Source organism: Coregonus clupeaformis, chromosome 31, assembly GCF_020615455.1.
Source record: "Coregonus clupeaformis isolate EN_2021a chromosome 31, ASM2061545v1, whole genome shotgun sequence".
Taxonomy (NCBI): domain Eukaryota; kingdom Metazoa; phylum Chordata; class Actinopteri; order Salmoniformes; family Salmonidae; genus Coregonus; species Coregonus clupeaformis.
This window is the reverse complement of record NC_059222.1, coordinates 39,014,744-39,075,691: the sequence shown is the minus strand read 5'-3', so window position 1 is coordinate 39,075,691 and position 60,948 is coordinate 39,014,744. Positions and strand designations below refer to the sequence as shown.

At 45.5% G+C, this 60,948-nt stretch overlaps 3 protein-coding genes and 1 pseudogene across 3 annotated transcripts in view; 2 read left to right on the top strand and 2 right to left on the bottom strand.

Annotated features, from left to right (window-relative positions):
- Nucleotides 1–2,134: 2,134 nt before the first annotated feature.
- On the top strand, nucleotides 2,135–27,737 carry LOC121547711 (E3 ubiquitin-protein ligase TRIM8). The gene is made up of 5 exons (XM_041859115.2): nucleotides 2,135–4,939; nucleotides 19,044–19,139; nucleotides 20,736–21,001; nucleotides 25,353–25,468; nucleotides 25,586–27,737. The coding sequence occupies exons 1-5, from the start codon at nucleotides 4,319–4,321 to the stop codon at nucleotides 26,257–26,259; spliced, it is 1,773 nt and encodes a 590-aa protein (XP_041715049.1). The 5' UTR covers nucleotides 2,135–4,318; the 3' UTR covers nucleotides 26,260–27,737.
- A 7,407-nt stretch (nucleotides 27,738–35,144) lies between these two features.
- Nucleotides 35,145–42,822, bottom strand: LOC121547710 (ADP-ribosylation factor-like protein 3). The gene is made up of 6 exons (XM_041859114.2): nucleotides 42,720–42,822; nucleotides 41,640–41,783; nucleotides 41,424–41,540; nucleotides 37,957–38,007; nucleotides 37,665–37,850; nucleotides 35,145–37,578 (listed from the first exon to the last, which is right to left on the bottom strand). The coding sequence occupies exons 1-6, from the start codon at nucleotides 42,720–42,722 to the stop codon at nucleotides 37,531–37,533; spliced, it is 549 nt and encodes a 182-aa protein (XP_041715048.1). The 5' UTR covers nucleotides 42,723–42,822; the 3' UTR covers nucleotides 35,145–37,530.
- A 2,267-nt stretch (nucleotides 42,823–45,089) lies between these two features.
- On the top strand, nucleotides 45,090–51,084 carry LOC121548030 (annotated as a pseudogene).
- A 3,571-nt stretch (nucleotides 51,085–54,655) lies between these two features.
- The window catches only part of LOC121547709 (metalloproteinase inhibitor 2), a 7,358-nt gene continuing 1,065 nt past the window's right edge, over nucleotides 54,656–60,948 (bottom strand). The window contains exons 2-5 of the mRNA XM_041859113.2: nucleotides 58,055–58,155; nucleotides 57,850–57,958; nucleotides 57,169–57,293; nucleotides 54,656–57,067 (exon numbers count right to left, since the gene is read on the bottom strand). Coding sequence (XP_041715047.1) covers nucleotides 56,870–57,067; nucleotides 57,169–57,293; nucleotides 57,850–57,958; nucleotides 58,055–58,155 — 533 coding nt within the window. The 3' untranslated portion in view covers nucleotides 54,656–56,869. The remainder of the gene's footprint in view (nucleotides 57,068–57,168; nucleotides 57,294–57,849; nucleotides 57,959–58,054; nucleotides 58,156–60,948) is intronic.

Sequence of the window (60,948 nt, the reverse complement as noted above, 5' to 3'; positions counted from 1 at the left end):
TTCCCCCAACTCCCTCTTCCCCCAACTCCAATCCCTCCCCAACTCCCCTCCCCGTCTCCCCTCTCCGTCTCCCCTATTCCCCTCCCCCAACTCCCTCCCCAACTCCCCTCTTCCCTCCCAACTTCCCTCTTCCCTCCAAACTCCCCTCTTCTCTCCCTTATTCCCTTCTTCCCTCCCCAACTCCCCTCTTCCCCCCAACTCCCCTCTTCCCCCAACTCCCCAACTCCCCTCCCAACTCCCCTCTTCTCTCCCAACTCCCCTCTTCTCTCCCAACTCCCCTCTTCCCTCACCAACTCCCCTTTCCCCTCTTCAACTCCCCTCTTCCCTCCCTCAACTCCCCTCTTCCCTCCCTCAACTCCCCTCTTCCCCCCAACTCCCCAACTCCCCTCTTCCCTCCCAACTTCCCTCTTCCTCCCAACTTCCCTCTTCTCTCCCAACTCCCCTCTTCTCTCCCAACTCCCCTCTTCCTCACCAACTCCCTTTCCCCTCTTCAACTCCCCTCTTCCCTCCCTCAACTCCCCTCCCAACTCCCCTCTTCCCTCCCCTATTCCCCTCTTCCCTCCCCAACTCCCCTCTTCACCCCCAACCCCTCTTCCCCCATCTCCCCTCTTCCCCCATCTCCCCTCTTCCCCCCTTCCCTCCCAACTCCCCTCTTCCCCTCCCAACTCCCCTCTTCCCCCAACTCCCCCCCCGCCGTCTCCCCTATTCCCCCAACTCCCCTCCCCAACTCCCCTCTTCCCTCCCAACTCCCTTTCCCCTCTTCCCCTCTTCTCTCCCCTATTCCCCTCTTCCTCCCCCAACTCCCTCTTCACCCCCAACTCCCCTCTTCCCCCATCTCCCTCTTCCACCCAAACTCCCCTCCCCCCAACTCCCCTCTTCCCCTCTTCCCTCTTCAACTCCTCCTCTTCCTCCCAACTCCCCTCTTCCCTCCCCTATTCCCCTCTTCCCTCCCCAACTCCTCTTCCCTCTTCCCTCCCCGTCTCCCGTATTCCCCCCAACTCCCTCTTCCCTCCCCAACTCCCTCTTCCCTCCCCGTCTCCCCTATTCCCCTCTTCCCTCCCCGTCTCCCCTATTCCCCTCTTCCCTCCCCAACTCCCCTCTTCCCTCCCCCCCCGCCGTCTCCCCTCTTCCCCTCTTCCTTTCCCTCTTCCCTCCCCGTCTCCCCTCTTCCCTCCCTGTTTCCCCTCTTCCCTCCCTGTTTCCCCTCTTCCCCTCTTCTCTCCCTTATTCCCCTCTTCCCCCCAACTCCCTCTTCCCCCCAACTCCCCTCTTCCCTCCCCAACTCCCCTCCCCGTATCCCCTCTCCGTCTCCCCTATTCCCTTCCCCAACTCCCCTCTTCCCTCCCAACTCCCCTCTTCTCTCCCAACTCCCCTCTTCCCTCACCAACTCCTTTCCCCTCTTCAACTCCCCTCTTCCCTCCCTCAACTCCCCTCTTCCCTCCCTCAACTCCCCTCTTCCACCCCAACTCCCCTCTTCCCTCCCAACTTCCCTCTTCCCTCCCAACTCCCCTCTTCTCTCCCAACTCCCCTCTTCTCTCCCAACTCCCCTCTTCCCTCACCAACTCCCCTTTCCCCTCTTCAACTCCCCTCTTCCCTCCCCAACTCCCCTCTACCCTCCCCGTCTCCCCTATTCCCCTCTTCCCTCCCCTGTCTCCCCTATTCCCCTCTCCGCTCCCCAACTCCCCTCTCCGCTCCACCACCCCGTCTCCTCTCCCCCACCCCGTCTCCCCTCCCAATCCCCGTCTTCCCTCCCCAACTCCCCTATTATCCTCTTCCCTCCCCAACTCCCCTCTTCCCCCTTCCCTCCCAACTCCCCCCCCCCTTCCTCCAACTCCCCCCAACTCCCCTCTTCCCTCCCAACTCCCCTCTTCCCTCCCAACTCCCCCAACTCCCCTCTTCCCTCCCCAACTCCCCTCTTCCCCTCTTCCACCGCAACTCCCTCTTCCACTCCCAACTCCCCAACTCCCTCTTCCCTCCCTTCCTAACTCTCTTAACTCCTGTCTCTTCCCTCCCCTATTCCCTCCCCAACTCCCCTCTCAGTGTCCCCATATTCCCCTCCCCATCTCCCTTCTTCCCGTTAACGTGACACACATCGGTTGTGTGACAGCTCACGTGACGGTGGAGGAGGACGGGACTAGCCGGAAGGAGGGGGAGCCGATGTTTAGCCCGATTGAACGACTAGTCTAGCTAGCCAGCATTCCTCTTCTCCCCGACGCTCCCCTAGAAAGAAGGAGATATATTTAAAAACGAGGGTCACAAATTATAAATCAGATACAGATTGGATTTGTATGATCAAGACGACTCGCCGTGGACTCGGCTATAAACAACAACGCGACAGAAGGCCTCGAAAAATGGCCACATATACACTGCTGGATCTGAAAGAACTGGCGAGGCGTGTTTGAACGCGACGGATTCTTTTTGTTTCGGTGTGATCAACAAACCAAACGACTTTTGGGAATAACCAAGGCCCTGTATGGATTCTTTCTTGCATTTTTAAATGAGGAGTGCAAGATGGCTGATGACAGCAACATTTGAATAAGGCCAGAATAGCGACGTCCTCTTTAAGATAAGATTAGAAGGGTGTTTTTATATATTTTTTTATACACATTATATAGAATATTGGATGTAAATGTTAAAACCGTGGTAGTCGTAAATATTCTTGCGTAGCCTTGTTTATGCGCTTTTGCAGCGGCAGAACATTGTGAGGTGACGTCTCAGATAATTTAAACGATTTATTTAAACTTACGAATTGGAGAGATGTTTTTTTCTTAATGTGAGTTGATAATAGTCATGATCCGTCTCTGATAAACCAAAGGAATGAAGCCAGGACATTTTGGGTCTGGAGACGTTTTGTGTTTCTGATCTGAAGGCTCGCCACAGCAGCCAACATTCCAGTGGATTCTAAAAACCCTTTGTTTTGTGCGTATGAACTGGAGTCGGCTATTAAACCATAAACTATGCAGTACATAGCCATCAAACGAAGTATTTGTGTTTGATATGTTTGATTAATTAAGTCTTTATAGGTTCAAATAGCCGAGAGGAAAGAGTATTTGGTGAGAAACGTCGAGGCCTTGTGTGCAGATATGCGAGCGTTGCCCGTGGAAGCTTCATAGCTGACGACGTTAAACATAAAACAAATAGGCTATTATTATGTGGCTATCGTGAGGATCAAAGTCCGTCGCAACGTGATACAATGTTTATTGAAGGTTTAAGGACACTTGTCATATGTATCTGATTTGCAAATCCAAATATATATTTTTTGTTACATCCTACTTCCAAAAAGCTATCACGAGCATAATCGTATTTATTTTGAATGCACCCAAAATAGTCGGTACATTTTTGGAGGTGATGACAAAATAACATAATTAATATTCCCTTTATTGTAACAACGGCGTTTTATTAACCCTGGGCAAATCGCTTTATTCAGGGTGTGGGTATAGGAATAAATTCGACCACGTAATCTTTTCCTTATGTTAATTTCTGGACCTCAATCGATTGAGGAACAAACAAACAAAAACCGACAAGGAAGTCGAGGCTAGGTCGTCAAGCTAAAGTAAGACCTACGCAGAAGGGTAGAGGATCGGGTGAGCGTTCAACTCTTTCATCAGCTGTATAGAAATCAATTCAAGCTCGGCGGTGATGTAACCATCTAAACGGCGCTAATTTAGACCGATTCAATGTAATGTCTGAACCGTATTGCTTGGTAGATCTGTGCCTTCATTTCTATCATACCGTAGCCTATACGTGTAGCTAGCTGGAAATGCGAACAATTTAGCTGCCAGAAATAGGCCTATATTTCGCACAAAGTCAGCCTTTCTTGCCTAACCCGTGTGATTTAAGATTAATGGGAAGGGCTTGCTACCCCTTTACGGTAATATGCATAACGTCAGCCCGGACTGTGTGTTGTAATCACCGAGGTGTTGTCATCGTTTCCCCGAGGCCTTTTCTGCCTGCGCCTGCCGCTGTGGAATCTGCCTACCTGCTCTGCCCTGGATTTAAAGCACTAGCAGAGAGCTGAGAACATTCACAAGACTCACTGACAGTATCACCAGTCGGTTGGACTAAACTGGTTGACAGTGCTAGTGATAAAAATAACCCTTCATCGCTGCGTTTTTGGCGCTTGCACAATAGACAATTATCCCTCAAGGACTAACATATTGGACTATAGCATTTCATTATATAAGGGTCACAGGTCTGCCCTCAGTCCTCAAGACATTTGATCGATAGTCAAGGGGCTTAGTTCATGGCAATAGATCCATAGTCAATCCATAGGATAGTTATTTTTTTCATGTGAGAAGCTTGTCGTTGTTGTGTACCTATGTCCGCCACTCCCAACATGGCCTCCAACATGGCGACCTCCGACCTGTCCGAGACGTGGAGGAACTGTTTCGAAGAGGAGCTAATCTGCCCCATCTGCCTGCACGTCTTCTCCGAGCCCATCCAGCTGCCCTGCAAGCACAACTTCTGCCGGGGGTGCATTTCAGAGGCCTGGGCTAAAGACTCCTCCCTGGTCCGCTGCCCCGAGTGCAACCACGCCTACAGCCAGAAGCCCGCTCTGGAGAAGAACCACAAGCTGTCCAACATTGTGGACAAGTTTAATGCGTTGTCCGTAGAGAAGGCCGCCTCGCCGGTGCTGCAGTGTATCCTGTGCCGCCGTGGGCCGCCGCTCCCGGCCGTCAAGGTGTGCCTGCGCTGTAGCGCCCCCTGTTGTCAGAGCCACGTCCAGACACACCTGCAGCAGCCCTGCTCCGCCCTGGGACACCTGCTGGTCGAGGCTGAGGCGGTCAAGGCCTGGACGTGTCCTCAGCACGACGAGTACAGACTGTACCACTGTGAGGCAGAACAGACGGCTGTGTGTCAGTACTGCTGCTTCACGCGATGTCATCCCAGTCACGGACACGGGGTCACTGACGTGGAGCTACGACGCAACGATATACGGGTGAGATTAAGATCTGTTATCTCTCTTACACCCATTCCTTTGGTTAAGAACAAAGCAGATCAAATTGGGGAGAAGATTGTGTGTGTATGTGTCAGGGTTTCCATTAGGAAAATGTGGCACCGCACATTGGACCAGCAGCATTTTAATTTAAGAAATTTACCGGACCCATATGCATTGGCTAGGCTACTTTTGAAGCAAGGTAAGACATGCCTCATAATATGCAGGAAAATGTTCAGGTTTCAGACAATTTAAGTATTTGTTTTGAAAATGCGTACTGCCCTCCAGCTCATTGCAAAGTGTTGTGTGACTCGCTGAAGCCTGCCTGGTTGCCTATGCACTTGAATGGCAAGAGAGCTTCAATTACCAGTTGAGAAATAAAAATAGTTGCTCTTTTGAATCGTGGCCATCAAAAACGTTTTTAACATGTGATTGCATTTAGAATTGTTGTGCAATGATTGGGCTTCTAAAAGCATGTTTCACCCCAGCAGCAAAGAATGAGCTGTAGCAGCAGCTCTTACCTTGCATCGACTGGTATTTCAATCAATGAACCGGCTAAAAAATGCAGTATTTCGCAATGGGATTTTTTTCTTCTCCCGGACAATTGGCTGGCGGCAATTGATCAGCTTTTTTTTTTTTTTTATTGGGCAAAATCCGGCTATTACCGGCTAACGGAAACCCTGGTGTGTGTGACGTGAGTCTATACTTGGGTGAATGCATTTTTCTATTTTGATCCATTCCAACCCCCACTCTCATCTGTTGAGAGAGACAAACAATGTGTTGGAGGGGTGGAACAATGAGGGGGTCTCAGCCAGCCTTATCTCCCCAGCACAGGTGCATCCTCGCCTGGGTCCGCAGGCCGGGAGAGGGGGGGGGATGGGGGATGGGGGGTGAAGTGAGATTCTTCACTCCATTCTGTGGTAGAAAAGGAGGCAGAATGGTTGTTGATGGTTTCCTTTTCGTTTTCTTGTGAATCTCTTTATTTCCTGGGTTCTAGTAAGGAAAGCTGTGGTTGGTTTAAAAACGACCAACTATCCCCAGATTTGGGAAATCAGATAAGGGCTAGTCAAATCAAATCAAATTTTATTGGTCACATACACGTGTTTAGCAAATGTTATTGCGGGTGTAGCGAAATGCTTGTGCTTCTAGCTCCGACAGTGCAGTAATATCTAACAATTTCACAACATATACCCAATACACACAAATCTAAGTAAGGAATGGAATTAAGAATATATACATATATGGATGAGCGACGTCAGAGCGTCATGGACTAAGATACGGTAGAATAGTATAGAATACAGTATATACATATGAGATAAGTAATGTAAGATATGTAAACATTATTAAAGTGGCTAGTGTTCCATTTCTTAAAGTGGCCAGTGATTTCTAGTCTGTCTATAGGCAGCAGCCTCTAATGGCCTAGATAGAAGCTGTTTTCAGTCTCTCGGTCCCAGGTTTGATGCACCTGTACTGACCTCGCCTTCTGGATGATAGCGGGGTGAACAGGCAGTGGCTCGGGTGGTTGATGTCCTTGATGATCTTTTTGACCTTCCTGTGACATCGGGTGCTGTAGGTGTCCTGGAGGGCGGGTAGTTTGCCCCCGGTAATGCGTTGTGCAGACCGCACCACCCTCTGGAGAGCCCTGTGGTTGCAGGCGGTGCAGTTGCCGTACCAGGCGGTGATACAGCCCGACAGGATGCTCTCAATTGTGCATCTGAGTCAGAGTCATACAGGCTTTTCTCCTGACTCATATTGGTGACTACTTCTGGTCTCTGACTCAATAGTCTATTAGTATTCTGTGTGTAGGTGGATGGGTGTGTGTTTGGAAACAGCCACATTGGAATGGTTATGAGGACATTCTGTTTTGTATAACAACCTACAGTGTGAATTCCTATCCTCTGGTTGTTGCTGTGACTGACTACCATCTCCATATGTGATGAGTGATTTTGGTAGCCCGGGGCTAATGCACTGTGACAGTATCTGGTGGAGGTGGAGGTAGCAGAGGGGGAAGAGATGCCCCGCATCCTCCCCACAAATCACCCATCCCCACTGGGAGTCCTCGTGGAAAAGATGTTGAATGGAAATGATAGATGGATATTCCATCTCCCCAGTAGCCCTTAAAGGTACTGAACCCCCCCCAACCAGAGAGGTACTGCTGCCCAACCCACCACCCACCCCCACTGTCAATCTCTGTCCTAGGCTTCTGCCCTGAGCCTGAATCTATCATCAGTCGGTGCATTCAGTGGAGGTCTTCACAGCTCCAAAAAGTTGGACCCGTTCCGAAATGGATCTGTGGCTTTCCCACCTGACCCGATATGCATAAATTAATAATTTTTTGAACGGAGACCTGTTCCGAATGGACCCGTGGACAGTCAGACCCATTCCGAAAAGGCCAGTGGGAAAAAAAACAGACCCGTGCTGGTTCGGATCCGAGAGACCTGTTCAGGTCCGAGAGAGTAGAAAGGGAGAGAGAAAGAAACCTCAGACTGGGCTCTGCCAGCGCCATCAATAAACAAGCCATATTGGCCAAATCATCTACAGTTACTTGTCCTTAAACTGCCTATAACAAAAAAAAATTGTTTATATACTTATGTTTAGATGTGTAGCATATTGAAAACTTTATAGCGTATTGTTTTATTGGTTTTTACTTTCCTAAAACAATAATTGTCCACCTCACAGTTCAGCTGTCAGAGATTTGAGCACTAAATGCATCAGGGCATTGCATAGGCCTATAGGCTTAGGTGTCCACTGTATGATATTAAAGACAGAGAGAAAGATGGAGATATGCCGGCGCCATGTTCCCGACACAGGCATGCATTTCTTTATAGTTGTCAGATAGGCTGCTACTGCGATACACGTATATGTGTATGTGTATAGCAGTAGGCTAATTTGCGATCACAATACATATTTTCTGAAGATAAGCATTATTTTGTCAGATGAAAGGAGTAGCTCTGGTAGTCGCTCTTAAGAGCGTCTGCTAAATGATGTAAATGGTAGGCCTAAAACACTCTTCCTCACCTCAAGTTCTGCTGTTGCTTGCCTTCATAGAGCTGCAGTAGCTAAGCCTGATAATAACCATACCACACCAAACCTTCACCAAAGTTTCTTAAATTGATTAGGGTAATATGAAAAGCCATTGTTTTTATAGGGAAAATACAAACAGGTTATTATATTGCGGCATTAAATTAAAGTTTTGCATATCGCCCTCTTTGGTTTTTCCTTTTCATGGTTTGAGTGCGAGGAGCCCAAGGCCTACCGGTAATTCTATTCTATTGCGGCAAACATAACATAACAGTTGGAAATTAATTTGGCCAAAGAAAATGACAACAGAATTAAACAAAACACTTGTTGCATATTTTAAAGAACTGGTTTAAAGCTCCGGAACAGTCATTCTGAAAATGACTTTTTCTCTCATGGCTAACTAACAGTAAGTTTGAAAAGACAGTCTGAATGGGCGGGGAGCTTATATTCATGAGTTCGCCTTCACTGACAGCTCTTTGAAACGCCTATGTCAAGCAACTTGGATGCAATTATCAGTGTTGCAGTAAAATCATCTCAAGCAAATTTGGTGATAGACAAAGCAACTCAAAGAACATTGAATGAATCCCCTGTAGCTCAGTTGGTAGAGCATGGCGCGTGCCAAGCCAGGGTTGTGGGTTCGTTTCCCACGGGGGGCCAGTATGAAAATGTATGCACTCACTAAACTGTAAGTCGCTCTGGATAAGAGCGTATGCTAAATGACAAAAATGTAAATGTAAATTGCATCAATTATTTATATATATATATATATATATATATATACAGCTGTGGAAAAAATTAAGAGACCACTGCAAAATTATCAGTTTCTCTGGTTTTACTATTTATAGGTATGTGTTTGGGGAAAAATTACATTTTTGTTTTATTCTATAAACTACTGACAACATTTCTCCCAAATTCCAAATAACAATATTGTCATTTAGAGCATTTATTTGCAGAAAATGACAACTGGTCAAAATAACAAAAAAGATGCAGTGTTGTCAGACCTCAAATAATGCAAAGAAAATAAGTTAATGTTCATTTTTAAACACAATACTAATGTTTTAACTTAGGAAGAGTTCAGAAATCAATATTTGTTGGAATAACCCTGATTTTCAATCACAGCTTTCATGCGTCTTGGCATGCTCTCCACCAGTCTTTCACATTGATGTTGGGTGACTTTATGCCACTCCTGGCGCAAAAATTCAAGCAGCTCGGCTTTGTTTGATGGCTTGTGACCATCCATCTTCCTCTTGATCACATTCCAGAAGTTAACAATGGGGTTCAGGTCTGGAGATTGGGTTGGCCATGACAGGGTCTTGATCTGGTGGTCCTCAATCCACACCTTGATTGACCTGTCTGTGTGGCATGGCGCACTGGAAAAACCAATCCTCAGAGTTGGGGAACAATGTCAGAGCAAAAGGAAGCAAGTTTTCTTCCAGGACAACCTTGTACGTGGCTTGATTCATGCGTCCTTCACAAAGACAAATCTGCCCGATTCCAGCCTTGCTAAAGCACCCCCAGATCATCACCGATTCTCCACCAAATTTCACAGTGGGTGCGAGACACTGGCTTGTAGGCCTCTCCAGGTCTCCGTCTAACCATTAGACGACCAGGTGTTGGGCAAAGCTGAAAATTGGACTCATCAGAGAAGATTACCTTACTCCAGTCCTCTACGGTCCAACCCTTATGGTCTTTTGCAAACCTCAGCCTGGCTCTTCTTTGCTTCTCATTGATGAAGGGCTTTTTTCTAGCTTTGCACGACTTCAGCCCTGCCCCTAGGAACCTGTTTCGAACCGTCCTCGCCGTGCACTTCACCCCAGCTGCCGTTTGCCATTCTTTTTGTAAGTCACTTGATGTCATCCTACGGTTGTTGAGTGACATTCAAATGAGTTGGCGGTCATCCCGGTCAGTAGAGAGTCGTATTCGCCCTCTGCCGGTCTGTAGCTTTGTTGTCCCCAATGTCTGCTGCTTGACCTTGTTCTTATAAACCGCCGTCTTTGAAATTTTAAGGATGGAAGCAACCTGACGCTCACTGTATCCCTCTGCCAGTAAAGCCAGAATTGAACCCTTCTTTTCCTCACTCAAAACGTTCCTTTTCAACTCTTTTGGAATGGTCAATAGTTATTTTTTGATTAATATTACTTTTGAGGTACTATTAGCACTGTTTTTGCCATCCAATTGGTCCTATTGCAAGAAGATAGTGAAGACCACAGCAGTTTCCTCGTAAGATTTGGTTCATGTGATCACCTAATCAGTACCTAATTCAGTAGAATGAGGTGTGCCTGTGTTGGAATTCAACAGACACTGGAATGGAATGGCTGTCACACATGTAGAGATGCTGATTTTAAGAAAAATTTGCATCCCCTCAAATTTTCCACAGCTATATATATATATATATATATATGCGGTATGTATACAGTGGTGTGAAAAAGTGTTTGCCCCCTTCATGATTTCTTATTTGTTTGCATGTTTGTCACACTTAAATGTTTCAGATCATCAAACACATTTAAATATTAGTCAAAGATAACACAAGTAAACACAAAATGCAGTTTTGAAATGAAGGTTGTTATTATTAAGGGAAAACAAAATCCAAACCCACATGGCCCTGTGTGAAAAAGTGATTGCCCCCTACAACCTAATAACTGGTTGGGCCACCCTTAGCAGCAACAACTGCAATCAAGCGTTTGCAATAACTTGCAATGAGTCTTTTACAGTGCTGTGGAGGAATTTTGGCCCACTCATCTTTGCAGAATTGTTGTAATTCAGCCACATTGGAGGGTTTTCGAGCATGAACTGCCTTTATAAGGTCATGCCACAGCATCTCAATAGGATTCAGGTCAGGACTTTGACTAGAAATCAACTCAACTCGACTGGCATCAACTCAACTCGCCATGTTTGGAGGAGGAGGAATGCTGCATATGACCCCAAGAACACCATCCCCACCGTCAAACATGGAGGTGGAAACATTATGCTTTGGGGGTGTTTTTCTGCTAAGGGGACAGGACAACTTCACCGCATCAAAGGGACGATGGACGGGGCCATGTACCGTCAGATCTTGGGTGAGAACCTCCTACCCTCTAAGTCATGTTTTGCAGAGGGGTCAAATACTTATTTCCCTCATTAAAATGCAAATCAATTCATAACATTTTTGACATGCGTTTTTCTGGATTTCTTTGTTGTTATTCTGTCTCTCACTGTTCAAATAAACCTACCATTAAAATTATACACTGACCATGTCTTTGTCAGTGGGCAAACGTACAAAATCAGCAGTGGATCAAATACTTTTTTCCCTCACTGTATGTGTATATATATATATTTTTTATTTTTATTATTGGTATGTGTGATATATACAGTGGGGAGAACAAGTATTTGATACACTGCCAATTTTGCAGGTTTTCCTACATACAAAGCATGTAGAGGTCTGTAATTCTTATCATAGCTACACTTCAACTGTGAGAGACGGAATCTAAAACAAAAATCTAGAAAATCACATTGTATGATATTTAAGTAATTAATTTGCATTTTATTGCATGACATAAGTATTTGATACATCAGTAAAGCAGAACTTAATATTTGGTACAGAAACCTTTGTTTGCAATTACAGAGATCATACGTTTACTGTAGGTCTTGACCAGGTTTGCACACACTGCAGCAGGGATTTTGGCCCACTCCTCCATACAGACCTTCTCCAGATCCTTCAGGTTTCGGGGCTATAGCTGGGCAATACGGACTTTCAGCTCCCTCCAAAGATTTTCTATTGGGTTCAGGTCTGGAGACTGGCTAGGCCACTCCAGGACCTTGAGATGCCTCTTACGGAGCCACTCCTTAGTTGCCCTGGCTTTGTGTTTCGGTTCGTTGTCATGCTGGAAGACCCAGCCACAACCCATCTTCAATGCTCTTACTGAGGGAAGGAGGTTGTTAGCCAAGATCTTGCGATACATGGCCCCATCCATCCTCCCCTCAATACGGTGCAGTCGTCCTGTCCCCTTTTCAGAAAAGCATCCCCAAAGAATGATGTTTCCACCTCCATGCTTCACGGTTGGGATGGTGTTCTTGGGGTTGTACTCATCCTTCTTCTTCCTCCAAACACGGCGAGTGGAGTTTAGACCAAAAAGCTCTATTTTTGTCTCATCAGACCACATGACCTTCTCCCATTCCTCCTCTGGATCATCCATATGGTCATTGGCAAACTTCAGACGGGCCTGGACATGCGCTGGCTTGAGCAGGGGGACCTTGCGTGCGCTGCAGGATTTTTATCCATGACGGCGTAGTGTGTTACTAATGGTTTTCTTTGAGACTGTGGTCCCAGCTCTCTTCAGGTCATTGACCAGGTCCTGCCGTGTAGTTCTGGGCTGATCCCTCACCTTCCTCATGATCATTGATGCCCCACGAGGTGAGATCTTGCATGGAGCCCCAGACCGAGGTTGATTGACCGTCATCTTGAACTTCTTCCATTTTCTAATAATTGCGCCAACAGTTGTTGCCTTCTCACCAAGCTGCTTGCCTATTGTCCTGTAGCCCATCCCAGCCTTGTGCAGGTCTACAATTTTATCCCTGATGTCCTTACACAGCTCTCTGGTCTTGGCCATTGTGGAGAGGTTGGAGTCTGTTTGATTGAGTGTGTGGACAGGTGTCTTTTATACATGTAACGAGTTCAAACAGGTGCAATTAAAACAGGTAATGAGTGGAGAACAGGAGGGCTTCTTAAAGAAAAACTAACAGGTCTGTGAGAGCCGGAATTCTTACTGGTTGGTAGGTGATCAAATACTTATGTCATGCAATAAAATGCAAATTAATTACAAATTAATTACTTAAAAATCATACAATGTGATTTTCTGGATTTTTGTCTTAGATTCCGTCTCTCACAGTTGAAGTGTACCTATAATAAAAATTACAGACCTCTACATGCTTTGTAAGTAGGAAAACCTGCAAAATCGGCAGTGTATCAAATACTTGTTCTCCCCACTGTGTGTGTGTGTGTTTTATTCATATCCTGTTTGGCATTTCTCTTGTGATGCGGTTCACAGCAGCACTGACTGATGTGTTGACTTGACAACTGCGTCAAAGTTTCGAACAATCCTTTTGTTCCATGCTGGCTGAAGACCTAGCTAGCCATTAATTAGCTAACACCAGACACAGATGAAAGGGGAAACATTAAAGTATCTTTGCCATGGATAAATAGGGTAAACTTTATATTTGACACCCTACAGTCACATTTTGGCACAACGCCCCTCTGCAAACCGTCCTTCTCCTATGTTGGTTAAAAGCATGTTCCCTCAACATTTTTGGCACTGAGCAAATTTCAGGTCAACTTGAATGTTGTGAAAAATGCTGTGCAACTTCCAGTATGCTTTTACTGTGAACACTGAGGCTGTACCTGCTTTAAGTTACAGTTTGAACAGTGGCCATGCAGGCTACTGTGGCTATTTGATCATAATGTAGGCCTATCAGAATGGCTTACCATCAAAAACAATGGAGAAAATGCATCCCATAACATTTTAACATGGAAATAGCTGTTCTATCATTCAGCCTACAGTAGCTGTGTGTGGTGTTCAATGTAGGCCTACATTCCATGAGACCTTTGAAAAAAACATGCAGGGCTTGACATTAACCTGTTCGTCCACTTGTCCTTCATACAAGGACGTGACTGAAAATGTTGTTTGATGCAAGAAACCACTTTACAAAATAAAATGCGTTATTATTCCTATACCATTTATTAGAGAATCAGACAAATTGTGCTACCCTCTGCCTATTGGCTACTTAGCTTACTCAAGCCTGTATCAAAATACAACACTGCCCTTTTAAGACACACAAAAAAAGCTCTTTATCTGACTCGCTTTTCAAAGATGTCTAGAAATGTATTCGTTTTGTGCTCTTATAGGAAGCAATCACTCCCCTATTGCTGACTACAAATGATCTATAACTGGGCTAATAACTCACTAACTAGCAAAGGATATGAACAAAATGTGCACACGAGGCTACATGCAGCTATCGCTTTGATCTCAAAATAAGCGCATCTACTCACAATTGCTCATGCTGTAAACACAGTCCAGTTCAAAGTAAATGGCACAGATCCATATATGGCAATGGTCTATTTAAATATATTGGTCTACTGCAGCTCTGATTGGTTATGCCACACCGGTCTGTGTAGAGTAGGGGCTGAGTAGTGTGTGTCAATGCAATAGAATCCTACTCCGATGTGTTAAGCCTACAACAAAATCTCTTGCGTAGTTATTTTTGTTTCCGGTATGTTGCGTTGAAAGTGGCTAATATTGCATTGATTTGATCACAATTGCCACAGTAAAGGGAAACGTTGATAGTGTTAACAGGAAAAACTCTAGAACAGTGGTCACCAACCTTTTCTGAGTCAAAATGCAAGCCGATATCTACTGCTCATATTTTTTTTTTACCCACTTCAAAAACATAAGCCAATGCAACATTAACCAATTAAAAACAGTACTGTAGCAATGAGGTTTGTGCAGTAAGCTATAGGCCCAATACATTATCACCACATATTGGCTTTGCTAGAATTGCCCTGCCAATGCATTGTTGTTGGGCCATTTAAAAAAAAGTATATTTAAAAAAAATAGAGGTAGGCATATGGTCACACCGGTAATAGATGCGTTGTTGTATTACTTGTGAAGCACAGCTGAGTGAGCATACATTTTAAATAATTTGCTTTTTATTTTTATTTTATTGGGCTGATGGTGCCTGCATCTGATGGTCAGTCTCAGCAGAGGGAGAGACCAGCAGACTGATGGTCCGCCTCTCAACATCCCTCCGCTCTCCCTTTCCTCCACTGACACTGACCAAAAAGGGACACCGTCTTCCAGCTGGCGAAACTCGAGTCGCACTGCATTATTTTTTTTTAAAGACCCAAGCCGCTAATAATAACAACAATGCAAGCCTATAAATACACTTTCCTACTCATTCATTACAGCTGCAGTGCTTGTTGTAGCGCTGAGTGGAAATAGGAAGAACGCACATTTTATGGATTATAAAAGTGTTGAATACAAAGTGTTGACAGTGCTGAGTAAGAACTTAAACATCAACTCACTCATCAAAACAGCAGCTCTTTGCTGTATTCGTTGACAGTCTCTCTAGTCATGGTTTTAAACATTTTGAAATCACATCCAATGGTTCAAAATGACAACAGTTCGCCTACCCGATGTGCAGGGCAGCTGAATTGGGGAGCTGCGCGGCAGTCTCGGGCCTACTGCGCACACGCAGCTCAGAGGGAACATTGGTTACGAGGTGGTATTTATTTAATTTAGGTAAGAGAATGTCATGTCACCATTGGTGTATTAATATGAGCATTAAGGTAATGTCACCTTGTCCCCTTAATAATGAATCCAAATGTTTGACATGGGCGAGGGGACCAGTAACTTTGTGATCAAACTTGATCAGTGTAGAGGCAAGTCGTTTTTCATCCAATTTCATGAAAAACATGATTTTGGCTGTCCATGACCTTCAAACCTTGAACAGGCCTATATTGCAGCAATGACCAACAACGGTGAGTGCCTACCGTAGGCCTACCCAACAAATGACAGCAATAGGCTAATGCTATTTCTTTAACAACAGGCCTACTTTTATCCTTAAACTAAATACGGAGCACAAAATAAAAATGACAGAACTTCATTCAGCCAACTTTTTGGCGTATTTAAAGAACTGGTTTAGATTATTACATAGGCTAATAATAATAATAATAAAAACAAATTATGATAAATCTGAAATCCAACAAGTCTGAATAGGGAGTTGCACACAGTTCATTTGGCCGTGCCAACGTTCTTCTCATTTTTGCCCACTACAATATTAAAGCTGCAATATGTAATTCATTTTCTGGGACCCAACCAAATTCACATAGAAATGTGAGTTATAGATCTGTCATTCTCATTGAAAGCAAGTCTAAGAAGCGGTAGATCTGTTCTATGTGTGTTATTTCTATGCTTCCCGTTAAGTTTCATTTTTGCGTCTTTTACTTTCGGTTTGGTACACCAGCTTCAAACAGCTGAAAATACAATATTTTTGTTTATGGAAAATATATTTCACAGCGGTTTAGATTGTACAATGATTCTCTATACTTGTTTGTTTTGTCACATAAACTAAATTTAGGGGAACTATTACAATTTTAGCAACCAGGAATTGGTGGAGCGATTTCTGCATAGTGGATCTTTAAAACTTGTCCCAGAGGACATTCCCCTTGTCGGCTTCTTTTCCCTGTACTCTTTCTCCTTCAACTTTAGTTTTACTTCAATGAAAAAGGCCTCCATCTTCACAATCAACAGTAGCCAAGGCCAAGGCTCCTCTCACTCACTCTCTCTCAGCAGCAGGCGCATGTGAGGTGAACAGCCGGAACCACTGTCAGCTGGACATAAACTATATGAATTGAGTTGCTATTGCCTGACACAGATAACAAGCTCGCACAGTTCTCATCACCTCACACACATTATATTAACAGAGGATGGGTCCAATCGGGTCTAGAGACCCGTGCCAATTATATCGTACCCAACCCAGATCCGAGACAAAAGTCAGAATTAAGGACCCGGACCTGCTCAGGTCCCGGGTCAGATCTTGGAATTTCGGGTCTGTTGGACATGTGAAGATCTCTAGCATTCAGGTCAGACCTCCACTGTGTGTGTGTGTGTGTGTGTGAAGATGCTAAAGGAGCAGTGAACTTCGCTACTTATAACCTTTGCAACCAGGAAGTGGAATGTTCCGATTTCTGTCTTATTTCCTCTCCTGAATCTAAATTTCAGATCCAGAGAGGTTCCTAGGGAGTAAAGGCTAGAACTCGATTTGGGATTGGGAAGTCTGGGAATTCCTCCTTTTTGGCCTTAGTTTGGCATCAGTTGTGCCGGCTGGCCTGGTACTCTAGTTTGGCCAATCTGAGCGTGTGTGTTGTAGCCATGCTAACGCTAGCCCAAAATAACCAGTGTTGTGACAACGGTACCATGAGTGGGCCTAATGTGTGTTTGTGGGGTTCAGAAAGAGGATTGCGGTAGAGAGAGAGGATTGCGGTAGAGAGAGAGGATTGCGGTAGAGAGAGAGGATTGCGGTAGAGAGAGAGGATTGCGGTAGAGAGAGAGGATTGCGGTAGAGAGAGAGGATTGCGGTAGAGAGAGAGGATTGCGGTAGAGAGAGAGGATTGCGGTAGAGAGAGAGGATTGCGGTAGAGAGAGAGGCTTGCGGTAGAGAGAGAGGATTGCGGTAGAGAGAGAGGCTTGCGGTAGAGAGAGAGGCTTGCGGTAGAGAGAGAGGCTTGCGGTAGAGAGAGAGGCTTGCGGTAGAGAGAGAGGATTGCGGTAGAGAGAGAGGAGCAGCAGGAGAAAGGAAGAGTAGAAAGATCTCTCCCCCACTCGCTTTTCTCTCCCCCTAGGGATGGGCTCGGTTATTCGAATATCCGAACGGACGTTAGTATTCGAATACTTGCCAGAGTATTTATTTTTTGATGGGAAAAAAAAAATTGGCCTATTTTAACAATGAAAAGGCTTTGTCTCAATTGAAATCATCTATGTGACATTGCTACACACAAGGATATACCATGACATCTGAAATTCTTAATTTAATAAACCAACAAACTTTTGAATGTAGCTCAGTTGGTAGAGCATGGCGCTTGCAACGCCAGGGTTGTGGGTTCGATTCCCACGGGGGGCCAGTATGAAAAAAACAACAACAAAAAAAACATGAATGCACTCACTTTAAGTCGCTCTGGATAAGAGCGTCTGCTAAATGACTAAAATGTAAATGTAATGAAGTGTGCCCCATGTAAAGGCTGTGTAACCTACACAGGTTCACGTGTAGCTTGTTGTTGTTGTTGGCACTACAGTCAGAGGCTCCATCTGCGCCAACGTGAAGTGGGAGATCTGAAATCAATGCAAAATATAATTAAAATGACGGAATTAAGTTAGCTAAGTAGGCTACAACGAGCAACCGACAGGTAGTCTGTTGTTTAATCTGAATGCAGTTGTTGTAGACAAGGACAGGGAGTGCAGAAACATATCCTCAACTAGCCTAGCTAGCTAGTTAACGTCTGGCTATCTTAGATAGCTTCTTTACATCGATTTGATACAGTAAAGACAGCCAATTGCAGATTTTTTTAACCCTTATTTTACCAAGTAGTTGACTGAACACATTCTCAATTACAGCAAGGACCTGGAGAAAACTTACAGGGAAGAGGAGGGGGGATGAATGAATGAGCCAATTGGAAGCTGGGGATGATTAGGTGGCCACGTTGGCATGAGGGCCGGATTGGGAATTTAGCCAGGACACTAGGCTCAACACCCCTATTCTTACAATCAGTGCCATGGGCTCCACAGAGAGTCAGGACACCCGTTTAACGTCCCATCCGAAAGACCGCACCCCACACAGGGCAATGTCCCCAATCACTGCCCTGGGGCATTGAGATCTTTTTTTTAGACCAGAGGAAAGATTGCCTCCTACTGGCCCCCTCCAACACCACTTCCAGCAGCACCTGGTCTCCCAACCAGGACCAACCATGCTTAGCTTCAGAGGTAAGCCAGCAGTGGGATGCAGGGTGGTATACTGCTTGCAAATGGGATGGTAGATAACCTATGGCATTTATACGTTTGTCTAACTAGCATGAGTCAGTGGCTACTTATTCTCTCTCTCCCTCCCATGTCAACACACACCACCGGCCCCTGCCCATACCCCGCTCTGCTGCAGTGTGCACCCTCTCTCCGTGTCGCGCAGGCTGCGCAGCAAACGGGTGTCCCAAGTTGAAACAAAGTTACCAAAAAAATGATATTATTCGAATAGTGAAATTATTTCAAATGCCCATCCCTAACTCCCCCCAGTTCATCCTTCATACCTCACTCACATGCAACCAGAAAATATCTCTAGGTTGCCATGACAGCCCCCTCCCTCCCTTCCTTCCTCCCCTCAGAAGGCGTGTTTGTTAGATCTAGATTAGCTGGCTCCGCCTGCTGGAGGCTTGATAGCGGGCTGGTGGAGGTTGTCTTCACTCGTCATATTGGTTTGTTCGAAACTATGAACTTACCATTTCTCATTCTCTCCCACTTTCTCTCTCTGTCTCGTCTCTCTCTCCCTCCCCCTTCTCCCCTTTCCATAGCAAAATCTATTGCGGCAGCAGGAGAGGGTGGAGGAGAGAGTTCAGGACATCGATGAGCAGCTCTGTAAACTGGACTCTGACAAGTGTGTGGTGGAGGTACGTCTGATTTCTCAAACTCTCTGTCAGTTTATTAGGTACACCCATCTAGTACCGGGTCGGTCCCCCTTTGCCCCCAGAACAGCCTGAATTCTTCGGGCTTTGAATTGTTGCTCGATTCGTATCAAGGGACCTAATGTGTGCCAGGAAAAATGTACACCATGGCCACCAGCCTGTCCCGTTGACACCAGGCAGGATGCGGCCATGGACTCTGCCATCAGCATGACGCAACAGGAACCGGGATTCGTTGGACCAGGCGATGTTTTCCACTCCTCAGTTGTCCAGTGTTGGCGATCGTGTTCCCACTGGAGCCGCTTCTTCTTGTCTTTAGCTGATAGGAGTGCAGCGCGCCTGGCACCGACGATCATACCATGCACGAAGTCGCTTAGGTCATTTGTTTTGGCCATTCACACATTCAATCGAACAGTCACTAAATGCCTCGATGCCCATTTGCCTGCTTTATATAGCAAGCCAAGGCCACGTGACTCACTGTAGGATCAATCCGTTTTCGTGAACGGGGTGGTGTACCTAATAAACTGGCCAGTAAGTGTATATCTCACATGCACTCCCTCAACCAGTGAACACAGGCCGCACACACACCCATCCGCACACACACCCATCCGCACACACACCCATGCACATCCATTTACATTTTAGTCATTTAGCAGACACTCTTATCCAGAGTGAGTGGGAATCGAACCCACAACCCTGGCATTGCAAGTGCCATGCTCTACTACCCGAACACAAATATAAACACAACATGCAACAATTTCCATGATTTTACTGAGTTACAGTTCATATAAGGAAATCAGTAAATTGAAATAAATTCATTAGGGCCTAATCTATGGATTTCACATGACTGGGCAGTGGTGCAGCCATGGGTAGGCCTGGGAGGGCATAGTCCCACCCACTTGGGAGACAGGCCCAGCCACTGGGGAGCCAGGCCCAGCCAGTCAGAACGAGTTTTTCCACACAGACAGAAATACTCCTCAGTTTCATCAGCTGACCGGGTAGCTGGTGTCAGACAATCCCGGAGGTGAAGAAGCCAGATGTGAAGGTCCTGGGCTGGCATGGTAACACGTGGTCTGCGGTTGTGAGGCCGTTTGGATGTACTGCCAAACTCTGTAAAACGACGTTGGAGGCGGCTTATGGTAGAGAAATGAACATTCAATTCTCTGGTAACAGCTCTAGTGGACATTCCAGCAGTCAGCATGCCAATTGCACACTCCCTCAAAACTTCAGAAATATGTGGCTTTGTGTTGTGACAAAACTGCACATTTTATTGGCCCCAGCAAAAGGTGCACCTGTGTAATGATCATGCTGTTCAATCAGCTTCTTGATATGCCACACCTGTCAGGTGGATGCATTATCTTGCCAAATGAGAATTGCTCACTAACAGGGATGTAAACAAATTTGAGCTAAATAAGCTTTTTGTGCGTATGGAAAATGTCGGGGATCTTTTATTTCAGCTCATGAAACATGGGACCAACACTTTACATGTTGCGTTTTATATTTTGGTTCAGTATATAACCATAGAGATCCTATTAAAGTAAGATATAATGATGTGTGTATAACAGTATGTGTTCTCTCCTACAGGACCGGGTGTGTGAGCTGAAAGAGGAGGTGCGTGTGCAGTACCAGCGGATGCAGCACTTCTTGGAAGAAGACCTGTCCCGTACGCTGGAGGTTCTAGAGCGGGCCCGTTCTAGGTTCTGCCAGGAGAATGCGGGCCAGGTTCTAGCTCTGGGAGAACAGAGACATGAGGCCCAGAAGCTGCTCAGCTCAGTCCACACAGCCTTTGGCAAAGCTGAGGAGCTGGGCTTCATGAAGAACACCAAGCCTGTCAAGATCCTCATGGAGAGGTCAGAGACCAGGACCATTACACATGTTATACAAAAGTTATTAGAGATACAAAAAGGAGATTACACAAGGCGTATTACGCACATTACCATTTTAGAATGGTCATGCCTGTTACACACATACAGCTGGCGGGTTATACACTGTATCGGCAGGATAGAACAGCAGCCTCTGGTAAGGCGAGGGGTGGCGGTCTATGTATATTTGTAAACAACAGCTGGTGCACGATATCTAAGGAAGTCTCAAGGTTTTGCTTGCCTGAGGTAGAGTATCTCATGATAAGCTGTAGACCACACTATCTACCAAGAGAGTTTATCTATATTCTTCGTAGCTGTCTATTTACCACCACAAACTGATGCTGGCACTAAGACCGCTCTCAATGAGCTGTATACGGCCATAAGCAAACAGGAAAACGCTCATCCAGGGGCGGCACTCCTAGTGGCCGGGGACTTTAATCCAGGGAAACTTAAATCCGTTTTACCTCATTTCTACCAGCATGTTAAATGTGCAACCAGAGGGGAAAAAAACTGTAGACCACCTTTACTCCACACAGAGACACGTACAAAGCTCTCCCTCGCCCTCCATTTGGCAAATCTGACGATAATTCTATCCTCCTGATTCCTGCTTACAAGCAAAAACTAAAGCGGTCAGATGACGCAGATGCTAAGCTACAGGACTGTTTTGCTAGCACAGACTGGAATATGTTCCGGGATTCTTTCCGATGGCATTGAGGAGTACACCACATCAGTCACTGGCTTCATCAATAAGTGCATCGATGACATCATCCCCACAGTGACTGTACCTACATACCCCAACCAGAAGCCATGGATTACAGGCAACATCCGCACTGAGCTAAAGGGTAGAGCTGCCGCCTTCAAGGAGCGGGACTCTAACCCGGACGCTTATAAGAAATCCTGCTATGCCCTCCGACGAACCATCAAACAGGCAAAGCATCAATACAGGTCTAAGATCGAGTCATACTAAACCGGCTCCGATGCTCGTCGGATGTGGCAGGCTTGCAAACTATTACAGACCACAAAGGGAAGAACAGCCGCAAGTTGACCGGTGACACGAGCCTACCAGACAAGCTAAATTACTTCTATGCTCGCTTCGAGGCAAGTAACACTGAACCATACATGAGAGCACCAGCTGTTCCGGACAACTGTGTGATCTTGCTCTCCGTAGCCGATGTGAGTAAGAACTTTAAACAAGTCAACATTCACAAGGCCGCAGGGCCAGACGGATTACCAGGACGTGTACTCCGAGCATGCGCTGACCAACTGGCAAGTGTCTTCACATACATTTTCAACCTCTCCCTGTCTGAGTCTGTAATACCAACATGTTTCTAGCAGTCCACCATAGTCCCTGTGCCCAAGAACACTAAGGTAACCTGCCTAAATGACTACCGACCCGTAGCACTCACGTCTGTAGCCATGAAGTGCTCTGAAAGGCTGGTCATGGCTCACATCAACACCATTATCCCAGAAACCCTAGACCCACTCAAATTTGCATACCACCCCAACAGATCCACAGATGATGCAATCTCTATTGCGCTCCACACATCCCTTTCACACCTGGACAAAAGGAACACATATGTGAGAATGCTATTCATTGACTACAGCTCAGCGTTCAACACCATAGTGCCCTCAAAGCTCATCACTAAGCTAAGGACCCTGGGACTAAACACCTCCCTCTGCAACTGGATTCTTATCACCGCCCCCAGGTGGTAAGGGTAGGTAACAACACATCTGCCACGCTGATCCTCAACACAGGGGCCCCTCGAGTGCGTGCTCAGTCACCTCCTGTACTCCCTGTTCAGTCATGACTGCATGGCCACGCACGACTCCAACACCATCAAGTTTGCCGATGACACAACAGTGGTAGGCCTGATCAATGACGAGACAGCCTATAGGGAGTAGGTCAGAGACCTGGCTGTGTGGTGCCTGGACAACAACCTCTCCCTCAACTTGATCAAGACAAAGGAGATGATTGTGGACTACAGGAAAAAGAAGAGGACCGAGCTCGCCCCCATTCTCATCGACGGGGCTGTAGTGGAGCAGGTTGAGCGCTTCAAGTTCCTTGGTGTCCACATCACCAACAAACTAACATGGTCCAAGCACACTAAGACCGTCGTGAAGAGGGCACGACAAAACCTATTCCACCTAAGAAGACTGAAAATATTTGGCATGGGTCCTCAGATCCTCAAAAGGTTCTACAGCTGCACCATTGAGAGCATCCTGACTGGTTGCATCACTGCCTGTTATGGAAACTGCTCGGCCTCCGACCGCAAGGCACTAAAGAGTGTAGTGCGTACGTCCCAGTACATCACTGGGGCCAGGCTTCATGCCATCCAGGACCTCTATACCAGGTGGTGTCAGAGGAAGACCCTAAAAGTTGTCAAAGACTCCAGCCACCCTAGTCATAGTCTATTCTCTCTGCTACCGCATGGTAAGCGGTACCGGCGCGCCAAGTCTAGGTCCAAGAGGCTTCTAAACAGCTTCTACCCCCAAGCCATAAGACTCCTGAACAGCTAATCAAATTGCTACCCAGACTATTTGCATTGCCCCCCCCTTTCACACTGCTGCTACTCTCTGTTTATGATCTATGCATAGTCAGTTTAATAACTCTACCAACATGTACATATTACCTCGACTAACCGGTGCATCCACACATTGACTCGGTACCGGTACACCCTGTATATAGCCACAATTATACTTTTAATGGAACATTAAGATACCAGGCTTGTTACATACAGTGCCTTGCAAAAGTATTCATCCCCCTTGGCATTTTTTCCTATTTTGTTGCATTACAACCTGTAATTTAAATGATTTTTATTTGGATTTCATGTAATGTACATAGACAAAATAGTCCAAATTGGTGAAGTGAAATCAAAAAAATTACTTTGTTTCAAAAAATTCTAACAAATAAATAACGGAAAAGTGGTGCGTGCATATGTATTCACCCCCTTTGCTATGAAGCCCCTAAATAAGATCTGGTGCAACCAATTACCTTCAGAAGTCACATAATTAGTTAGATTGCACACAGGTGTACTTTATTTAAGTGTCTCATGATCTCAGTATATATACACCTATTCTGAAAGGCCCCAGAGTCTGCAACACCACTAAGCAAGGGGCACCACCAAGCAAGCGGCACCATGAAGACCAAGGAGCTCTCCAAACAGGTCAGGGACAAAGTTGTGGAGAAGCACAGATCAGGGTTGGGTTATAAAAAAATATCTGAAACTTTGAACATCCCACAGAGCACCATTAAATCCATTATTAAAAAATGGCAAGAGAGGGCAGCCCACCAAAACTCTCGGACCAGGCAAGGAGGGCATTAATCAGAGAGGCAACAAAGAGACCAAAGATAACCCTGAAGGAGCTGCAAAGCTCCACAGCTGAGATTGGACTATCTGTCCATAGGCCCACTTTAAGCCGTACACTCCACAGAGCTGGGCTTTACGGAAGAGTGGCCAGAAAAAAGCAATTGCTTAAAGAAAAAATAAGCAAACACGTTTGGTGTTCGCCAAAAGGCATGTGTGAGACTCCCCAAACATATGGAAGAAGGTACTCTGGTCAGATGAGACTAAAATTGAGCTTTTTGGCCATCAAAGTAAACGCTATGTCTGCGCAAACCCAACACCTCTCATCACCCCGAGAACACCATCCCCACAGTGAAGCATGGTGGTGGCAGCATCGTGCTATGGGGATGTTTTTCATCGGCAGAGACTGGGAAATTAGTCAGGAATGATGGATGGCGCTAAATACAGGAAAATTCTTGAGGGAAACCTTTTTCAATCTTCCAGAGATTTGGGACGGAGGTTCACCTTCCAGCAGGACAATGACCCTAAGCATACTGCTAAAGCAACACTCAAGTGGTTTAAGGGGAAACATTTTAAATGTCTTGGAATGGCCTAGTCAAAGCCCAGACCTCAATCCAATTGAGAATCTGTGGTATGACTTCAAGATTGCTGTACACCAGCGGAACACATCCAACTTGAAGGAGCTGGAGCAGTTTTGCCTTGAAGAATGGGCATAAATCCCAGTGGCTAGATGTGCCAAGCTTATAGAGACATACCCCAAGAGACTTGCAGCAAAAGGAGGCTCTACAAAGTGTTGACTTTGAGGGGTGAATAGTTATGCACGCTCAAGTTTTCTGTTTTGTTGTCTTATTTCTTGTTTGTTTCACAAGAAAAAATATTTTGCATCTTCAAAGTGGTAGACATGTTGTGTAAATCAAATGATACAAACCCCTCAAAAATCTATTTTAATTCCAGGTTGTAAGGCAACAAAATAGGAAAACTGCCAAGGGGGGTGAATACTTTTGCAAACCACTGTACATATTTGTGTGTTGCAGGTCTCAAGCGTGCGTGGGCAGTGCGCTCCCTCCCTACAAGGTGGGAAGTCTCAACTCTAAGCTGTTCTTGTCAGAACTCTCCAAGAGAGAGAAGAGCCTACGGAAAACATTGGAAGGTAGGATTGAGAGAATCATCTTTACAGAACCATCACACCCTTATCTGATTTGATTTAGTGGATCAATTCTTCTCTTCCCTCCTCCCTCCCTTTCTCTACCTCTCTTGCCCCCTCCAGCCCCCCTAAACCCTCCCTCCTCATTCCTCCAGTCCGTCCCGGCGTCTCCCAGCGGCCTCGGCTCGGGGGCAGAGAAACGCAAATACTCCTCGGCGTTCCCAGAAGGCAACGGGAGCGCCGGGAAAAACACTGCTTCCGGGTTCAAGGACTCCTCCTCTTCCTCCTCTAAGCAGCCCTACCTGGGCCCAAACTCCGCCCCCGGAGAGGGCCAATCCTCCAATCAGCAGCCTCTGGGGTCCTGTGGCCCCTCCCACATGAGCGAAGGTAGCGGAACAGGAAGTGGAAGCGGCTCTCTGACCAATCACCATTCAGGGTCTGTGTTCAGTCCCTCCCACTTCACCCCTGCTGGCGGTAGCTCCTCCCATTCTTCCCAGCAGGCTGTGCTCCCCCAGTATGGCGGGCGTAAGATCCTGGTGTGTACCATGGATAACTGCTACTGCTCTGGGGTACCCTCCGTGTCGGGGCACCGCGGCCACCCGCCCTACCCACGTTCAGGCTCCTTTCCCTGGGTAAGCGCCCAGGACTACCCCCATCCCCCCGGCCTAGCCTCTGGAGCTCCAGCCATGCAAGGGCTTGCTGTCAGAGACTGGATAGACGCACAGCAGACGCACCGACACACAGACTTCTATGGGCTGTATGGACAGCCCTCCACCAAGCACTATGTCACCAGTTAACACACACATTTCTACAAGCAAACAGCTCCCCAGTTAGCATTACGCTACTAGTTAACATACACACACATACTCATGTAGATGCACTTACAGACACACACACACACACACACATATGCAGAACATGTATACCGGTACACACACAGACGTACCCTTCTACCGGTTATACGGCCTCATAGACACGTTTACCCACACACCACACTCGGGGGCAGGGTTGATATATTCGTTTTCTATGTTTTCTCCGTCAGACAGACACAGTGTTACTGTATGATGATGATTTATGTGTTTGTGCAGCAACTGTTGACGCTGAAGCACTTCGGCTCAAGTAAAATGTTTTAGCGACATCTCCCTCCCTGTCGTAGTGAGATCGATTAGCCTTATAATATTATTATTATTATTATTGTTATTAATGTTATCATTATTATTTTCTGTCTGTTGGACATGGGGTGAAGAGAAGGATGGTTTATTGCTTCTGTTGCGGCACTTTTGTCTCCTCTCTGAGTTCAGGGACTGTACAGCTTGGACACACACACTCACGCTTCCAGGTTCTCTTCTGTGTGTGTGGGGACCCCCCTCCATGCACTTTGGGGGTGTTGGGATTTCTCTCTGTGTTGAAGTTGCCCTGTAGACACAGGTCTAGGATCAGCTTACCCCCCCCCCCAATCCTAACCTTAAACATCAAAGAGTAAAATGGCAGAGACTGACCCTAGTTCAGGATGTAGGGGCAACTGTAAGCCTCCTCCATTATGGACCTTCTCTATTCATGTTCTCTGTGCCCATCCCACTGTAAAGGGGATCCGAACCCCTTTCCTCCTGCTGTCAGGATTCCCATCGGATTGAATTCTTCCGTCTGAAAGACTGAGACTCCTTTATTTTCTAGTTATTAATATACGGATCATGACACGTGAGTTATTGCCATATTAATCATTTGTCATAAGACCATATGAGCAGGTTTCATGTTTGTCTTTAAGCCAGTTGGACTGGTAGACACGACGGAGGCTCTGCGAGCCACTACATGGCCTGGGCTGGACTGGACAGACCAAACAAATCAACTCGAGCATCCGGGAGTGTGACTGTGACAATGCGTTAATGATGTACTTCCTGCAGGGTGATGTCACTTCCTTTCAACAAGCACACAAGCTCTTGGCTTCCTGTTTGCGGCTGTAAGCATGCGGAGAAGAGTTTTATAACGCACTCTGGAATAAATAAATAAAAGACAAATGAAAAATAATCGGTAACAGTTTTAAAAAGGATGAGTGAAAGTACTGGGTGAGGGTTTTTTCATGAACTTTTTCTAAAGAGAAACTGGACTGCCTGATGTAAGCATTGGTCAAAAACGCTGAAAAGGAACCATTGTTACAAGAACAGTTGACCAATAGAAAAAAAAACATGGAAAACTATCTTTTTGTAAATATTTTGTGAAATGAAAAATAAAGAACATGTCATTTGGAGGAGGGTTCCAAATAAATCAATGAATTTAATTGTTCTCCATTTCTTGTCATCAGGAGGCTTCTTTCTCTCTCTCTCTCTCGCCCATTCAGCCTTTGTATTCATATCCGTCAACTTTTTACTTACTAATACATAACTGAACTAAATGTAATCATGTAGTGGGTTGAAGGGAGACCAGCATAAGAATACAACCAACACCCATTTGGTAAGACATCCAACTAAGCCTGTCATTTACTGGGTGTTTGTCTGAGAGTAAGACCCTGTGGTGAGGGGTGGGAGACAAACACAGTCAATAAAGTTGTCCTGCTCTTTCTCTGTGGTGAAGAGTCAGGGGTGGGAGCCTCTCCCTCCCCCTCGTTCGCTCAATCTCCCACTCTGGAGAAAGTTGTTCTGCTCTGTCTCTGTGGAGTCCGGGTTGGGGATGTTGGTAAGACCTTGAGGAGAAAGCTCTACTAAACAAACACTCCGTCAGAGAAGTCAGCTGATCTCCGAGGCAAGGTTGGTCTGTCGAGGGCCGGGTGACTGAATCTGGGTCAGAGTCTTGTGTTCGCTGTCCTCACCCCTACAGCTCACACACACAGTCATCTGTTAACTAGAGAAATGAGTCAAAGATTAACTGAGATCCTCCCACTGCTCCCACCAACAGAACTACATACTAACAACAGTAGTATGTCACTAGGTTTTTATTGCCGTGGCAGCACGTCTAAGAGAGAGAGAGGAATACATGTCTATCAGGGTGGGTTTGTTGGTGTTGGTTTGTGTATCTGTGACAATATTACATTACTATCTGTCTTGTTTTGTACGCTTTGTACAAAATAATAAAATGCAGGACGACAGGATATTTATAAACGTACCTCTTTATTAACTAGCTATAACGTGCATGTCCATGTGTCTCTGGCCATGATCATCTTAGAATGACCTCACCACCTGGGTGGTCTTAACCAATCATTGCACAGTATGATGCATCCAATTACAATTCAGTATGGTGACACATATGAATATTACATCCCCCCTTCTTTTAAAAAAAAAGAAAAAATATGTGGAACAATAAAGCGTTTCTTTTGAATATATGCTCTGTAGTTTGAACTCGAGGTAAGTAACCATTTAAACTGCACCAACTGCATCAACATAACAGACAAACAATGATTCAGCATATTGTTATTTTTAGAACAAATATTTCTCAGCAACTCAGCTTTTCACTGTAGCAATGACATCTCAACATATCAAACAAATACAATACCAAAGCATTTCAAGTTAACTTTCAATAACAAGTTTACAGTCTGGAAACTCTTTTAGGGCAGCGATCCGCCTACACCCTTTGACATTTCACAGGTCTAGGACAGCTCTAGGCTTGACCTCTCTTCCTGACCTTGTGTGATATGAAGCTGAGCATGCTTCTGTGTCAGTCAACAGTTCTTGTGGTGTTGCAGGTAAGTATGGTGTATGTTGTGTTGTGTCTGTGTTTAGTCCATCCCGTTCTCTTTCAGGGGAACAGTTCATCTCGTCAGTGTGTTGTTCTTTTGTGTTCAGTAGGTGACGACGATTGCGGCGGTACACCGCTCCTTCTGCGGTGCGAACGTGATATGAACGTTCAGTGTCAGCTGGTTGGATGACGACTGCTGGCTTCCAGTAGCCATGCTCCTGGATTCTAACTGACTCTCCGTCGTTCAGTGGTGGCAGTGGTCTGGCTGACCTGTCGTGAGTATCGCTTTTGCTGTTGCTGTCTCTGTGCACGTTTTGCATGCACTTCCTTGTAGCTGACGACCTCAGGTTGCAGCTGCTGGTTGGTGCTGGGGAGGATTGAGCGAAGTCTGCGGCTCATCAACAGCTGGGCTGGTGATTTGAAGTTGTCAACTGGAGTGTTGCGGTATTCAAGGAGACTGAGGTAGGGGTCTCTCTTGTCTGCTTTTGCTTTGTCCATGAGTGATTTAGCGATCTGCACAGATTTTTCAGCAAGGCCATTACTTTGAGGGTAATGTGGGCTTGTGGTGACGTGTGTGAACTCCCATGCTTTTGTGAAGGATTCAAACTCATTTGATTTGTAACAGGGCCCATTGTCAGATATTAAAGTCTCTACAATGCCATGCCTGGCAAAGGCTGCTTTCAGCTTGTGTATCACAGCTGCAGATGTGGTGCTGTGAAGCTTGTCGAGTTCAAAGTATCTGCTGTAGTAGTCCACTGTTATAATGTAGTCCTCGTTGTTCCACGTGAACAGATCGGTTGCCACGACCTGCCAGGGTCGGTCTGGGATACGGTGAGGTAACATTGGCTCTTTGGTGTTCGAGGGGCGTCGTTCAAGACACGTGGGGCATTTACCAACCATGTCCTCTATTTGTTTGCACATTCCGGGCCAAAACAAAATGTCCCGTGCTCTCTGTTTGCACTTTTCCATGCCCATGTGTCCAGCATGGATCTTTGTCAAAATCTCTTCTCTGAGACTGGTAGGAATGATGATTTTCTCTCCTTTGAAAATGATTCCGTTGATCTGTGATAGTTCGTCACGATGGTTCCAGAACTCTGAGACGCTCTGAGGGCATTTTCTCCTCTCCTCAGGCCATCCTGACTGTATGACTTTCCTCAGCTGTGTGAGTTGTGTGTCTTTTTCTGTTTCTGCTCGGATCTCCTTCAGTTTTGTGTCACTAACTGGTAAGTTGCTGTACACAGTGTGCACCTGCATGTCCATGCCTTCACTGAGGCTGCTGTCCTTGTAGGTAAGAAACTTCCTGGAGAGTGTGTCTGCGACAGGGATGTCTTTGCCTGGACGGTGAGTGATTGTGAAGTCGTATTTTTGTAGTTGAAGGATCATTCTCTGTAGCCTTGGCGGGGCTGCGGCTAACGGTTTCCTCATGATTGACTCGAGGGGCTTGTGGTCTGATTCCACAATGACTTGTCGTCCATAGACATACTGATGGAAACGCTTACATCCGAACAGAATGGCGTACAGCTCCTTTTCGATTTGAGCGTAGTTGATTTCACAGTCTGTGAGAGATTTGGAAGCGTAGCCGATAGGTTTTCCTTCTTGCAGTAGCACTGCCCCTAGTCCATACTTTGACGCGTCCACCTGGAGTCTGAGCTCTTTGTTGGGGTCGTAGTAGGCAAGGATTGGTCCTGGTTCTCTCGTGATCAAGTCTTTCACTTTCTGGAAAGCGATGTCGTGTTGGTTGTCCCAGAGGAACTCACTGGACTGCTTTAGCAGCTGACGCAGGGGTGCATTAGCATTGGAGAGGCTGGGTGCGAACTTGGCTAAGTAGTTGACCATGCCAAGCACTGTTTCCAGCTCTGCGCGGTTCTTTGGTGGCTCCATTTCCTTTATGGCTGAGATCTTCTGCGGATCTGGCTTGATTCCATTCGCTGTGAGAAGATGCCCGAAGTAGCTGACCTCTGTAGCGCCGACTGTGCTCTTCTCGGGGTTGAGCCGGACTCCTCTCTCGCGGGACCTTTGCAGCATCGCGCTGAGGTTTCTGTCGTGTTCCTCTTTGGTTCGACCATAGACAAGGATGTCGTCCACAATTGCCGCGACTCCGTCGAGGCCTTCGTACACCTCGTCGATCTTTCGCTGAAACTCGTCTTGGGCTGAGATAATCCCAAAAGGCAGGCGACGGAACCTGTAGCGTCCAAACGGTGTGTTGAACGTTGTGAGCTTAGATGACTCTTCTGTGAGCTTGATAGCCCAGTAGCCTGATCTGGCGTCCATGACACTGAAGTAGCGTGCGCCCGCTAGCTTGTGTGTGATGCCATCTAGCGTCGGTAAGGGGTAATGGGGGGCGTTTGATAGCCTTGTTCAAGTCTCTTGGGTCGAGACATACTCTGAGCTTGCCTGTCCGTGGTTTCTCCACCACCACTAACGCGTTGACCCAATCCGTCGGTTCTGTAACCTTGGTGACGATGTCAGATTGCTCCATGCTCTCCAACTCTTTCTTCAGACGGGCGCGGAGAGCAAGTGGAATCTTTCTCGGTGGGTAGATCACAGGGGTTGCGTCTGGGTTAAGGTGAATGGTACATTCTCCTGGGAATAGTCCTATTCCTGTAAAAACATCAGCAAACTCCTCCATGACATTCTCTATCTCTACTGGTGCTGTCACTGATAAAACTAGCTTGATAAGGTCCATGTCTAAACATGCTTTAAGACCTAGCACTGCAGGTGCTCGAGTGTCAACAACGTAAAAGTCCAACATCATGTCCCTTTCCTTGTATTTGCATTTGAGAGTGCATGTGCCTTTTACTGGGAGCTGTTCACCACCATAACCAGTCAGTCTGCGCGTGGTGGGCTGTAGCTCACACTCAGATGTCAAGCTTCTGTACTTACTCAGAGGAATAATGTTTACTTGTGCACCAGTGTCTAGTTTGAATTTTAGCTCTGTGCCTTGTCTTCCTATCTCAATGTCAGCAAAGGCTTGCTCTGTCTCTGATATCTGACTTTTCTGTGTCACTGAATCAATAAACAGTTCATCAGCATTTGACTCTTTGATTGACATTTCATCTTCACTCACTGTATGTACTGTTTTTCCACGGTAAACTCTGCACACTTTTGCAAAGTGATTCCATTTTCCACATTTAGTACACTGTTTGCCTTTAGCTGGGCAATTCCCCTGTTCGCCATGCACTTTGTATCCACAATATCCACATGTTTTGGGGCGTTTGGAGTCTGTGTCGCTCTGTTTTGGAGTTCTGTCTGTCTCCGTTCTGAAACATGCTCTCTGGGCACTGGAGGTGTGCTTTGATGTCTGCCTGACTGCGTGCACTGCTTGTTCACGTGATGCGCTCATGCTGCCGCCTGAAATGGTTTTCATCTGAACCTGTGCTAGCTCGTGAGATCTGGCTATGTCGATAGCTTTGTCCAGCGTTAACTCTGATCCAACATTCAAAAGTTTCTCTCTCACTCGCGGTGATCGTATTCCAAATACAATACGGTCCCTGACCATCTCATCCTTGTTTGCATAATCACAGTCTTTCACAAGCAGACGCAGCTCAGTGACAAACTGTTCAAACGATTCACTAGCGCCTTGTACTTTCTCATGGAATTTGTACCTAGCGAAAATTGTATTGGTCTTTGGCAAAACATATGCTTCAAAACGATCGTAGTATGTTTTCAGTACCTTTGATTCAGCCTCGGTAAGTGTCCATGTGTTGTAAATGTCTCTCCCTTTTTCACCGATCCAGAGGAGCAGGTAGCTGCACTTTTCCTCTTCTCCTCTTTCCTTCAGAGGACCCGTGAACATCAGCTCCACATGCTGTTTGAACTTACGCCATGCATCGGGTAGATTTGTAGACCCCCAATCCATTCGAGGTGAAGGAACTCCAGCAAAATCCATCTTTTAGTCCTTTTACTCTGACACCATGTCTTGTTTTGTACGCTTTGTACAAAATAATAAAATGCAGGACGACAGGATATTTATAAACGTACCTCTTTATTAACTAGCTATAACATGCATGTCCATGTGTCTCTGGCCATGATCATCTTAGAATGACCTCACCACCTGGGTGGTCTTAACCAATCATTGCACAGTATGATGCATCCAATTACAATTCAGTATGGTGACACATATGAATATTACACTATCTGCTCGTCGTCAAGGTTTGGCTTGACTAATACGTTTCTTTAAACCCATAGCCCTAGCTAGGTCATGTGCAGGTTCACTATTCTCCACATCAGCATGTCGAAACCTAGCTCTGGGGTGTTAGTGTGGCTTGCTAACGCTGAGCTCAGTTTTAGCAAGCCGCACTTAATGCCCTGGACCAGAGCTAGTTGATGGGTTTGGATGGTGAGGTGATTTGTAGATCAGATCATCTGCAGCCCAGTGCGGAACTCAGGCCGACCCCGGCCAACAAGCAGTATCACATGACTGATATGTGCTGAAGTAGAGGTAGTCAACAAAAGGACCGGTTTTCAAACATTTATTAAATGAAGGCATGGTTTCACAAGTTCACCTTTTCAGGGTGGCCTCTGGCCTGGAAACACATTCCCAAACCATGCAATTTAAAACATACCAAAAACACAAAGGAAGCAAAAAGCACAGGAGGTGGTGCAGCCCAGGAGGCAGGTGTCCATTTTCTTTCCCACATCTTCACTCACAAGACTCCATTACCACTAAAGAATGAGAGTGTATGGTTTGATTTATCTTCACACACTTTAAAGTGATGCACATTCTTATTATGCATTCACCTTTTCTCCACCTTCTGTGCAACGCCCACCTCTTTCCTATCTGTTGGTGGGATATGAAATCTGTTTCCTGTCTCATCTGTCGTCGTAGTTAGTTTAAGACAAAGGGGCCAGTATGACGTGTGGTGGTTTGGGATTTGAGTGGTTGGTTTCTCTCTCTTTCTCTAAAACACACACAGCTGTAGTACAGCTGTCTGATTCATGAGGAGAAAAAGGCAGCAATCCTGTCACCTCAAAGATAGACATCACACTCCCCCGTCTGGCTCCTCACATCACCCACACACGACTTCTACGCACAGATAAAACAACCACAGAAATGTGTGTTCTCTCATTCAGAGCTTTCAAACAGACTTGTGTAGAAGATAACAGGCCTTAAAGAGATTTAGCCGTGCGATTTAGGCTTGCGCCCAAATGGCACCCTATTCCCTATGTAGTGTACTACTTTTGACCAGGACCCATAGGGTTGGAAATAGGGTGGCATTTGGGACATAGCCTCTCTGTCTGTGCCCAGAGATCTAAAGAACACAACACGTTGATTAACGTCCAAGCAGACAATAAAGATCTAATTTATCACACACTTTGATCCAAAGCCACATACAGTTAGCAGCATTTGTAATCAGACAGTGCCCGTGGCTCATGTAGGAATCGAGAGGAAGAAGAGGGTTTCACAATGAGTCTTTGTAAGAGCAGACATTTTATAATCCCACAGCCACAGGCCCTCAGAATGCATCTCTCTCTCATATGCATGCACGCACACAGCTGGATGTCAGTGTTTTATGGCCAGTGCTCTCTCCCCTGTAGCAGATGTAACGCCCCCACAACTATGTGCAGCAGGCCTGAACCAACCAAAAAACAGCTATGGTCTGACTTTAGTAGTTAAACATAGGCCTGTAGGAGTCGACTGTGGTAGAGTGGTTAGGCTAACTATAAAGACTGCGAGCCACGACACACACACACTCACACAGACAGAGCAGTCCCATTCAGGGGCCCAACCAGCTGGGCCCTGTCAATGTCAAAATCAGCTGACCCCACCTGCCGTGTGTGTGTGTGTGTGTGTGTGGCGCCAGTGTTTTGGAGAGGGCTCTGGTGTGGGGTCTCCAGGGACTGGCAATGACAAGGGTCTGGGCAGCGGACATGTTTTTGGGCAGGTGGCAGTGTTGTCTGGGGTAAAGTGGTAAAGTGGTGGAGTGGTGTCCTCCACAGCGCATCTCACAGAACTGTGTGTGTTGGTTGGGGCCTCGTTATACTACCACATTACAGCCAGGTCAGAAAACAATGCTCTCTTTTTCCCCCTCACATTTTATTCACGTACCTTCAATCCTTGGACAGATCACATTCAAGAATATCAAAAGGAAACAGCCTTTTTTTGTAAATGCCCTCTAAAACCAAAGACAATGAAACACCGAGAAATACATTGTCATATACCCCTGTTAAAATCTATCAACACATATTACATATGCAGATATGATAGATTACATAGTACAGGTCTAATATGTACTCTACCATATGCGCATAACATAACATATGAATAGGGGTTATATACAATTGATCATCAAAAAAGGTGTATTTTTCCATTTGATTGAACAGGCTTTGTCCAAAATGGCACACTATTCACTATGTAGAGCTCTACTCAAATGGGCTGTGGCCAAAACTAGTTCATTATTTAGGTAACATTGTGCCATTTCAGGTATTTTTTACATATTAACACACTAACCTTTTCACAGGGGAGTAAAGCACAGTATACAATGTTTCCCTGTCATCCTAGTAACCACACACAGTTTATGTTGTTTGCGAGCATCTCACAGTACGCTATTATCCTCTACTTCACCATAAATAAAGAATTACAAAAATATACCTCACTTCAAAACAGAACTGAATCGAGAAAGGAGCTTGTCATGGAATTAAAAACAACAACTGAGCAAACTGAATGAAGGAGAATGAAAGGGAGAGAAAGGTAGTCTGGGTAACCGTCTCTGGCTATCATTCCACTCCTTGCCACTCCTGTCATGCTTTGGAATATGACACGGAGTACAAGGAATGGAATGTATGCTAAAGAGACTGGTACCCAGGCAAGGAGACAGGGAAGAGAAAGAGAGAAGAGAGAGCTGGTTTCCAGGACAACCTCTAAAGAGTGAGTGAATAGACTGATGTTGTGGTGAAGGACATTATAAAGATCTGAAATGTATGTGGGTGTAATGTCTTGACTAGGTGGAGGTGGGATGGTTAGGCTGGGGTGGGGGGTCTTGACGGGGTGGAGGTGGGATGGTTAGGCTGGGGTGGGGGTGGGGGGGTCTTGACGGGGTGGAGGTGGAATGGTTATGCTGGGGTGGGGGGTCTTGACGTGGTGGAGGTGGGATGGTTAGGCTGGGGTGGGGGGTCTTGACGGGGTGGAGGTGGGATGGTTAGGCTGGGGTGGGGGGTCTTGACGGGGTGGAGGTGGGATGGTTAGGCTGGGGTGGGGGGTCTTGACGTGGTGGAGGTGGGATGGTTAGGCTGGGGTGGGGGGTCTTGACGGGGTGGAGGTGGGATGGTTAGGCTGGGGTGGGGGGTCTTGACGGGGTGGTGGGATGGTTAGGCTGGGGTGGGGGTGGGGGGTCTTGACGGGGGTGGAGGTGGAATGGTTATGCTGGGGTGGGGGTCTTGACGTGGTGGAGGTGGGATGGTTAGGCTGGGGTGGGGGGTCTTGACGGGTGGAGGTAGGATGGTTAGGCTGGGGTGGAATGTCTTGATGGGCTGGAGGTGGGATTGTTAGGCTGGGGTGGAATGTCTTGATGGGCTGGAGGTGGGATTGTTAGGCTGGGGTGGAATGTCTTGATGGGCTGGAGGTGGGATTGTTAGGCTGGGGTGGAATGTCTTGATGGGCTGGAGGTGGGATTGTTAGGCTGGGGTGGAATGTCTTGATGGGCTGGAGGTGGGATTGTTAGGCTGGGGTGGAATGTCTTGATGGGCTGGAGGTGGGATTGTTAGGCTGGGGTGGAATGTCTTGATGGGCTGGAGGTGGGATTGTTAGGCTGGGGTGGAATGTCTTGATGGGCTGGAGGTGGGATTGTTAGGCTGGGGTGGAATGTCTTGATGGGCTGGAGGTGGGATTGTTAGGCTGGGGTGGAATGTCTTGATGGGCTGGAGGTGGGATTGTTAGGCTGGGGTGGAATGTCTTGATGGGCTGGAGGTGGGATTGTTAGGCTGGGGTGGAATGTCTTGATGGGCTGGAGGTGGGATTGTTAGGCTGGGGTGGAATGTCTTGATGGGCTGGAGGTGGGATGGTTAGGCTGGGGTGAAATGTTTTGACAGGCTGGAGGTGGGATGGTTAGGCTGGGGTGAAATGTTTTGACAGGCTGGAGGTGGGATGGTTAGGCTGGGGTGAAATGTTTTGACAGGCTGGAGGTGGGATGGTTAGGCTGGGGTGAAATGTTTTGACAGGCTGGAGGTGGGATGGTTAGGCTGGGGTGGGGTGGGGGGTCTCCTGGGATGGGTTCCCTTTGTACCCCCACTCCATTTTGAAGAGCAACATGGAAGTTCTAGCGAGAGTTGTAGTTTAATAAACAATGTGTAGAGGCCAGCCAGGCGGTTAAAAACTCTTCATGTCCATGTTGATTTAGTGTGTACATTCCAAGGAACACCCCATCCTCCCACAGGCTCAGGGTGTGTGAAAACAGACAGCTGTGCTACTTCTTCTTAGCATTGACACTCTTGCAGAGCCAGTTCATTCCGTCCTGAAAAGAGTTGGGAGGAGAATTACATTCCAATCAACTTCCTGAATTGAAAACACAAATTGCTCCTAAACCCTGTTGTGTCTCACCTGTACCCCCTCCCCAGTGAGGGCAGAGCAGGACTGGATCTGCCAGACACGGTCCCGGATGGTGTGCAGGTTGAGTCCCTCAGCGATCTCAGAGGCTGGGGCTGCCGTCAGCAGGTCCTGTTTGTTGGCAAAGATCAGCACTGGAACACCACTCAACTTCTCCTCATCCAACAGCTCAGCCAGTTCCTTGAACACACACACATGCATCAGCATGGGATCCCAATATAAACCTATGTGTACGTAGAATATGCACATTACACAGCACACAAACATCACTTGAGACAAGACTCACCTGCCCCGTCTCCTCAAATCTTTTTCTGTCTGCACTGTCGATTACGTAAATCTGAAACACAGTAGTGTATCCATTCAAAATGATTAGTAGCACACTTCTGGTGTTGTGTATGTGTGTGTGTGTATATATACACAATACCTGTCAAAAGTTTGGACACACCTACTCATTCCAGGGTTTTTCTTTATTTTGTAACTATTTTCTACATTGTAGAATAATAGTGAAGACATCAAAACTATGAAATAACACATATGGAATCATGTAGTAACCAAAAAAGTGTTAAACAAATCAAAGTATATTTTATATTTGAGAATCTTCAAATAGTCACCCTTTGCCTTGATGACAGCTTTGTACACTCTTGGCATTCTCTTAACCAGCTTCACCTGGAATGCTTTTCCAACACTTGAAGGAGTTCCCACATATGATGAGCACTTGTTGGCTGCTTTTCCTTCACTCTGCGGTCCGACTCATCCCAAACCATCTCAATTGGGTTGAGGTTGGGGGATTGTGGAGGCCAGGTCATCTGATGCAGCACTCCATCACTCTCCTTCTTGGTAAAATAGCCCTTACACAGCATGGAGGTGTGTTGGGTCATTGTCCTGTTGAAAAACAAATGATAGTCCCACTAAGCCCAAACCAGATGGGATGACGTATCGCTGTAGAATGCTGTGGTAGCCATGATGGTTAAGTGTGCCTTGAATTCTTAATAAATCACAGACAGTGTCACCAGCAAAGCACCCCCACACCATAACACCTCCTCCTCAATGCTTTACGGTGGGAAATACACTTACGGAGATCATCCATTCACCCACACCACGTCTCACAAAGACACGGTGGTTGGAACCAAATATCTCCAATTTGGACTCCAGACCAAAGGACAAATTTCCACCGGTCTAATGTCCATTGCTCGTGTTTCTTGGCCCAAGCAGGTCTCTTCTTCTTATTGGTGTCCTTTAGTAGTGGTTTCTTTGCAGCAATCCGACCATGAAGGCCTGATTCACCCCTGTCCCCTCTGAACAGTTGATGTTGAGATACAGTTGAAGTCAGAAGTTTACATACACCTTAGCCAAATACATTTAAACTCAGTTTTTCACAATTCCTGATATTTAATCCTAGTAAAAATTCCTTGTCTTAGGTCAGTTAGGATCACCACTTTATTTTAAGAATGTGAAATGTCAAGTAGAGAGAATTATTTATTTCAGCTTTTATTTATTTCATCACATTCCCAGTGGGTCAGAAGTTTACATACACTCAATTAGTATTTGGTAGCATTGCCTTTAAATTGTTTAACTTGGGTCAAACATTTCAGGTAGCCTTCCACAAGCTTCCCACAATAAGTTGGGTGAATTTTGGCCCATTCCTCCTGACAAAGCTGGTGTAACTGAGTCAGGTTTGTAGGCCTCCTTGCTCGCACACGCTTTTTCAGTTCTGCCCACAAATGTTCTATAGGATTGTGGTCAGGGCTTTGTGATGGCCACTCCAATACCTTGACTTTGTTGTTTTAACTTCCTGACTGATGTCTTGAGATGTTGCTTCAATATATCCACATAATTTTCCTTCCTCATGATGCCATCTATTTTGTGAAGTGCACCAGTCCCTCCTGCAGCAAAGCACCCCCACAGCATGATGCTGCCACCCCCGTGCTTCACGGTTGGGATGGTGTTCTTCGGCTTGCAAGCCGCCCCCCCCTTTTTCCTCCAAACATAACGATGGTAATTATGGCCAAACAGTTCTATTTTTGTTTCATCAGACCAGAGGACATTTCTCCAAAAAGTACGATCTTTGTCCCCATGTGCAATTGCAAACCGTAGTCTGGCTTTTTTATGGCAGTTTTGGAGCAGTGGCTTCTTCCTTGCTGAGCTACCTTTCAGGTTATGTCAATATAGGATTCGTTTTACTGTGGATATAGATACTTTTGTACCCGTTTCCTCCAGTATCTTCACAATGTCCTTTGCTGTTGTTCTGGGATTGATTTGCATTTTTCGCACCAAAGTACGTTCATCTCTAGGAGACAGAACACGTCTCCTTCCTGAGCGGTATGATGGCTGCGTCGTCCCATGGTGTTTATACTTGCATACTATTGTTTGTACAGATGAACGCGGTACCTTCAGGCGTTTGGAAATTGCGCCCAAGGATGAACCAGACTTGTGGAGGTCTACATTTTTTCCCCCTGAGGTCTTGGCTGATTTCTTTTGATTTTCCCACAAGCAAAGAGGCACTGAGTTTGAAGGTAGGCCTTGAAATACATCCACAGGTACACCTCCAATTGACTCAAATGATGTCAATTAGCCTATCAGAAGCTTCTAAAGCCATGACATCATTTTCTGGAATTTTCCAAGCTGTTTAAAGGCACAGTCAACTTAGTGTATGTAAACTTCTGACCCACTGGAATTGTGATACAGTGAATTATAATTTTTTTTGAAAAAAGTTATTTTGTCATGCACAAAGTAGATGTCGTAACCGACTTGCCAAAACCATAGTTTGTTAACAAGAAATTTGTGGAGTGATTGAAAAACAAGTTTTAATGACTCCAACCTAAGTGTATGTAAACTTCCGACTTCAACTGTATGTCTGTTACTTGAACTCTGTGAAGCATTTATTTGGGCTGCAATTTCTGAGGCTGGTAACTCTAATGAACTTATCCTCTGCAGCAGAGTTAACTCTGGGTCTTTCATTCCTGTCGCGGTCCTCATGAGAGCCAGTTTCATCATAGCGCTTGATGGTTTTTGCAACTGCACTGGAAGAAACTTTCAAAGTTCTTGAAATGTGCCGTATTGACTGACTTTCATGTCTTAAAGTAATGATGGACTGTCGTTTCTCTTTGCTTATTTGAGCTGTTCTTGACATAAAAATGGACATGGTCTTTTACCAAATAGGGCTATCTTCTGTAAACCCCCCCTACCTTGTCACAACACAACTGATTGGCTCAAACGCATTAAGAAGGAAAGAAATTCCACAAATTAACTTTTAAGAAGGCACACCTGTTAATTGAAATGCATTCCAGGTGACTACCTCATGAAGCTGGTTGAGAGAATGCCAAGAGTGTGCAAAGCTGTCATCATGTGGTCCTCTGTAGCTCAATTGGTAGAGCATGGCGCTTATAACGCCAGGGTAGTGGGTTCGATCCCCGGGACCACCCATACCTAAAAATGTATGCACGCATGACTGTAAGTCGCTTTGGATAAAAGCGTCTGCTAAATGGCATATTATTATTATATTATCAAGGCAAAGGATGGCTATTTGAAAAATCTCCAAATATAAAATATATTTTGATTTGTTTAACAGTTTTTTGGTTACTACATAATTCCATATGTGTTATTTCATAGTTTTGATGTCTTCACCATTATTCTACAAAGTAGAAAATAGTAAAAAAAAAAAAGAAAAACCCTGGAATTAGTAGGTGTGTCCAAACTTTTGACTGGTACTGTATGTCGTACCCCCATGAAGGAAGCTATGGTTGAGCCACTCACCAGCACATCAGTGTTCTCAAAGTAGTTTCTCCAGTAGGGTCTGATCTTCCTCTGTCCCCCGATGTCCCACACATTCAATTTAAAACCCTGAGACTGAACACTCTTTATATTGAAGCCCTGGAGAGAGAAAGAGGGTTTATAAGTGATAGTCTTGCACAAATAACACCCCCAAACCCCTAGTGATGCGCGTGTGTGTGTTCCCCAGTAGTACTGTACCTGTGTGGGGGTGATGTGACTGATGTCCTCGGAAGCAAGTTGTTTAAGCAGTGTGGTCTTTCCTCCGTTGTCCAAACCCAGCAACAAGATCCGAACCTCCTGATCTGGTGTGCTCTTTAGCTTCCGAAGGATTGACAGCAAACCCTGCAACAAATCAAAACCTGATCCGTTATCAGTTATCCCGACTCATGACATGAGCAATGGAGCAGCAACAGGAGGATACCTGCTATCTAAATTAGCTAACTACAGTAACTAGCTAGCTGGCTACTCGCATTCCTCCACAACAGGACGATCAATTGCCTGCGACTCGAGTATCGAGGATACAGGAAAATAGAGGATTTGTTTTATTTATTTATTTAACCTTTATTTAACCAGGTAAGCCAGTTGAGAACAAGTTCTCATTTACAACTGCGACCTGGCCAAGATAAAGCAAAGCAGTGCAATTAAAAACAACAACAACACAGAGTTACATATGGAATAAACAAAACGTACAGTCAATAACACAATAGAAAATCTATATACAGTGTGTGCAAATATAGTAAGTTATGGAGGTAAGGCAATAAATAGGCCATAGTGCAAAATAATTACAATTTATTATTAACACTGGAGTGATATATGTGTAGAAGATGATGTGCAAATAGAGATACTGGGGTGCAAATGAGCAAAATAAATAACAATGTAAATAACAATATGGGGATGAGGTAGTTGGGTGGGCTGATTACAGATGGGCTGTGTACAGGATGATTCTCGAACTAATGATTCTCTCTAGGAAGACACGATGGTTTCAAATAGGGAAAGCGTTCTGAAGCGACTGAGCTAGCTAGCTAATTGTGTAGTTAGCAGCAGTTTCAAAGGGTTTAGCTATGCTAGGCTGCTAATCTCATGATAAACCGACGGAGCAACAAGACCGCTGCAGTCACCTCTTCCAACAAAATCTTTATTTTTTCACAAATGTATGAATGTCTTAAAAGGTACAGTGGCAGCATTTTGAACAATCGTATTCAATAGTATTGTTTACTATGCATGTATTTGATTCGATCTACATGATAATAGCTATTTATCGCAATAAATTGAACTCACCATCTTGTTGCTTTATCTCCCCAAGACGCTGCCGAGGTTACTAGGGCCCCTAGGAGGGGGTGATGACGTTGTACACAAGCTCTCGCGTAAAGGCACAACAAGTGTGGGCGTAAACTAGGGCACGCCACTTAGCATTATAATTCGCCACTTTAGCTATTAACAAAAGCTCTGTCAACAAAAAGTTGACCATGTAAGTTGTTCCCACGATTGAAATACATTATGTTCTAGTGGAGGCATAAATACCAACACTGCACATTTATTATAAGCTATCTTCATCATTGTGTCGTTTTAGCTGGATAGCTGGCTAACTAGCATTGTTGTCACGTTCTTATTTGCAATGTAACGTTATATTGTGTTTGATTTAGAAAGAGAAACGTCAAGATCTGCTGCGTGCATATTTTAAAGGATGAGATGACTGAAAGTACAGATAATAATTTATTTATTCCTTAATGTATTTTCTAGAGAGAGTGAGATACCCCGGTCTGCGGAGAAGGCGGTGCCAGTGTCACGTGCACCCTCCCCTACTACGCCAAAAACGACAATCCCCAGTTGAAACAATTAGTAATAGCTAGTTGTAACATCTTTGCAGTTCTGTTCTGAAAGGTAACGTATGTGTTCAGTTACTTTGTTTGCATGTATTGTTACAGTACGATTGTTTCGCTCTATGTTTTGCACCGTTTCGTATTTCTGGACTTGCTTGTTGGACACAGCTGCTATTCTCCATGCTTCGCAAAATGCGGCTATCTTGACAGGCAACTTTTATCTGTCTGTTGAATGACAGCTTTACGGTGATTCCAAGAATGTCCCCACAATATATGATGGTCAAATGCATGTAGGAGTGCAGCTGTTCTAGACATGCAATCGCAGATGCACTTGGCACAGGATCGATGTCAACAATTAGTTTAGCTTCTGGACAGTCTTGCAAGATTGCTTCGCATGTAAGTTAGCTAGTTACTTGTTTCCTGCTGCAGTTGAAGTTAATTGCCTTTTTTAGGGTAGTTTCTTTCTCTCTCTCGCTCATGGTTGAACTGTTAGGACTCATTAGTAATCAGTACCTTTCTCTCCTTGTCTGCTTTCTCTCATTTGCTACAGTTCTGCAGAACAGGTTTCACACCCAGTTTTCAGATCAGTGCAGATGGAGGAGACAAGGATAGGGAGCCACTGTAGAGTTTTAAAATATATCCAGTCTAACTAGACTGCCCTGTGGGAAATGAATACCTGTGGTTGATCATAGCCTTACCTCAGACAAGTCTCAACCTCATCACATCACATGCTTTAAGGCTTCTCTTCAACTCCATCACCCCCTATTATTCATTCACATCTTCCTCCCTGCACCCTTCTATCCCTCTGCCCTTACTCTCTCATTCTCTTCACACCATCCATACCAAACGTTTGTTTAAATCATTAATTTGTTCATATATTTATTTACGTTTGTTTATTCGTCCATTCAGACTTGGTCAATGATATAGTGATATGTTGCTGTACTGAGATGCTAGATGCTATTCTGCTCAGTTACAGTGTGCAGCTGTAGCAGAGAGAGTAGACACACTGTGACCCTGCTGTTCAAACATACAGCTCTGGTTCCAGCCTACTTCTAACTTTCCCTGGGCCTGGGTGCATCTCAATAGTCTAGACTGGCCTCCTCTCCTCCTCCCTGCCTGATATCCTTACCTGCACTGCTCTAATCTGAAAACACCAGAGGTTATACTTTAATCTGTCTGGAAATTTGTTTGAAGTTGTCCATTTGTTCACATCAATACAGATGAAAGAAAGGAGACCAGTAGAGGAAGCCACTTTAATTTAAACTATTGAGCTGCAGCCCTGGTCAACAGGCACTGGTTTCTGGCTGTTTGAAATAGGTAGGAAATGCTCCTTTTGAATAACTTTGGAAGCGTGGATGATCAATTAATTAATTATAAATGAAATCTTTGTTCAGTTTGAGTGAGAGATAGACACACACCGCGGGAACTGCAGGGAGGTCTGCCCCAAGGTTGGGTTCAAAGATTATGGCTAGCTGTACAGAGCAGGTTTGAATGGTTAGAAAGTAGCCTGGGAGGGGAGATTGTTTTTACAAAGGAAAATGTGAATGATATGATACTGTAATAACATAGGTTGTCCCAAGATTAGACCTACGATTTATTAGGCCTATACTAAAGTGGGCTATTCTAACTGAAAACAGGAAAAGGAATCAACATGTCTTTCTGTGTTTCTGTTCTTCCAGGGGCAGGCCAGAGCGGCTGAGTGGACCACGTTGATACAGGACCAAGGTGCTAAACGGTGACTGCAGACTCAACTCAGTTTGGGACCGCGGAGGTGGTTTGGAGACCTTGTTTGTGACTTTAGACCTAGGTGGTGAGGCGGAGGGTTACGATGGCTGTGAGCGGGTTTGACATAGATGGGCCGCGGTGGGATCAGTCCACGTTTATGGGCAGACTGAAGCACTTTGCCAACATCAGACTGGAGGACAGCACTACTGTCAGACTCACAACTGGACGAGGCTAAAGCACTGGTGGAAAGCTGCAGGTAACGCACACACACACACCACTGTGAAGTACACACACACACAGATACCTCAAGGTTAGAGCGGTGGGCCAGTAACCGAAAGGTCACTGGTTCGAATCCCTTGAGCAAGGCACTTAACCCTATTTGCTCCAGGGACGCTGGTAAAATGGTGGACCTTGGCTCTGACCCCAACTCTGTGTCTCGGAGTTGGGATATGCTAGAAACACATTTGTGTAATAGGGCAAATATAATTAAGCACCCACCAAATTATATAATTATTATACCACTGTGAAGTAGTAATTTCCCTGCAGTGTTATTAATAGTAGAGTTATGTCTACAGTTGTTGTTTCTCGTGATGAGAACCTGGGTTATGTGTGTTTCTCCTGTTCTAGAGCGGCTTCCCTTCCCCCTGTCACCACAGAGGAACAGCTGCATTACGCCAAGAAGCTCTATGACTCCGCCTTTCACCCAGACACCAGCGATCTCATGAACCTGATTGGTCGAATGTCCTTCCAGGTGCCCGGAGGGATGGCCATAACAGGCGGTATGCTACAGTTCTACAGGCACACACACACACACACACACACACACACACACACACATATATCTGACAAAATGAACGATCTATAGATTAGTGGTCCTCTGTAGCTCAGTTGGTAGAGCATGGCACTTGTAATGCCAGGGTAGTGGGTTCGTTCCCCGGGACCACCCATACGTAAAAATGTATGCACACATGACTGTAAGTCGCTTTGGATAAAAGCGTCTGCTAAATGGCATTATTATTATTATTATTATTATTATTATTATTATTATTAGCCAGAGATAGGTGAGTTTGGTGCAATGACTTCTAGTCATGTATTTCTGTCCTTTTTTCCCCACTCTTTCTCTCTCCATCTCTAGGACAGTCCCTGCTGTAGTGTTCTGGCAGTGGGTGAATCAGTCATTTAACACGCTAGTCAACTACACCAACAGAAACGCTGCTTCCCCCATTACCTCCAAGTAAGACCCTGCAGACCAAACATACACACTGCTGTGGTGAATGTAATGTAATGCACATGGAGAATATCAAGAGCTATTTAGAGTGCATTCGGAAAGTATTCAGACCCCTAGACTTTTTCCAAATTTTGTTACGTTACAGCCTTATTCTAAAATTGATTAAATGTTTTTTTCCCCCCCTTATCAATCTACACACAATACCCCATAATGACAAAGCAAAAACAGGTTTTTAGAAATGTTTGCAAATGTAAAAAAATAACAAAAATAATCACATTTACATAAGTATTCAGACCCTTTACTCAGTACTTTGTTGAAGCACCTTTGGCAGTGATTACAGCCTGAAGTCTTCTTGGGTATGACGCTATAAGCTTGGCACACCTGTATTTGGGGAGTTCCTCCCATTCTTCTCTGCAGTTCCTCTCAAGCTCTGTAAGGTTGGATGGGGAGCGTCGCTGCACAGCTATTTTCAGGTCTCTCCAGAGATGTTCGATCGGGTTCAAGTCCGGGCTCTGGCTTGGCCACTCAAGGCCATTCAGAGACTTGTCCCGAAGCCACTCCTGGGTTGTCTTGGCTGTGTGCTTAGGGTCGTTGTCCTGTTGGAAGGTGAAGCTTCGCCCCAGTCTGAGTTCCTGAGCGCTCTGGAGCAGGTTTTCATCAAGGATCTCTCTGTACTTTGCTCTGTTCATATTTCCCTCGATCCTGACTAGTCTCCCAGTCCCTGTCGCTGAAAAACATCCCCACAGCATGATGTTGCCGCCACCATGCTTCACCGTAGGGATGGTGCCTGGTTTCCTGCAGATGTGATACTTGGCATTCAAGCCAAATAATTCAATATTGGTTTCATCAGACCAGAGAATCTTGTTTCTCATGGTCAGAGTCCTTTTAGGTGCTTTTTGGCAAACCTTTTGGTAAACCCTAAGCATGCTGTTTTGTGCCTTTTACTGAGGAGTGGCTTCCGCATCCCCACTCTACTATAAAGGCCTGATTGGTGGAGTTCTGCAGAGATGGTTGTCCTTCTAGAAGGTTCTCCCATTTCCACAGAGGAACTCTGGAGCTCTGTCAGAGTGACCATCGGGTTCTTGGTCACCTCCCTGACCAAAGCCCTTCTCCCCCGATTGCTCAGTTTGGCCGGGCGGCCAGCTCTAGGAAGAGTCTTGGTGGGTCCAAACTTCTTCCTTTTTAAGAATGATGGAGGCCACTGTATTCTTGGGGACCTTCAATGCTGCAGAAATATTTTGGTACCCTTCCCCAAATCTGTGCCTTGACACTATTGTTGTGACGTGACTTTCATTAAAATGATGACTGTTATTTATCGAATCAACTAACTGTGTTTAATTGTTACTCAATTAAATTAATCATGTAACAATGAACTCATTAGGATTTGGGGCACCATGGAAGAAGTTGTTTATAGAGTTACCATCTCCCGAATTAAACTCTAAAAGGTCTTTACTTATTACTATGTATAAAACAGTCAACGTATCAATCATTACCTCTTATCAGTCTCATTCTGAATGGTCGTAGACTTCTTGGATCTGCACGAACCCCAGCTTTACTTATGATTCTGTATTACACAAATTGGCTTAATTATTTATTTACTCGCTAACTAAATAATAACACAGAATACATACATACTTAATATATGAGAAAAAGTCCCTAGCGGACTAACAACTGCATGACTGCTTGGTTATCAAAAGAGGGAGGGGTAGATAGGGAGAGACAAAGAGAGAGTCAAACTTATCGTTGATACATTTGGAAGCTACCCTCAAAGTAATCATAATACTTTGCTCACGAACCACCGCCCTTTGTGGAGTAAGAAACCAGTGAATGTATTTACGTGTTTACCGCTCGTCTATCTCTGTTGACCCAAGCCCTCTTGGAAAGGAGGTTTTGGCTGGGTCTTCGCTCAGCTCACTTGTAAGGCTCTGATTGTCCACCGGAGGTCACAATGTCCTTCTGCATTGTTCTGGCTTGTAGTGGATGTACTCAGAGAAGATACTTGGTGATTGTCTGAGATGGGATGTTCTCCTTCCCACCTCGTGTCTTTAGTCAAAGTTCTAGATGACTTTACACGCACAGCTGCAGACTGGCAACGTTCTGGTCTAGTGAGTTTATCTTCTTCACTTCGTGTTGAGATTCAAAATTCTAACCATTTCAAACGTGTAGCCACCGCTCCACGCTTTCTGGTCTGATGGTATTTGTTACCAAGGCTTTTTATGCACTCTGGTAAAAGGGGCGTTCCTACTTGCTGACACGGTCTCTGAGCTCACTCAGGGCGTGGCTATGTCCGGTCGTGCATAGTTTATATGAAAACCTATGATCTCGTTAGAGATCTGAAATCACATTCATATCTTAACAAAAATACTTTCATCATTTTTCATTTCTTATACACAATGTATTGGATGAAGACTTGACAGATAGAATGTGTATACTTTCCAAATGACAGTACTTTCTTGATACCATCCTTAATGACATCACAAAATAATAAACAATATGACATGATTATTCTTTAGATCCCCACTGACCATTCCCCACATTTTGATGTTGGAAATATTGATCCAGTGTTCACTTTTTGGACGTAAAGGTTTTGGCGGCAAAAGTCTTCTGGAGACAAAGCACGCTCCTTTACCAATACTGAAGAGCAAGGGAGAGATTCCCCTCCTGCCTAATTTACGACCGAGTGTTAAGGTGTTAAAACCGGCCCTGCCCCCTCTCCCCTTTTCTGTGGGTGAGAGGGTCTGTTTGTTGTCAGCCATTTGCCAAGCTGATCTGAGGCCTTTGGATCCTCAGCCAGGAGAGTCATGACACTATCCTGTCTCGGAGCTCTACGGACAACTCCTTCGACCTCATGGCTTGGTTTTTGCTCTGACATGCACTCTCAACTGTGGGACCTTATATAGACAGGTGTGTGTCTTTCCAAATCATGTCCAATCAATTGAATTTACCACAGGTGGACTCCAATCAATTTGTAGAAACATCTCAAGGATGATCAATGGAAACAGGATGCACCTGAGCTCCATTTCGAGTCTCATAGCAAAGGGTCTGAATACTTATGTAAATAAGGTATTTCTGTTTTTAATTTGTAATACATTTGCAAAAATGTCTAAAACCCTGGTTTCGCTTTGTCATTATGGGGTATTGTGTGTTTATTGATGAGCAAAAAAATTAAATTAATCAATTTTAGAATAAGGCTGTAATGTAACAAAATGTGGAAAAGGGGTCTGAATACTTTCTGAATGCAGTGTATCTCTGCTCTCCCTCTTCAGTCAGAAAGGAGTAGCCTATTTAATAGCCACTAGCACAGCTCTAGTTACTGCTGTGGGACTCAACCTCTACACAAAGGTACAGATTAATGCACACACACGCACACACACACACACACACACACACAAACTGGTTTGATTGATTACATGTTCCACTTCTTCTTCCTGTCTTGTCTCCGCCCCTTCCTGTAGAAAGCTCCTCCCCTGGTGGCGTGCTGGGTTCCATTTGCGGTGGTGCTCCTCCCCTGGTGGCGTGCTGGGTTCCATCCAGCTAACTGTGTCAACATCCCAATGATGAGGTAACAGTGAGTTAATCTATGCTCCTAGTGTATTAGCATCTCCATGAAGACACAACAGTGAGTTGTAGACCGTCTCCTTCTCTCCTCTCAGAGAGCTCCTGAATGGCATCGCTGTAACAGATGAGAATGGAAACAAACTGGGTCATTCCAAGGTAACGGCACTGGGAATGTCTGGATAATTAAATATTCAACTAAATATCGTATTTCTGACTGTTATACAAGAGCAGAAAAATGACATTTTCCCTCTCGCTCACAACAGAAAGCAGCTGTGAAGGGCATCACCCAGGTGGTCATTTCCCGGGTTACCATGGCAGCACCGGGCATGGGTACGTGTCTGAGGTTTAAGGGGGAGGGCTGTAGAATTTGAGCTCAGTCTTCGCTCCATAGACAATGGAAAGCAGTGATCCTGTTACTCCCTACAATGACTCATTCCACTCCTCTTGTTTCCACCGGCCACTCTCTCCTTTATCCACTTTCTCTCCTTCCGTGCTCCCCCTCTTCTTTCTCTCATTCCCCCTCTCTTCTCCTAGTCATTCTCCCCATCATCATGCAGAGACTGGAGAAATACGAGTTTATGCAGGTGGGCCTTTAATCAAAACACTGAATGCTGCTACTAGACATGCATAGGCTAGCTAGCTGCAATGTTATTGAATAAACATTCAGCGTTACAGTTGTGTTGACTAAATATCCAGTTACATTGTTCTTGACTAAGCATGCTTAGAGTGCAGATTGAAGTAGGGAGGTTTCACCATTAATTCTTTTTGTTTGGTTCTACATTTCTCTGGGTGTGCCAAATGGCACCCTATTCCCTATATAGTGCACTACTTTTGACTAGAGCCCTATGGGGCCCTGACCAAAAGTAGTGCACTATGTAGTAAGGAATAGGTTACCATTTGGGACGCTACCGTACATGTCTCTGTCTTAGTAGGCACACAGTCACCTAACCCTCCATGTCTGTTTTGCAGCCTGGTCTTCATGGTGCCTGCAGCCTGCTCCCTGTTCCCTCAGCAATGGTAAGTAGCCTGTCGACTGGGCAGCGTTCAGTAGGACCCCTTCATGATTTAGTAGCTGTTTTAGCATCTCATCTCTACGATCAGCAAACGCATGTTGTAGGATAGTGCTCAAGATCACACCTACAGTAACATGTTAGACTCTGCCTTGGTTTGGATCTCACTCCGTCTTCCTCTCGCTTTCTTTCAACTCCATGGGCGTGTCTAAGCTGGAGCCAGAGCTAGGGAGTCCATCTTGTCTCGCTATGGGGACAGTGTACAATACGTCTACTTCAACAAGGGCCTCTGAAAACACACACACACACCTGCCTTCTTAGTCATCGGCCAAACAGGGAGAGCACCTGAAAACATTTTACTAAATGACCCAATCAGCATCCTCGGCAGGGCGATGTCCAATAGGAACGCTCGTAGGAGAAATAGCATTCTCCTGGTTTGTCTTTGGTTATTTTCAACGAATCTTTGTGATTGTAGTGGAAATGTTCTCCAGAAGATACCGACCCTACCGTTACGCTTGTTGCACTGGGGTCAGAATGTAGTCATGGTTACATTAAGACACATGGAGCCGGTGCGAGATATGGGTCTGAAAACATACCTCAATGTAGGGATGCGATATGTCACTGTACTCCAAATGTTATCTTTATCCACATTGGATATCTTCTATCAATTAAGAGTTAAAGTGTGTGTGTGTGTGTGTGTGTGTGTGTGTGAATTCTCTTTTTGTACCACTGTCCATAATGTTAATTTGCACACATTTGTATGATTCAAGTGAGGCTACTAATCGTGCAGTTTGTCCTGTCTGAAAATCTCCAATCACACATTTCAACCTCTTTAGAAAACTGTCTGGAAGGACAATGACCCTTTGGACATTGTGGGTGCGTCCCAAATGACACCCTATTTCCTACATAGTGCACTACTTTTGACCAGAGCCCTTTGGGTGTCAGTTCAGAAGCAGCCTGTGTTGGTGACTCTTGACCTCAGATTAAACTATTACCAACTGTGTGTGTGTACACATCTCAGTGTTGGGTGCAAATGAAGTGTAGTGTATTTCCCAAACAACGTGATGCAGTATCGTGCTTCTACATTGCATTGCTTGCTGTTTGGGGTTTTAGGCTGGGTTTCTGTGTAGCACTTTGTGACATCTGCTGATGTAAAAAGGGCTTCATAAATGAAATGTGATTGATTGAATAGGTGATTTCTAAAGGCATCATGCAGATGTTTTGTGCTCAGCTCTATGCATAAGTGTTCTGAGTCTAAGGTTCCACAGTTTAGTGTTCTAGAATGCTTGTGTTCACATGCCCTGAAGTGAAGCGAGCCTAGCCAATGTACTTTTGGCTGATCGTGAAGATGTCGTTGATGCCACCAGATTGTTATTGACAAGTATAATTTATTCTCATTGACTAAGCTGCCTTGGTGCGTTTTGTGTCAGGAGTCTAGTGCTGTACTGCAGTCAGTCAAGAACTGAAAGACTGGGATATACATGGGTATTATACAACCTCACTGTGATTCTTCTCTAATGGAATTAGCCTGTTCTGGTTTTCTGGGGAAAGAGAGCCTGTGACGTGACTTCTGCTTTTGGACGTGAACAAGGCGACACTCCACTTAACTCCTCCTCCACATTTACTGGATTGGTTGAACAATGGAGAAGAGAACCTCTCCCGTCTGTTTTTTTTGTCATCAAGATCAGTATTGCCTTGTTCAAAACAACTGGGAACTCTGAAATCTCAGAATTCAGTGTGTTCAAGACAACTAGGAACTCCGAAAGAAACGAGCTATCGAGAAAAATTGTTTTGAACTGTCATCCAGCTCGGAATTCCAAGTCGGAAACTCGGCATCTTTCTACAGCTCTGACTTTCCGACCTGAAGATCACTGACGTCATGATTTGACCTCGGTTATTTCCGAGTTCACTGGCGCTTTCAAGACAACTGGGAACTCTGAAAAAAACGAGGGAAAATCATGACTTCAGTGATCTTCAGGTCAGAAAGTCGGAGCTGTAGAAAGATGCCGGACTTTTCGATCTCTAATTCTGAGTTGGATTACAGTTCAAAACGATTTTTTCCCAGTAGGGGGAATGAGTTCCCAGGTGTTTTTGAACGCAACGCTAGTTTAAGGCATTTCTTTTAGCCTGCTACGTTAGGTTACATCCTTACTGATGTAGAAGTTGTGGTAATACAAACGTACCACCAGGGGGCAATGTCTTCTTATGGACAGAGAGCAGCAGAAACTGAAACGCCCCGCTTCCCAGATGCAGCCCTGTTCACTATATCCTTCAAACTCAACTCTGGACCTTGAAGCCAGTGCCACTTTTTATTGTTTCCCTCTATTTAGGGACGGATTTGGACCTGGGACACCAGGTGTGTGCAATTATCAGGTAGAACAGAAAACCAGCAGGCTCTGGACCTCATAGGCTAAGAGTTTAATACTATAGCCCGCTCAAGTTATACAACTGATGTATATGCATTTGGCGGTTGTTGTGATACAAGTGAGAGTTTTTTTGGACAAAAATAGCTTTGTGAGGTAGTATTTGAACTAGGCTAGGACCTGGGGGGTATACTACAAAGTAGGTTCAAAGAGTTAGCCTGCGAACTCGCCTAAATATTCTGAAATAAACAGGAGGTTGGTGGCACCTTCATTGGGGAGGACGGGCTCGTGGTAATGGCTGGAGTGGAATAAGGTTTCCATGTGTTTGATGCCATTCCATTTACTCCTTTCCAGCCATTAGTATGAGCCGTCCTCCCCTAAGCAGCCTCCACTGCTGAAATAACATATTTTTTAAAAGATAAGCTTGAAATTGGCATGGTCTGCATAACTCAACAACCAAAAACACCTAAGTTTAGCTTTGTTTATGAACCAGAAAATAAATGGTTATGTCTCCTTGTTTATCAAAGTTATCTGGCTAACTTATTGAATCTACTTTGTAGTATACCCCTCTGGCCAATGAGACCAACGAGCAGCTCCAGCCTTTCCATGCGTCTGCTAACATTTCCATACTATTGTGGATGATAAAACACTGGACACTTTCAACAAGATTCTTCGCCATTTCCAGAATGAGTCACACCAATGTCAATTCCCTGAGCAGAACATTTCTTTCAAAGGTATTATTAATCTGTGTTAGCATTTTCAAACCTTCTGATACATTTATAATGGCATTTCCAATACTGATACATTTCCAATGGCATTTTCAATATGCAGTAATCTTCATAATGCCACATTGTTATTCCTGCGGTGGTCAACAATCAGCCCCAAAACCATTTTAAGATCTAAAATGTGGTATCCTTTATTCTTCTTAACGTCAAACATACTCAAGTCCAAATTTCCCTCCCTGAACATTAAAATTTGTTCAACAGGCAAAGTACTTCAAGTACTCCGTGCAATTTGGGAAGCAGGCTGTTTTCGGAACCCAAAACAGAGATTCTCTATTTAGTCAGCAGCCTTACATTTACATTTACATTTTAGTCATTTAGCAGACGCTCTTATCCAGAGCGACTTACAGTTAGTGCATACATTATTTTTATTTTTTCATACCCCCTGTGGGAATCGAACCCACAACCCTGGCGTTGCAAACGCCATGCTCTACCAACTGAGCTACATCCCTGCCGGCCATTCCCTCCCCTACCCTGGACGACGCTGGCCTTCAGTGGTGCAACAACAGGAGGTTGGTAGCACCTTAATTAGGGAGGACAGGCTTGTGATAATGGCTGGAGTGGAATGGTATCAACTACATAAAACACATGGGTTCCATTCACTCCTTTCCAGACATTATTATGAGCCGTCCTCCCCTCAGCAGCCTCCACTGGGTGCAACATGTGAAACACTTAATTTAAATCAAGGATTGATAACAACCAGCAGCACAGACACACGGAGAAAGTTATTATTTCAAAGGTTTGGTTTTATTTGATCATACTGTTGTATATTTTTGTCCATCGATTGAACGTCCACAAAGGACTTACACAAAGCATTAAACACATGCATAGTCTGGTTGTATTCAAACTCCACCCCTTTATCTCACTCTCTACATTTCTTTTCTCCCACACACCCCATCCCCCCCTCCCTACCACCTTGACACATGTACATCTGAACGTATGGGATAAGGCAGAAGAAACATGGTATTACCAAGGCATTGCCTTCTGAAGGATAGAATGTTCACCATCTTTCTATCTATCCAAGCCTCTTTAGATCTATGCAAGTGCCTTCCTCGCAGGTAGGTGGCTAGGGGTGAGATGATCTTTCTCTCATGTGCTCCCAGCGAAAGAAAAACGTTCACCACTTCACTGTACCACCATTTTTTTTTTAAAGAGATAGACTTGATAGGGAGAAACACAAAATCTATAATAGATGTAACACTGTAAAACAAAATGTAATCACCACTTTTTTTATTATTATTCAAATTATGCTTCTGATATTTTAAAGCCAAATGAATACAAAGCATTCTTCTGAGATGTTAGGAGTATGTGCCCGTCAAAGACCTCAGAAGGAAACCTATTGTTGTGGTTTCCCGCGAAGTTAAACTCTTCTCCAGGCATTGTAAGATCTGCACAGCGCAACGGACTGCAGTTAAGACTACCTGGAACGTGGCCTGGCTGGCTGGTTGCGTCCCATAAGGCACCCTATTCCCTATGTAGTGCGCTACTTTTGACCAGGGCCCATATAGTGCACTATATAGGGAATAGGGTGCCATTTGGGATTCACTTCTGCCTGTCTGGGGTACTATATTAAAAACACTACAGAGAATCACACGGTTCTATCTTCACTGGATTTCATCAAACACACCATAGACTGGTCTGGTGAGACATGCATTCTAGAAGGTTGTTTTAAGTGTTATTCCCAGATCTGTCTCTGACTGGGATGCTTTGATTATTCAGACAAAACGAATGCAACTGTTTATAAAAACGAAACTATTTTCTTTCCAAATGTCTATTAGAATAATCTGGGAAGTCCCGCCTCACCATCAATCTGATTGGTCCTAACATGAGTATGAGAAGCAACATCAAACAGCGTTTAACTAGAGAAAAAAAAAACACAAAAAGGCAACTTGGAATATGACTTTGGAATCAAACAGAGAATGAGGAAACACTGTTTAGCCATCATTGAATAGATATGGGGTTGTTCTAACCTGGGTAGTTTGAGAGGGGTAGAGGTAGGAGTTTTTAGGGGCAAAGAGGTGCACTTGATTTAGATCCCCTGGCCCGACAGGTAGGCAGAGTTTTCCCTTTTGCAACCATTCCATAGGTCCAAAAGGTGAGTCCTCTGCCCAGGAGACGCACGAGGAGCTAAATAAAGTGCACCTTTCTCTTTAAAGGGCTCTGTCCCAAATGGCTCCCTATGCATTACTTTTGACCTGGGCGCTAGTCAAAAGTAGTGCATTTTATAGGGAATAGGGTGCCATTTAAGACACCCATAGTTTAAAGGATGAGTCCTCCTGACGCCAGCCTCAGGGGGATGTGACATCATCACTCGACCAGTCTGTGTCTCATGACCCTAAAACGATACACAAACATCCTGACCCGTCTAGCTCCTCCCCCTAGCCTCTAACCCTACATCATGAGCCCCTGTCTAGCTCCTTCCCCTAGCCTCTAACCCTTCTGTGTTTGTTGACCTGAAGGAACCAGGTAGGTGTAAGCAATTTGACAAAAAAACATTTAGGGGGCTAGATGGATCCATCACCCAGGAGGCTGCAGAGGGGAGGACGGCTCATAATAATGGCTGGAATGGAGTCAATTTAATGGTATCATTTATTCCATTCCAGCCATTACTAAGAGCCAGTCCTCCCCAATTAAGGTGCCACCAACCTCCTGTGAATTCCATCACCATTCTATTAACACATCCAGTCCCTTTAGGTCTGCAAACACAAGTAGTAGCTAGGAGTTGTTTTTGGACCAGTAAACAATTTCACCGATCTCTCTCAAATCAAATCAGCTTTGCCTCGTTATATTTTATATGTGTATCATATTCATCTTGCCCTTTCACACACAACTTATTTTCTCCCCTAATATTTCATGAAATTTTGTTTAGAATGTATTTTTTTTTTTTTTTTTTTATCAGGCTGTGCAGTGGGCAGCTGGAATGGAGTGGTGGCAGGAAGTGATTAGGGTTCCTCGATGTCCAGGAACTCCTTCTTGGGCGGAGCCATACCGCGGTACCAGGAACAGGAGCCGTCGGTCCTCTTGACGCAGGCGTAGTGGTTGGCTTGGCGACCGTACACCTGCTTCTCCATCATCAAGTCTGTCCACAGACACTCCTCTGGAGCAGAGATGGCACAGGGCAGGGAGGCGCAGCGCACAATCTACACACAGACAGACACACACACAGGTTAAGACCTTTCACAGGAGAGGTTCCCCTACCACATCACCATCCTGCCCTGCGCCCCACCACCTCCCAACCTACCTTGCAGTCACAGCCCATCTGATAGCGCTGAGTCAGACTCTTCTTCTGAGTGGGGCTCATGGACTCCCAGGGAGTGATATAATCACACAGGGTCACATGCATCTTCCCACCTGCCTCCATTTTGCCTGCGGGGGGGGGGAAGAGAGAGAAAGATATGGCGGGGAAGAGAGAAGGAGAGAGGGGAGGAGGGGTTCTTTAAAAACAGCAACAGAAATGTGGTTCTAAAACACTAACCAGGGAGTGAGACCTATCAGACAGAAACGTTTATTTTACTCTTCTCCCCCTTCTTTAGATTGGTAAATGGTTTTCACCATGCCGAGGTCCGGAGGAAACGCTAGCCTCAGAAGTTCCTGGTCTGGTGTTCCCTGTAATTAGGCTGTGTGTGTGTGTTTGTGAGAGAGAGTAGGGAAACCAGAGCATGCATGATCTAATGCCCCTCTGTGTCTCTCTTTACGTCTATCCTGTCTGCTCCAGTTGTGCTCACTCAGCCCCTTCTAGCACAGCCTGATCCCAGATCTGTTTGTGCCGTCTTGCCAACTCCTTGTAACACTACTAACCGTAAGAGGAGGCACGGCAGCACAAACAGCTCTGGGATCAGGCTACTTCTAGCACACAGCGGAGGGAGATGAACTACGTCATGCCATCAGTGTGTGGTAGGGTCAGACAGACGTCTAGCCTCACCTGAGATCAGGTACTCCTTCTTGCCACTGGTATCCAAGGTAACGCCACACACAGCAGAGACCGGAGCAGTGAAGATCGCCTCAATGTCCTGGTCAGGACCCTTAAACATCTACAACTCAACAACAGGTCAGGGGTTAGATAAACACAGGTCTCATATCTAACACAACCACAGGTGAAGGGTTAGAGGTCATGGATATATTCTCACCTTGATCTGTTTGACATCATACTGTATGCTGGTGATGGGGTTCCCATAGATATCATTCCCAGTATCCACCTCCTTCTCCCCCACCACCTTCGCTCGGATCACTGCAGGGAGACAGGGTCAGCGGACATCAACACACACATCCCCAAAACAAAGCTTCTGTTTGAATTCCTTCTCCCACCACAGACCCAGTACATCTAGTTAACCACCTGCAGATGGAGCCCAGGCAGCCTAAACAGCCTCTACTGCAGCCTGACATTCCTACATCACAGTAATAAACCCAAACAACACAGAGTCAAAACAGCCTTTGTTGTTTTGACTTTCAGGATGTGAACTAGCTGCCAGTAACATTCCAGATTTTCATGGCTACGATCACGATTTGATAGCACATATGGACAGGGAGAGATGTGTGCCCTCACTGACAGAAACAAGGGAGTGATTTAGGCACATTATTGAGAGAGACACACCGGGACAGAGAGAGACACACCGGGACAGAGAGAGACACACCGGGAGAGAGACAGGGACAGAGAGAGACACACCGGGACAGAGATAGGGAGAGAGAGACAGAGAGAGACACACCGGGACAGAGATAGGGAGTGAGAGAGACAGAGACAGAGAGAGACACACCGGGACAGAGATAGGGAGTGAGAGAGACAGAGAGAGACACACCGGGACAGAGAGAGACACACCGGGACAGAGATAGGGAGTGAGAGAGACAGACTAAATGTAGAGACACTGAAGAAAGTATAGATCTAGTATAAACTGTAGTTCCTGTGTGTGTCTGTGCTTTAGCTATGGGGAGAGAATGGAAAATATGAGCAATACGCAAGAACATCAAATCACCAGAGAAAAAAAAGAAAAAAAACACGTACACACTCCACAGGGGTTACTACCATTGCTCTGTCCCCTCGGGTTCCCTTTATGGCTTGGAACAGACGCAGACACGGAGGGGTTTACTGCTGAGTTAACGTCTGACTCCCTCCCTCATCTCTCCCCCTCCCTGGTCCAGGTCGCATGCTTTTCTGCACATGTAACCACTTCCCAAGTTCATACAGAGGGAGCTCACTGTGGCTGATGCAAACACACACACCGAGCGCCAGCGGTATACCTGGCTGGATCGGTCTCCTGCATTCCGTGGAGTTTTTCCCTTCTCTCGTTTCCTGACCCAGAGGCTAATGAGCACTAAGGACTCTGGGAATAGAACAGGGTAGACAGAACGCTCAGCTCAGGGAAACAGTGATTCCGTGATTTGAGACTGCTGCCTGTTTAATGGCTTTTCCTGAATTTGCAGGAATTATGTTTTTTCTCTAAATAGGCACCATTTCCCCCCTGCTACTTCTTGACTAGGTCATATGATCGCCCATGTTGAGAGGAGAGCAGAAACTCTTAGAGGGACAGAGCGAGGTTAACACACACACCTCAACCCAACCATAGCTATGCAGAATGACTTATACCCTCCTTTAACCACCACACTCAACCACTCGCCATCAGTGTGGTGGTTCTAGGGGGTGACCTGGCCTCACTCTTCCAAGCCTCGGGACACTCTGGCTGGCCTGGAGCAGGCTGGGAAGTCCCACGTCTTAAATGGCTACAAGCTATACGTGGAAGAAGGGGTGTGTGTGTGTGTGTGTGTGTGGTCTATGGGAGTAGACCAATGACTGTATAAATGAATGGACAAAGCCATCGATCAAGTGACACCATTCATTCCTATGTGAAGACTCAATAGCGCATTTGAAGCCCAGGAAGTCAGTTAAGATGACGACTCATGTGGGATGTTTTTGTAGACATAACATGCGCAGTTTGAGCTACTCCAGGAAGAGACAGTGCAGGCTAGCTCAGTGCTGCCTCCTCTCATTGCCTATATTTCAAGTTGAAGGCCGACCAGGGTACTGCAGGCTGCCATTAGCTACTATTAATTATCCTTATAACTTCTTCTGTGTGGTATTTTAAAATACCAAGGACATACATCTAGTGTAATATAAGTCATTATTGGTAGCATCACGGTCTTCTAAATGTGTATTTATTTACATGAAGATTGGCCTTTCCCCCCCTTCACTATAATGGGGGGATCCGGTCTTCTGTAAACAATGCCTGCAGTACCGCGGTCGGCCTTGAACTTCCATGGTTTCAATGAGAGAGGGCAGTCGTTACACACTAGGGTAAATGTTGATCACGTAGCTGTTAGTGTCTCTGGGCTACAGAGGATACAGACCGTGCTGTCTACTGTCTTTGTAGATACACCCACCCACACAGTCATCTTCTCATCTTATTTCCACAGAGTATGGATGGGAGCTTAGCTTAAGCATATTCTTGGCCCCTCTCTGAAAAGTCTAACTTATGTTGATGAGCTTAGTGGGACTGCTACACCAAGAGGTCCTTGTGTATGTATGCATAGTCACTAGTCAGAATGACCAGGACTCGGATGACTTCTGAACACTGTTGACAAAGTCAGAAGATCCCACCCTGTAAGTCAACTGTGTGTGTATGTACCCCATTCTCATGGATATCATGCATATTTGTGAGAGGTCCTTGACTTTTATAGCATTTTCCTTTTGAGTACCCAGAACTGACAGCCAGATGTCATACGCTGCCAGATGGACGCATTTGCGTGTCTGTGAGAGAAGGCTATACATCGCAGTGCTGTGTACGTCTGTGCAGACTTGCGTGTTCACCCAGTGAGGTGTGTCGCTATCCTGCTGCATTAGGTCTGTGCAGAGCAGGAAAACCCCAGAAACATTCCTGTCATTCCTCACAGCTACACCCCTCAGGAAGGGGGGGGAAGAGGGAGAGAGAGATTCGAGCATAATTTATACTACCCTGCTTATTCCATCTTAGTCTCCCCTGCTCTCTCTCTCTTTATGTCTTCCTCTCCTTCATTCTCTTCGCTGTGCCACGTC

Coding starts and splice junctions, on each gene's coding strand:
- LOC121547710 (XM_041859114.2), bottom strand. Junction 41,541..41,639: donor GTCACATCACCCCCACACAG/GTACAGTACTAC, acceptor TTCTCTCTCCAG/GGCTTCAATATAAAGAGTGT. Junction 38,008..41,423: donor TTGAGAACACTGATGTGCTG/GTGAGTGGCTCA, acceptor ACTGTGTTTCAG/ATTTACGTAATCGACAGTGC.
- LOC121547711 (XM_041859115.2), top strand. CDS start 4,319: ATGTCCGCCACTCCCAACATGGCCTCCAACATGGCGACCTCCGACCTG. Junction 19,140..20,735: donor CTGACAAGTGTGTGGTGGAG/GTACGTCTGATT, acceptor TCTCTCCTACAG/GACCGGGTGTGTGAGCTGAA. Junction 21,002..25,352: donor GTCAAGATCCTCATGGAGAG/GTCAGAGACCAG, acceptor TGTGTGTTGCAG/GTCTCAAGCGTGCGTGGGCA.